General features: G+C 41.9%; 1 protein-coding gene across 2 annotated transcripts; it reads right to left on the bottom strand.

Annotated features, from left to right (window-relative positions):
* Positions 1–32369: 32369 nt before the first annotated feature.
* BNC1 (basonuclin zinc finger protein 1) lies at positions 32370–61200 on the bottom strand. 2 transcript variants are annotated; one of them, XM_045395902.3, is made up of 5 exons: positions 61066–61200; positions 44629–44728; positions 43347–43582; positions 39424–41288; positions 32370–34602 (listed from the first exon to the last, which is right to left on the bottom strand). In XM_045395902.3, the coding sequence occupies exons 1-5, from the start codon at positions 61162–61164 to the stop codon at positions 33918–33920; spliced, it is 2985 nt and encodes a 994-aa protein (XP_045251837.1). In that variant the 5' UTR covers positions 61165–61200; the 3' UTR covers positions 32370–33917. The 2 variants fall into 2 exon arrangements, with proteins under 2 accessions (XP_045251837.1, XP_065404376.1); XM_065548304.2 differs by lacking the exon at positions 61066–61200 and adding an exon at positions 59688–59844.
* Positions 61201–72089: the final 10889 nt, after the last annotated feature.

Genomic DNA, 72089 nt, shown 5'->3' with positions numbered 1-72089 from the left:
GAGGAGTGCTTTACTTCCAACTATGTGGTCAGTTTTGGAATAAGTGTGATGTGGTACTGAGAAGAATGCATATTCTGTTGATTTGGGGTGGAGAGTTCTGTAGTTGTCTATTAGGTCTGCTTGGTGCAGAGCTGAGTTCAATTCCTGGATATCCTTGTTAACTTTCTGTCTCGTTGATCTGTCTAATGTTGACAGTGAAGTGTTACATTCTCCCATTTTTATTGTGTGGGAGTCTAAGTCTCTTTGTAGGTCTCTAAGGACTTGCTTTATGAATCTGGGTGCTCCTGTATTGGGTGCATATATATTTAGGATAGTTAGCTCTTCTTGTTGAATTGATCCCTTTACCACTATGTAATGCCCTTGTCTCTTTTGATCTTTGTTGGTTTAAAGTCTGTTTTAATCAGAGACTAGGATTGCAACCCCTGCTTTTTGTTTTGTTTTGTTTTCCATTTGCTTGGTAGATCTTCCTCCATCCCTTTATTATGAGCCTGTGTGTGTCTCTGCCCATGAAATGGGTCTCCTGAATACAGCACACTGATGGGTCTTGACTCTTTATTCAATTTGCCCGTCTGTGTCTTTTAATTGGAGCATTTAGCCCATTTACGTTTAAGGTTAATATTGTTATGTGTGAATTTGATCCTGTCATTGTGATGTTAGGTGGTTATTTTGCTTTTTAGTTGATGCAGTTTCTTCCTAGCCTCAATGGTCTTTACAATTTGGCATGTTTTTGCAGTGGCTGGTACTGGTTGTTCCTTTCCATGTTCAGTGCTTCCTTCAGGAGCTCTCGTAAGGCAGGCCTGGTGGTGACAAAATCTCTCAGCATTTGTTTGTCGGTAAAGGACTTTATTTCTCCTTCACTTATGAAGCTTAGTTTGGCTGGATATGAAATTCTTGGTTGAGGGCTGGGCGCGGTGGCTCACGCCTGTAATCCCAGCACTTTGGGAGGCCGAGGTGGGTGGATCACGAGGTCAGGAGATAGAGACCATCCTGGCTAACCCGGTGAAACCCCGTCTCTACTAAAAATACAAAAATTAGCTGGGTGTGGTGGCACGCACCTGTAGTCCCAGCTACTCGGGTGGCTGAGGTAAGAGAATCGCTTGAACCCAGGAGGCAGAGGTTGCAGTGAGCCAAGATTGCACCACTGCACTCCAGCCTAGGCGACAGAGCAAGACTCTGTCTCAAAAAAAAAAAAAAAACTGCCAAGCTATATATTGCACAGTGACTGTAATCATTTTATATTCCTACCAGCAATGTGTAAGATTGTTTTGGATTCTACTTTTTAGTTTTACTGTATTATTAAAACACAGTGGAGTCTGATTTTATTCTATATTTTGGAATTTATGTAGGTTTTCTTTATGGCCTTACAAAAGATTGATTTTTATAAATGTGTTGGTACTTGAAAGTATTCGCTGTGCTCGGGATATAGAATTCAACCTTATTGATTATATAATTCAGAGTCTTTATAGGCCTACTTATTTTTTGTCTATTGTGTCTGTCATGTGCAGAGATAAATGAATTACAGTCTCTTACTACTATTATGTTTTTGGCAATTTCTTCTTATTATTTTCTGCAGTTTTGTCTTATGAATTTTATTTGTTGTAGAAAGATTCATGACTGCTATTACTTCACTGTGGATTGTTCCCTTTAACATTTTAAAGTCTCTCTCTATTTTGCAAACTACTTTTAAAATTTAATTTAACTTTACCCAATTTTAATATTACTATCCTTGTATTCTTTTGGCTAAGTTTTAAAAGATTTTTATTATGGAAATTGTCAAACATGTGCAAAAATATGAAAAGAAATCAGTATAATGGATATACATTGTATTATCCAGTTTTAGCAAATATCAACTGTTGGCCAATCTTGTTTGTATTCTGAACACATCCTTTATACCTAGGTTACTTTGAAGCAAATCTCTGATATTATATAATTTCATCTGTAAATATTTCAGCATGTATCTCTAAAAGATAAAGACCCTTAACAATAACTACAATACCATTATCATCCTTAAAATTGACAATAATTCCCTAATACCATTCAGTAAAATAGTCAGAGTTCAAATTCACCTAATTATTTTATAAATTTGTTAATGGTCTTTTCATCCAAATCATGAACCAGATAAGGTCCATATCTAGTAATTATATCATTTAAATTATAGGCTTTCCACTTCATTTATTTCTTTTCCTTGCAATGCATTTGTCAAGGAGATCAGATTATTTCTCTGCAGTTTCCCATTGCCTTGATTCTGAAGAGTTCATATCCGTGGTGTTCTTTAATGTGTTCCCCAATCCCTTGCATTTAGTATTTAGAGCTACAGAAACTTGATCAGACTCAAGTCTCACATTTTGGCAAGAATACTTCATAGGTGGTGTTATGTACTTCCATCAATCAGCATAAAATGTCTACTTATCATATTTTTGATGTTTAATACTACCTCATTTTAATAGATCCATTAATTCATTATGGGTTACAAAATATACCCTATTATATCCTATAATTACTTCTTCATTTGTAAACTGAGATACTGCTATAAGAAAAAAACCTCCTAATCAACTATTTGGTTACCCCAAGGTGCCATTCATATAGGAAAGTCAGAATAAATGGTTGATTTTTTCCATTTATTTAAAATGGCAGGCTGGGCATGGTGGCTCACGCCTGTAATCCCAGCACTTTGGGAGGCTGAAGCAGGTGGATCATATGAGGTCAGGAGTTCAAGACCAGCCTAGCCAACGTAGTGAAACCCTGTCTCTAAAAATACAAAACTAGCTGGGCTGGTGGCACATGCCTGTAATCCCAGCTACTTGGGAGGCTGAGGCAGGAGAATCACTTGAACTCAGGAGGCAGAGGTTGCAGTGAGTCGAGATCAAGCCATTGCACTCCAGCCTGGGCAACAAGAGTAAAACTCCATTTCAAAAAAAAAAATAATTGCGAAATAATGAGTTGATTCTCTAGTATTCACCAAAGATGACTACTAATTTTTCTCTTTTTCTTTTGTTGTGTTATTACAGGAACTCATGGATTTAGAATGTTTGCTGTATTTCAGTCCATTGAAAGCATCATTTTTATTTATTTATTTTTTGTCAGAATGAATTACTTTTTGAGCCATTTTTTTATGTCAGTTATTGGGATGCAGGTGGTATTTGGTTACATGAGTAAGTTCTTTAGTGATGGTTTGTAAGATTTTGGTTCATGCATCACCTGAGCAGTGTACACTGCACCCTATTTGTAGTACTTTATCCCTTGCCCTTTCACCCTTCTCCCCAAGTTTCCAAAGTCCATTGTATCATTCTTATGCTTTGCGTCCTATAGCTTAGCTCCCACATATCAGTGAGAACATACGATGTTTGGTTTTCTATTCTTTAGTTACTTCACTTAGAATAATAGTCTCCAATCTCATTCAGGTTGCTGCGAATGCCATTAATTCATTCCTTTTTATGACTGAGTAGTATTCTATTGTATATGTGTATATACACCACAGGCTTAGGCAAGGATTTTATGACCAAGAACCCAAAAGCAAATGCAATTAAAACAAAGATAAATAGTTGGGACTTAACTAAAGAGCGTTTGCATGGCAAAAGGAACAGTCAGCAGGGTAAACAGACAACCCACAGAATGGAAGAAAATCTTCACAATCTATACATCTGACAAAGGACTAATGTCCAGAATCTACAAGGAACTCAAACAAATCAGTAAGAAAAAAATAAACAGTTCCATCAAAAATTGGGCTAAGGACACGAATAGACAATTCTCAAAAGAAGATATACAAATGGCCAACAAACATATGAAAAAATGCTCAACATCACTAATGATCAGCGAAAAGCAAATCAAACCATAATGCGATACCACTTAACTCCTCCAAGAATGGTCATAATTTAAAAAAATCAAAAAATGGTAGATGTTGGTGTGAATGCAGTGATCAGGGAACACTTCTACATTGCTGGTGGGAATGTAAACTAGTACAACCACTATGGAAAACAGTGTAGAGATTCCTAAAAGAACTGAAAGTAGAACTACCATTTGATCCAGCAATCCCACTACTGTGTATCTACCCAGAGGAAAAGAAGCCATTATTCAAAAAACATACTTGCACACGTATGCTTATAGCAGCAAAATTTGCAATTCCAAAATTGTGGAACCAACCCAAATGCCCATTAATCAACAAGTGAAAATCATCATTTTAAATTGCTACCAAAATTGTCCCATATTTGGTCTTTGGGTGCTCTTTCAAGTTATATCTTTTTGAGTCTTTTTGACATGACAATCATAGTAGTCTTTGGACATTCTTTGCTTTCTAGTACCAGATGTTTCAGATTCATCTTTTAATTTTCTTTTTTTTTTTTTTTTTGAGACGGAGTCTCTGCCGCCCGGGCTGGAGTGCAGTGGCCGAATCTCAGCTCACTGCAAGCTCCGCCTCCCAGGTTCACGCCATTCTCCCGCCTCGGCCTCCCGAGTAGCTGGGACTACAGGTGCCCGCCACCTCGCCCGGCTAGTTTTTTGTATTTTTTAGTAGAGACGGGGTTTCACTGTGTTAGCCAGGATGGTCTCGATCTCCTGACCTCGTGATCCGCCCGTCTCGGCCTCCCAAAGTGCTGGAATTACAGCATCTTTTAATTTTCTTGTCCCAGATGTGGAATCAGTCATTTATCCTAGAAGCCCTGATTCTTTTTAGTGGGTAAATGTATATAGAGATCACAATCTGGGAACTAAGGATTGTATTCTTTCTTTTCTTTTCTTTTCTTTCTTTCTTTCTTTTCTTTTCTTTTTTTTCTTTTCTTTTCTTTCTTTTCTTTTGAGACCAAGTTTTGCTCTGTCATCCAGGCCGGAGTGCAGTGGCGCGATCTCGGCTTGCTGCAACATCTGCCTCCCAGGTTCAAGCGATTCTCCTGCCTCAGCCTCCCAAGTAACTTTTTATAGAAATAAAAGCATATGTTGGTGGGGCGCAGTGGCTCAAGCCTGTAATCCCAGCACTTTGGGAGGCCAAGATGGGCGAATCATGAGGTCAGGAGATTGAGACCATCCTGGCTAACACGGTGAAACCCCGTCTCTACTAAAAATTACAAAAAACTAGCTGGGCAAGGTGGCGGGCGCCTGTAGTCCCAGCTACTCGGGAGGCTGAGGCAGGAGAATGGTGTAAATCCAGGAGGCGGGGCTTGCAGTGAGCTGAGATCCCGCCACTGCACTCCAGCCTGGGCAACAGAGCGAGACTCCATCTCAAAATAAAAAAAAAAAAAAAGAAGAAGAAATAAGAGCATATGTTACATTAATACTAAGTATGAGAAGCTGAGCTGATTTGCTCCAGGAAGGATATTAGATCTGGAACAGCAATTGGCAACTTCACCAGATTAAGCATGTGAGAATCGAGTATTTTTTTCCAAGATCAAACCACCTTCTCTTGCAGGCCAAACCAGCAAGGTAAATGGGGATGCAATATCTTTTAAATCTTTGATGATGGCACTGACCTCTGAAATTCTTCCAGAGATGCTTTTGGTTTACATCCTGGTAGGGAAGGAAAGTTCCAAGGTCGTCTTCCAGTTGGCTCTTCCTGTCAAAATAGTCCTCACTCAGTAGATCAGAGGGCCAATGTAGGGATTCTTACAGTTGCTGAATAGGCCTATTTCAATTATACATTCAAGAATTGTGTAAATAACCTAATTTTCTGTTAATTTCAGAATGTGTTATTGAACAAAACACAACTCGTGTCTAAAATAAAATGTCTCTGAAAGGTTGACAGTCAAAGTATGGGCACAGACATAGTAGGCAAATGACAACATAAAGAATACAATCCTGGCCAGGCCCGGTGGCTCACGCCTGTAATCCCGGCACTTTGGGAGGCTGAGGTGGGTGGATCACCTGAGGTCAGGAGTCGAGACCAGTCTGACCAACACGGTAAAACCCCGTCTCTACTAAAAATACAAAAATTAGCTGGGCGTGGTGGCATACGTCTATAATCCCAGCTACTCGGGAGGCTGAGGCAGGAGAATCACTTGAACCCAGGAGGTGGAGGTTGTGGTGAGCCGAGATCACGCCACTGCACTCCAGCCTGGGTGACAGAGCGAGTTTCCGTCTCAAAAAAAAAAAAAAAAAAAAAGCCCACTACATCAATGATACAATGATGACTGGTTCTGATGACAAGGAAGTAGCAAGTATCTTGGTTGTCATATTAAGACACATGTGTGCCAAAAGGTGGGAGATAAAAACCACACAAATTCAGGGACTTAGAGAGGTTTTTGGAAGTTCATGGGCCTAAAGCATGTTGGAATATCTCTTCCAAAAGGATTGACATAGTACTATAATTGCACTTTCTACCATTAAAAAAGAGGTTTCCTTTTTAATGCTTGACTTGCTTCTGGAGGTCAATGTATGGTATATTTGAGTGTGCTCCAACTCAGTACCTTGACAGTTTTGAAGGGGGCTCCGAACACTAAAAGTCTCTGCATCAGGTCCAAGCTGTAGTAACGAGCTGTTTTGCAACTTGAACCTTATGTGCCAGATGTACTTGATAGGTTTATGGCACAAAGAGATGTTCAGTGAGGCCTTCTGAAAATCCCTGAAGGAAGATCACAGAGCAGGTCTCTAGGATTTGAAAGCAAAGTCATGCCCCATTCTCCAATTGAGAACTAGCTCTTACTGGGTTCCTGTAGAGCTTGATTGTTTAACCATGGAACATCAAGTTGACCATGTAATCTTAGTTTCCTCTTATGAACTAGGTGTTATCTGATTCATTAAGCAATAAAGGTGAGCATTCACAGCAGCAATTATTAATTAAATAGAAAATGTAATAGGGATCAAAATTAAGCAAACCGTGAGGGCACAAAGAAATTACATATGACACCTACTCCTGCTTCACTGTTCCTCTCCCTCTAGGTAACCCTATAATTTACTGTTGAATTCCTTATTACCAATTGGCTTAGGAAGAAAAACTCAAACGTAATGATACTTGTACAAACAGGAAGTAGACTGCTGTAGCATTACAACCTCAGAAGGATTCCTGAAAGACAGTGTTGAAGAGAAATTATCTCACCTAGCAGAACTTCCAGCAGTCCATTTCACTGGCAACTGGGTCAATGTGAAATACTCAGAGGAGAGAATCTGTACTGGCCCATGGGCAGGGGTTAAAGAATTGGCCAGTTGGTCAGGGACATTGGAAAAAATAAGATCTGCAAATCAGTGAGAAGAGATCTAGGGAAGAGATATGAGAATGGACCTATTTAAAAGTGCACAGAGTGTAAGAATATTTGTGTCCAATGTGGATGTTCACCAAAGGCACCTACTATAGAATAATCATGTAGACAGAAAGACATGCTCTGAGGAGGTTAGCCAGCCCCTTTCCCACCCAATGTTTGCTCAATTGCTCATGTTCAAAGTGGCCATAATGGCAGGGATGGACTTAACAGCATAGACTACCCTCACCAAAGGTGATCCAGCAACCATTGCTACATGTCTAACCTCCCAGCAGCACAGACCAGTGCTGATCCCCAATGTGGTGTGGGTGATAATTTGTTCCCATTGAATAATCAATTATTATATGGACATGGACTTATCTTTTCTCTCTGCAATGCTTCTGATAGTACCATCCTCCCTAGACTTATGGAATGCTTTAGTCGTCACCAGAGTATTTCATGCATCACTTTTGACTAAATAATTCATTTTACAGAAATAGAAGAGTCACAGGGGCTCATGCCCATGTCATTTACTGGTTGTACCACATATCCAACCACCCAGAAACAAATGGCCCAAGAGAACAGTGAAACAGCCTACCAAAGACAATTACAGTATAAATCGGAAGACAACACTCTAAAGGTTGGGGTATATTCTACAAGATATGTGTGTGTGTGTGTGTGTAGCCAGTTATCAATATATGTGCTATTTTTTCTACAGCCAGAATACTCAAGTCTGGGGATGAAAGTATGGAAGTGGGAGCATATCCTAACGCCCCACTCACAGAATTTTTGTTTCCTATCTTTGATAAGGTTCTGCTGGCTTAGAAGTCTTAGTTTTCCAGGGAGGAATGCTTCCATGAGGGAACATAATTGATTTACATTTTTTATTTATAAGTTGGGACTACCATTGGCCATTTTGGACTTCGTATGTCTCTCAACTAACAGGCAAAGGAGGTTATTGTATTGGCTGGAGTCATCCCAATTACATAGGGCAATTTAGTTGCTCAGACATAATAAAGCTCAGTAGATTCTCTAGGGTACCTCTTAGTACCATGTCTAGTAGAAAAAAAGCTAATGAAAAACTAAATGAAGACAAATGGGGATCAGACCTTTCAGGAATGAAGGTTTGGGCTACTACAAAGAATCTGGGTCAGTTGAGATACTAGCTGAGGATAAAGGGGGCTGAAATGTACAGTGAGATAGGAAGCTCTATATAACAACTACAGCTTCAGCACCATTACAGAAATGGGGTGAGGCAGCTATGTATATTTTTTCCTTTCTTGATATATACGTATACATCTGTATATATTATTTTTCCTCCCTACTTCTCCCTTGTTATTTTAGATAAGGGTTACTGTTAGTCATTAGGTCCCAAATGATTCTCATGGGATTCCAACTAAACTAGAAGAGAAAGTAGCATCACACAGAGATGGATATGGGGACTGTAATGAGTTTGCATATTACTTTTTCAGGGAAGAGGATGAGAACTTCTTTGTTGTTCTTGTTGTTCTTTGGTTGTGTCTTGATAGGTGGAGGCATAGAGTTGTCATTTTCTTGGAAATTTAAAGTATGAGCAGAGGAGTGTACATGAATTCTAGTAGAGAACTGTTCCAGTTATTTACCTATTGTTTTTTAGCTTAAAATTCCCCTCTCTATGCTTTGCTATGTGATACTGGGGCTAGTCTCTGCAAACTAGATTTCCTAGATTCTCTCACCAACTGGCTTTTTTTTTTGTTTGTTTGTTTGTTTTTTACAAAGTCTTGCTCTGTTGTCCATGCTGGAGTGCAGTGGTGTGATCTTGGCTCACTGCAACGTCTGCCTCCTTGGCTCAAGAGATTCTCCTGCCTTAGCCTCCCGAGTAACTGGGATTACTGGCGCCCGCCACCACGCCTGGCTATTTTTTGTATTTTTAGTAGAGATAGAGTTTCGCCATGTTGGCCAGGCTTGTCTTGAACTCCCGACCTCAGGTGATCTGCCTGCCTTGGCCTCCCAAAGTGCTGGGATTACAGGTGTGAACCACTGTGCCCAGCTGCCAACTGGCTTTTAAAAATGATGCTCCATGAGGTCAGGAGATTGAGACCATCCTGATTAACACAGTGAAACCCCATCTCTACTAAAAATACAAAAAATTAGACGGGCATGGTGGCAGGTGCCTGTGGTCCCAGCTACTTAGGAGGCTGAGGCAGGAGAATGGTGTGAACCCGGGAGGTGGATCTTGCAGTGAGCCGAGATCTTGCCACTGCACTCCAGCCTGGGCAACAGAGTGAGACTCTGTCTCAAAAAAAAAAAAAAAAGATGCTCCAAAACACTAACAGAATAAAATATTTTAGATATACACAATATATGCTTCTTTATTCCCTTATAACTTATATACAGGTATGCTTACGAATTCTGTTAGAGATAAAAACACATTAAGATAGAAAAATATAAACTGATGAGATAGAAATGGACTATACAACATTTAAGACCAAATAATCTTTATTGTATTTATTCACAGCACAACTTTACTGATACTGGATTTCAAATACTTTTCCTGATAAAATCTGACTTTCTTGGGACTGAGTTTTTAGTAGATCTGTTTAGATCGTTGTAATAATTTGTTATATACACTTTGTAATGTGGTTGATAAAAGTTCATTCCTACCACTAAAAAAATTGTTATGTCTGTCATTGCTTTATTGTTTTGTTTGCATATGCTTATTATTATCTTCATTCCACAGGTTTCTTGTTTGTTTTGCTTTGGCAGGAATTTTTGTAAATTCTTTGTTCACTTTGTACTGGATGGCTTTTAAAACTAGATAGTAAAGGATGTTAGCAAGACTGTGGAGTAGGAGATCTCAGCCTTCATTCTGCCACATAAAACAACAAGTAGCTCTGCATGAATGGAAATAGATCTGGGAGAACTCAGGAGTGCAGTATAAAAGCTGCAGCAACACAGTGGAGAAAGAAAACACAACAACTCTGAGAATAATCACACAGAAAGGGAGAAAGGTAGAAAGGACAGTTTCATTTTGCCTACTTCATCCCACCCCTTAGGCTGGCACAGCTCATGGGGGAAAGGGAGAACAGGGTGAGCATCCAGCTTCCTCAGCATTTTGTGGCACTGCCTGAAGGACCTGCTTTGGTTTCACCCCATCCAGATTGCCGGGGAGATTGGCATAGCCAAGACATCTGGAGACAGCTAGGAACAAAGAAGAAAGGTACCAACCATGATACTGATGAGTGCCACTGTAGTCCCTAATAGCCTGCTCTGCAGAGGAGCCCAGATGACTTCAGTGCTGAGGACCTCAACAGCCCTTGTGGCCACCAAGGACCTTATAGCTTTTACTGCCGAGGACCCTGCAGTGTTTGCCATTACAGAGCCCAGTGCCTGGTCCACAGAGGACCCCAGCAGCTTTTGCCAATGAGGACCAACAGCCAGTACAGCTACAATGGATCCCCCATTCCCCCCAGCTTTTGCTGCTGCTGAGGGCCTTGCAGATTTTTTTGCATTTGTGGACCCCAGCTGCCTCAGCTGCCCCCTGCCCCAAATGGAGCCAACCCAGTCAGTGCTACCACAGGCATCCTAGCCCCAGGGCCCAGCACGGCTACTGCATGTGCATGTGTACCTGTAGCCAGTCCCATACCTCATTGCTGGCCCCCACTGCCTCGTGTGTACCTTCAGCTGGCCCCTGACATACATGCTTAGTGCTGGCCCTGGCTGCCATCACTGCCTGCCTCAGCCATGCCTACTGAGCAGTACTCGTTGCTAGACTGAGAGGTGCTGCTAAGGACCCTAAGACCCTTCACAGTCACCATGGACCCACCATAGACCATGCAATTGCTGAAGTCACAGACCCAGCTGCCTGAGCTGATGCATCATCACATACCCTTGAACTTGGAACTGCCACACCCTCCCATATTTGGTGTCCTGTGTCATTAGATCTGATACCACAGCATGCTCCAGTGCCTCCACCCCCAGTTGGCACCCCTATAAACCTTCTCCTGAAATTGAAAGTCTTTTATTACTGAAGCCAATCCACAAAGGCTGGAAGAGGTGACTGTCTTCAAATGCACACATCACTTGAAATTATGCAGTCACAGGAGAAAAAATAATAAAAAATGAAGAAAGCCCACAAGATCGATGGGAGTCCAGCACACAAACCAATATATGCATTATGGGAGTCCTAGAAGGCAAAGAGAGAGAAGACAGGGGTAGAAAGCTTATTTGAAAAATTGTAACTGAAAACTTCTCAAATCTGGGGAAGGAAATGGGCATTCAGATTCATGAAACCCTTAGGACCCCAAAAAAGTTAAACATAAAGAGGTCTACACTAAGACACATGATATTTTACCACATTATAATTAAACTGTTAAAAGTCAAAGACAAAGCAATAATTTTGAAAGCAGCAAAAGTGACTCATCACATACAAGGGAACTCCATAAGACTATCAGTAGATTTCTCAACAGAAATCTTGTAGCCAGGACAGAGGAATGACACTCTGAAAGTGCTGGAAAAGAGGACTTGAAATGTTCACAACACATAGAAATAATAAACACTCAAAGTAATGGACGTCCTAAATACCATGACTTGATCATTACACAGTCTATGCATATAACCAAATATCACATGTACCCCATAATATGTTCAAAATTATGTATCAATAAAAAAGAAATAAATGAAGCTCCAATTATGGACATTAAAGAAATGGAGATATATGAAATGACTGAAAAAGAATTCAGAATAATCCTCTTAAAGAAGTTCAGTGAACTACAAGAATATTTAGATAGAAAATTAAATAACATTTGGAAAATAATACATGAACAAAGTGAGGAGTTTAACCAATAAAAACAATGAAAATTAGTCAAATAGAAATCCTGGAGATGAAGCACTGAAAAACTCAACAGAAAGCTATAATAGCAGACTCAATTAAGCAAATGAAAAAATCAGTGTACTGGAAGACACAGCATTTAAAATTATCCCATGAGAGCTGCAAAAGACAAAAGATTTTAAAAAATGAAGAAAATCTATGAGAATTATGGGACACCATCAAGAGACCAAACCTTTACATAATAGGAATTGTAGAAGTAGAAGAAAGAGAAAAAGGGTTAGAAAGCATATTTAAAGAAATAATAGCTAAAAACTTCCCTAATCTAGGGATAGATGCCAACATATAGGTACTGGAAGCACAGAGGTCTCCCATCTATTTCAAACCAAAGAGGAGTTCATCAAGACATATAATAATCAAACTACCAACAATCAATGGCAAAGAAAAAATACTGAGAGCAGGAAGAGATAACAAACACATCACGGAGAAATGCCAAAACAACTATCATTTGATTTCTCAGCAGAAATCTTGCAGGTCAGGGGAGAGTGGGATGATATACTGAAAATATCAAAGGAAAGAAAAATGGCAACCAAGAATACTTTACTCAGCAAATGTGTCTTTCAGAAAGGGAGAAATAAAAACTTTCCCAGACAAACAAAATCTAAGAGAGTTCATCACTACTAGACCTATAAATTGTCAAGGGATACAAATTACAAAATGATGTAAATTCTGACATTGAAAACAAAATGTGTTTGTATGGGAGTAAAAGTGTAGAGTTATTATATGTAATCAAAGTTAAGTTGTTATAAGCTTGAAATAGGCTGTTATAAGATGTGCTATGTAAGCCTCATGCTAACCACAAAAAAAATCTTTAGAAGCACAAAACAAATCGGAAAGGATTCAAAGCATATAACTAAAGAAAACCATCAAACAACAAAGAAAACAGCAAGGGAGGAAGAAAGAAAGAAAGCATCCAGAAAACAACCTGAAAACAATTAACAAAATGGCACTAGGAAGTCCTTTCTTATCAATAATTACTTTGAATGTAAATGAATTAAGTTCTCCAATAAAAAGACACCCAATGACAGAACAGATGTAAAAACAAGACCCAACTATGTGATTCTTATATTTATTATTATAGTATTAAAGTATTAATTATTTAATACTTATAAGTATTAAAAATACTTCACTTTTAAGGACATACATAGACTGAAAGTAAAGGTATGGAAAAAAATATTCCATGCAAATGAAAACCAAAAGAGGCCGGGCACGGTGGCTCACGCCTGTAATCCCAGCACTTTGGGAGGCCAAGGTGGGCGGCCCACGAAGTCAAGAGATAGAGACCATCCTGGCTAACATGGTGAAACACAATCTCTACTAAAAATACAAAAAATTAGCCTGGCGTGGTGGCGGCACCTATAGTCCCAGCTACTCGGGAGGCTGAGGCGGGAGAATTAACCCGGGAGGCGGAGCTTGCAGTGAGCCGAGATCGCACCACTGCACTCGGTTCTGGGCGACAGAGCGAGATGTCATCCCAAAAAAAAAAAAAAAAGGAAAACCGAAAGAGAGGAGGGGTAACTATACTTTCATCAGATAAAATAGGCTTTAAGTAAACAATTTGTAAAAAGAGACAAAGGACAACATTATATAATAATAAGGGGTCAATTCATCAGCAGGATATAACAATTACAAATGTATATGCAGCCAACATCAGAGTACCTAAATATATTTTAAAAACTTAAAGCAAACTTGGCCGTGTGTGGTGGCTCTGCCTGTAATCCTAGCACTTTGGGAGGCAGAGGTGGGTGGGTCATTTGAGGTCAGGAGTTCAAAACCAGCTTGGCCAATATGGAGAAAACCTGTCTCTATTAAAAATACTATATCTATCTATCTATCTATCTATCTATCTATCTATCTATCTATCTATCTATCCATCTTAACCAGGTTTGGTGGCTGGTGCCTGTAATCCCAGCTAATCAGGAGGCTGAGGCAGAAGAATTGCTTGAACTCGGGAGGTGGAGGTTGCAGTGAGCCGAGATCATGCCACTGCACTCCAGCCTGGGCGATAGAGACAGACTGTCTCAAAAAAAAAAAAAAAAAAAAATTCAAATTTGTCTAACCCACAGCCTGTAGGCAACATGTGGCTCAAGACAGCTTTGAATGCTAAATGCTGCCCAACACAAATTTGTAAACTTTCTTAAAACATTATGATATTTTTTTCATGATTTTTTTTCTCATCAGCTAGCATTAGTGTTAGTGTATTTTATGTGGCCCAAGACAATTCTTCTTCCAATGTAGCCCAGAGAAGCCAAAAGATTGGATACCTCTAAAAGATCTGAAGGGAGAGATAGATTGCAATCCAATAATAGTAGGGGACTTTAATATCTCACCTTCAACAATAGACAGATCATCCAGACAGAAAATATTGGACTTGACATCACTTTAGACCAAATGAACCTAACAGACATAACAGAACACTCCACCCAATAGCAACAGATTATACATTCTTCTCAAGCACACATGGAACGTTCTCTAGGCTAGATCACATGTTAGGGTACAAAACAAGCCTTAGAAAATTTAAGAAGATAGAAATCATATAAAGAATATTTTCTAACCACAATCATATGAAACTAGAAATCAATAACAGGAGGAATTTCGGAAAATTCACAAATACATGGAAATTAAACATGCTCCTGAACAACCAATGGGTCAATAAAGAAATTACAAGAGAAAACTTAAAATATCTTGAGATAGCAATAAAAAGACACCATACCAAAAGCTTATGGGATGCAGCAAAAGCAGTTCTAAGGAAAGTTAATAGCAATAAATGCCTACATAAAAAAAAAAAAACTCAAATAATTTAATGTTAAGGAACTAGAAAAAGAACAAACTAAGCCCAAAGGTAGCAGAAGAAAGAAATACATCCTCGTTCATTCTTGATGAACACAGATGCAAAAATTCTCAGCAAAACACTAGTAAACCGAATTCAATAACACGTTAAAAGGATCATCCACAATGATCAAATGGAATTTATTCCTGGGATGCAAGATTGGTTCAATGTATGCAAATTAACAAATGTGGTACATCACACTAACAGGATGAAGAACAAAAACTATATGATCGTCTCTTAGATGCAGAAAAAGGCTTAGCAAAATTCAACATCTTTTCATGGATAAACACTCTCATTAAATTAGGTATAGAGGAATGTACTTCAACACAATAAAAGCCATGTACAAGAAGCCCACATCTAACTTTATACTCAAGGGGGAAAAATTGAAAGTCTCTCCTCTAAAATGTGGAATGAGACAAGGATGTCCACTCCTGCCTTTCTTTTTTCTTTTTTTTTTTTTTTATTGAGACAGAGTCTCGCTCTGTCGCCCAGACTGGAGTGCAGTGGCCGGATCTCCGCTCACTGCAAGCTCCACCTCCCGGGTTTAAGCCATTCTCCTGCCTCAGCCTCCCGAGTAGCTGGGACCACAGGCGCCTGCCACCTGGCCTGGCCAGTTTTTTGTATTTTTTAGTAGAGACGCGGTTTCACAGGGTTAGCCAGGATGGTCTCGATCTCCTGACCTCGTGATCCGCCCCTCTCGGCCTCCCAAAGTGCTGGGATTACAGGTTTGAGACACTGCGCCTGGCCACACTCCTGCCTTTCCTATTCAACATAGTATTATAAGTCCTTGACAGAGCAATTAGGCAAGAGAAAGAAATGAAAGGCATCCAAATAGCAATGGAAGAAGTGAAATTGTCAGTCCGGACGTGGTGGCTCACGCCTGTAATCCCAGCACTTTGGGAGGCTGAGGTGGGTGGATCACCTGAGATCAGGAATTGGAGACCAGCCTGGCCAACATGGTGAAACCCCATCTCTACTAAAAATACAAATATTAGCCAGGCGTGATGGCAGGCGCCTATAATCCCAGCTACTTGGGAGGCTGAGGCAGGAGAATTGCTTGACCCCAGGAGGCAGAGGTTGCAGTAAGCCGAGATCGCACCACTGCACTCCAGCCTGAGTGATAGAGTGAGACTCTGTCTCAAAAAAAAAAAAAAAAGAAAAAAAGAATCAGTAGCATTTCCATATGCTAATAATGAACTATCCAAAAAGAAATAGAATAATTTCACTTAAATAGTTATAAAAATAAATAAAATGCTTAGGAATAAATTTACCAAGAAGGTGAAAAACCTATATACAAAAAACTATAAAAGAAATTGGGCCGGGTGCAGAGGCTCATGCCCGTAATCCCAGCACTTTGGGAGGCCGAGGAGGGCAGATCAGGAGGTCAGGAGAAGGAGACCATACTGGCTAACGTGGTGAAACCCCGTCTCTACTAAAAACACCAAAAAAAAAAAAAAAAAAAAAAAAAAAAAAAATTAGTTTGGCATGGTGGCGGTGCCTGTAGTCCCAGCTACTAGGGAGGTGGAGGCAGGAGAATGGCGTGAACCCGGGAGGCGGAGCTTGCAGTGAGCCAAGATCACGGCCACTGCACTACAGCCTGGGTGACAGAGGGAGACTCCATCTCAAAAAAAAAGAAAGAAATTGAGGCCAGGTGCAGTGGCTTACGCCTGTAAATCCCAGCATTTTGGGAGGCCGAGGCGGGCTGATCATCAGGACAGGAGATCGAGACCATCTTGGCTAAAACGGTGAAACTCCGCTCAATTAAAAATACAAAAAAAAAAAAAAAATTAGCTGGGCGTGGTGGGGGGCGCCTGTAGTCCCAGCTACTCGGGAGGGTGAGGCAGGAGAATGGCGTGAACCCAGGAGGCGGAACCTGCAGACAGCCAAGACTGTGCCACTGCACTCCAGTCTGGGTGACAGAGCGAGATTCTGTCTCAAAAAAAAAAAGAAAGAAAAATTTTAAAAAAGAGAAAGACATTAAAGAGTCTGGGTGCTGTGGGTCACACCTGTCATCCCAGCACTTTGAGAGGCCAAGGCAGGCGAATCACGAGGTCAAGAGATAGAGACCATCCTGGCCAACATGCTGAAACCCCATCTCTACTGAAAATACAAAAAATTAGCTGGGCGTGGTGGCGCATGCCTGCAGTCCCAGCCACTGGGGAGGCTGAGGCAGGAGAATCGCTTGAACCCAGGAGGCAGAGGTTGAAGTGAGCCAAGACTGCGCCACTGCACTCCAGCCTGGGGACAGAGTGGGACTCTGTCTCAAAAAAAAAAAAAAAAAGAAAAGAAAAAAAAGAAAGAAATTGAAGTATACCTAAATAGAAAGATATCCTGTGTTCATTGAGTGGAAGAATTAATATTGTTCAAATATCCGTGCTACCCAAAGGAATCTACAGATTCAATTCAATTTCTATCAACATTCCAATGTCAGTTTTCATAGATACAAACAAACAAAAAAGTCCTAAAATTCATATGGGACCACAAAATCCCCTGAATAGTCAACAAAATCATGCACAAAAAGAACAATGCTGCGGATCACAAGGTCAGGAGATCGAGGCCATCCTGGCTAACAAGGTGAAACCCTGTCTCTACTAAAAATACAAAAATTAGCCGGGCGAGGTGGCGGGCGCCTGTAGTTCCAGCTACTCGGGAGGCTGAGGCAGGAGAATGGTGTAAACCCAGGAGGCGGAGCTTGCAGTGAGCTGAGATCCGGCCACTGCACTCCAGCCTGGGCCACAGAGTGAGACTGTCTCAAAAAAAAAAAAAGAAAAAAAAAGAAAACTATACTACAGAGCCATAGCAATTAAAACAGTATGGTACTGGCAAAAAAAAAAAAAAAAACAGGCATATCAACCAATGCAATAGAATAAAGAGCCCAGAAATGAACTCATGCATGTATAGTCAATTGATTTTGTATAGAGTTGGCAAGAATGCACAACTGGAAAAGGATAGTCTTCAATAAATGGTTTTAGAAAACTTGAAATCCACATGCAGAAGAATGAAATTGGATCCTTATCTCACACCATATATGAAAATCAACTCAAAATGGAATAAAGATTGAAACATAAGATCAGAAACTGTAAAACTACTGAAAGAAAACATAGAGGGAAAACTATACAACATTGGTCTGGCCAGTGATATTTTGAATTTGGCCTCAAAAGGGCAGGCAACAAAAGCACAAATAGATAATGGGATTATATCAAATTAAGAAGCTTCTGCACAGCTAAGGAAACAATTGACAGTGTGAAGAGACAACCTATGAAGTGGGAGAAAATATTTTCAAACCACATATCTGATAAGGGGTTAATATACAAAATATATAAGGGACTCAAACAACTCAATAGCAAGAAAACAAACAAACAAAATAATATAAAAATGGGCAAGGGACTTAAACAGACATTTCTCAAAAGAAGGCATACAAATGCCCAACAGTATATGAAAAAATGCTTGATATTGCTAATCACTAGGGAAATGCAAATTAAAACCACAACGTGATATTTCACACCTGTCAGAATGACTATTACCAAAAAGACAAAAGATAACAAGTGTTGGTGAGAATTTGGAGAAAAGGGACTCTTGTACATTGTTGGTGGGGATATAAATTAGTACAGCCATTATGGAAAACTATATAGATGTTCTTCAAAAAACTAAAAATTGAATTACTATATGATCCAGCAATCCTGCTTATGGTATTTATGTAAAAGACTTGAAATCAGTTTGTTGAAGAGATGTCTGGACTTCCATTGTCATTGCAGCACTGTCCACAATGGCCAAGCTATGGAATCAAGCATAACTCCAAGTAGTGGAGTAAGGGGAAAATGGAGAAATGATGGTCAAAGGGAATGAAATCTCAATTAGACAGGAGGAATGAAGTTTTTTCTTTGAGATTTATTGCATAGCATGGTGAATATAGCTAATAATAGTGTTTTGTACGTTTCAAAATTGCTAGGAAATTTCAAATGTTCTCACTGTAAAACATTGTAAGTATTTTAGGTGATGAATATGTTAATTAGCCTTATTTAATTTTTCCACTTTGTATTCATAAATCACAACATCACTTTGTTCCCTATAAATGTATACACTTATAAACTTAATTTATACTGGGGTAGGGAGGCAGTGGGGTCAGGGAATTCCATTTTTTTTTTTTTTTTTGAGACGGAGTCTCGCACTGTGGTGCGATCTCGCTCACTGCAAGCTCTGCCTCCCGGGTTCCCGCCATTCTCCTGCCTCAGCCTCCCGAGTAGCTGGGACTACAGGCACCCACCACCATGCCCGGCTAAGTTTTTGTATTTTTAGTAGAGACAGGGTTTCACCATATGTTAGCCAGGCTGGCCTCGATTTCCTGACCTCGTGATCCGCCCGCCTCCGCTTCCCAAAGTGCTGGGATTACAGGCGTGAGCCACCGCGCCCGACCGGGAATTCCAATTATTGTAAAAGCTTTTTGGTGCTAGTTGACTTTAAAAATTATATGCATATATTACTTAGATAAAAAAATGAAAAGTAGATGATTAAACAAACACTTTTTTTTCTTTTAACAAAAGAAAGGAAGAAGATGGTAGGATGCTGGCAGGTGGTAGTATTAGAGTGATCTTTTTTTTTTTTTATCCTTGTCTTTTACTGTTTCCATGCACATCCCCCCTCTGTACCTCCAATTAGTTTGTATTACTTTTGCATTCAGGAAAAAATTCCCAATATTTAGGAAAAGCTAACGCTTCTTCATATCCTTAGATCTGTACTCCGGTGGCTTGGATATTGGGTCAGAGAAGCTCCTTCCTTCATTAACAAAAGTCATACTATCCTACATGTTTATTTTTTTATCCAAGCATTGTGCAATAGCTTTTTCTGCCTGTCCTTCAGGAAGCTGTTCAGGCTACACCCTACTGCACATCCTGACCTCAGGCGGTCCCTGTCAGCGGACAGCAGAGTCCTCAATTGACTAGCTTTGGAAGAATTGAGTGGGGTCTGAGCTGTAGGCAATGAAAGTGAATCTGAGTTAGAGCACCTGGCTGGGTTGAATACCCATGACCAACCAGCCAAGGAGAACTGCTCACCCAGAAACTCAGGCAAGCCTCCACGTTTTGGTTCATTGACCCAGCTCAGGAAGAGGGAGAGTGGAGAGTGAAGGAGGAAAGGACAGTAGAGACTGGTTCTGAAAGTTGAGAGAGCAGACAGCTGAGGGTTCTCACTTCCTGTGTGTCCTTTTTTTCTGAGCCCAGAGGTCATGTGGTATAGCGGGAGAAACACTAAGTCTGGGAACTCTCCCCGTGTATGTTCCTTCCTGACGTGTAAAATAGAGCTGCCCTTGCAGGGCTGATATGAAAATTAACTCCATTAAGTGAACTGTATATAAACCATATGGTGCTTTTCAAGACTACAAGGACTTATTAATCGATATAGTTTATTATTAATAATGAAACAGTGGGGTTGGCTCAGTTTATCCCTGAACTTTTTGCTTGGAAGCCTCTCAGGTATTTAACATTGAGGTTTGGGTCTTTCGTAACTAAGACAATTGGATTTTTCCCAGCAGCTACTATTGATTCAATTAAAGAATTTCAGGCCAGGCGTGGTGGCTCACGCCTGTAATCCCAGCACTTTGGGAGCCGAGGCGGGTGGATCATGAGGTCAGGAGATCGAGACCACGGTGAAACCCCATCTCTACTAAAAAAAAAATACAAAAATCTAGCCGGGCACGGTGGTGGGCACCTGTAGTCCCAGCTACTCGGGAGGCTGAGGCAGGAGAATGGCGTGAACCCAGGAGGTGGAGCTTGCAATGAGCCGAGATCACGCCACTGCCCTCCAGCCTGGGCAACTGAGCCAGACTCCCTCTCAAAAAAAAACAAAACGAAACAAAACAAATTTCAATAGGCATAGTGATAACTTTCTAAAAAGTTATTGTTTATAAACCCAGCAGAGTTAAATCCTCATTTTTTAAAGTAGGGAGAAAAAGATAATGTCTAGAATGGAAGATTAAGCAACAAGAAGTAGAGCTGACCCTTAAACAACACAGGGGTTGGGGCACTGACCCTTTCCACACCATGGAAAATTCACGTGTAACTTCTGACTTCCCCAGAACTTAACTACTAATGGCCTACAATTGATCAGAGGACTTACAGATAACATAAACAGTTGATAAACACATATTTTGTATGTTACATGTATTAGACATTGTATTCTTCTAATAAAGTTAGCTAGAGGTATTAAGCCTAGTACTCAATAGTTATTCTTTTCTGATTCTCTTCCTCCTCCCAACCTCCACCCTCAGATAGGACTCATGTCTGTTGTTTTTCCCCTCTTTGTGGCCACATGTTCTTATCATTTAGCTTCCACTTATGAGTGAGAACATGTGGTATTTGGTTTTCTGTTTCTGTGTTGGTTTGCTAAGGATAATGGCCTCTAGCTCCATCCATGTTGCTGCAAAGGACATGATCTCCTTATTTTTTATGGCTGCATAGTATTCCATGGTGTATAGGTACCATATTTTCTTTATCCAGTCTACCATTGATGGGCATTTAGGTTGATTCCATGTCTTTGCTATGGTGACTAGTGCTGCAATGAACATATGCGTGCATGTGTCTTTATGATAGAACGATTTATATTCCTTTGAGTATATACCCAGTAATATAATTGCTGTGTCAAATGGTAGTTCTGTTTTTAGCTCTTTGAGGAATTGCTGCACTGCTTTCCACAATGGTTGAACTAATTTATACTCTCACTAACAGTGTATAAGCATTCTCTTTTCTCTGCAATCTTGCCAGCATCTGTTATTTTTTGACTTTTTAAAAATAGCCATTCTGACTGGCGTGAGATGGTATCTCATTGTGGTTTTGATTTGTATTTCTCTAATGATCAGTGATGTTGAACTTTTTGTCATATGCTTGTCAGCCACATGTATGTCTTCTTTTGAGAAGTGCCTGTTCGTGTCCTTTGTCCACTTTTTAATGGGATTGTTTTTTCTTGTAAATTTGTTTAAGCTCATTATAGAGCTGGATATTAGACCTTTGTCAGAGGCATAGTTTGCAAATATGTTCTCCCATTCTGTAGATTGTCTGCTTACTCTGTTGATAGTTTCTTTTGCTGTGAAGAAACTCCTTGGCTTAATTAGATCCCACTTGTCAATTTTTGCTTTTGTTGCAGTTTGTTTTAGCATGTTTGTTATGAAATCTTTGCCAGTTTCTATGTCCAGAATAGTATTGCCTAGGTTGTCTTCTAGGGTTTTGATAGTTTTAGGTTTTACATTTAAGTCTTTAATCAATCTTGAGTTGATTTTGTATATGGTATAAGAAAGGGGTCCAGTTTCAATCTTCTGCTTATGGCTAGCAATTCTCCCAGCACCATTTGTTGAATAAGGAATCTTCCTCATTGCTTGTTTTTATCAGTTTTGTTGAGGATCAGATGGTTGTGGGTGTGTGGTCTTATTTATGAGCTCTCTATTCTATTGCATTGGTCTTACGTGTCTTGTTTTGCCAATACCATGCTGTTTTGGTTACTGTAGCCCTGTAATGTAGTTTGAAGTTGGGTAGTGTGATGCCTACAGCTTTGTTCTTTTTGCTTAGGATTGCCTTGGCAATTCAGGGTCTGTTTTGGTTGCACATGAATTTTAAAATAGTTTTTTCTAGTTGTGTGAAGAATATCATTGGTAGTTTGATAGGGATAGCACTGAATCTGTAAATTGCCTTGGGCAGTATAGCCATTTTAATTATATTGATTCTTCCTGTCCACAAGCATGGAATTTTTTCCATTTGTTTGTATCATCTCTGATTTCTTTGAGCAGTGTTTTAGAATTCCCTTTGTAGAGATCTTTTACCTCCCTGGTTAGCTGTATTCCTAGGTATTTTGTTCTTTTAGTGGCAATTGTGAATGGGATTGTGTTTCTGATTTGGCTCTCAGCTTGACTGTTACTGGTTTATAGGAATGCTGGTGACTTTTGCACATTGATTTTGTATCCTGAAACTTTGCTGAAGTTGTTTATCAGCTCAAGGAGCTTTTGGGCTAAGTGGGGTTTTCTAGATATAGAATCATGTTGTCCGCAAATAGGGATAGTTTGACTTCATCTCTTGCTATCTGGATGCCCTTTATTTCTTTCTCTTGCCTGATTGCTCTGGCCAGGACTTTCAATATTATGTTGAATAGGAGTGCAAAGAGAAAGCATCCTTGTCTTGAGCCAGTTTTCAAGATGAATGCTTCCAGCTTTTGCCCATTCAGTGTGATGTTGGCTGTGGGTTTGTCATAGATGACTCTTACTATTTTGAGGTATGTTTCTTCAATATCTAGTTTATTGAGAGTTTTTAACATGAAGGCATGTTGAATTTTATTGAGGCTTTTCTGTATTTATTGAGACAATCATGTGGTTTTTGTCTTTAGTTCTGTTTATGTGATGAATCATATTTATTGATTTGCATATTTTGAACCAAACTTGTATCCCAGGGATAAAACCTACTTGATTGTGGTGGATAAGCTTTTTGATGTGCTGCCGGATTTGGTTTGCTAGTATTTTGTTGATGATTTTTGCATCAATGTTCATCAAGGATATTGGCCTGAAGTTTTCTTTTTTGTTGTGTCTACAAGGTTTGGGTATCAGGATGATTCTGGCCTCACAGAATGAATTAGGGAAGAGTCCCTCCTCCTCAACTTTTTGGAATAGTTTCAGCAGGAATGGCACCAGCTCTTTTTTGTGCATCTGGTAGAATACAGCTGTGAATCTGTCTAGCCCTGGGGTTTTTTTGGTTGGCAGGCTACCTGTTACTGATTCAATTTTGGAGCTTGTTATTGGTCTATTCAGGGATTCAATTTCTTCCTGGTTCAGCTATGGAGGGTGTATATGTCCAGGAATTTATCCATTACTTCTAGATTTTTCTAGTTTGTTTGCATTGAGGTGTTCATAGTAGTCTCTGATGGTTATTTGTATTTCTGTAAATGACAAAGTTTACTTGGTTCTTCTTTCTTCTTTCTTAGTCTAGCTAACAGTCTACCATATTAATTTTTTCAAAAAACTAGCTCCTGGATTCGTTGATCTTTTGAACGGTTTTTCATGTCTCAGTCTCCTTCAGTTCAGCTCTGATTTTGGTTATTTCTTGTCTTCTGCTAGCTCTGAGGTTGGTTTGCTCTCGCTTCTCTAGTTCTTTCAGTTGTGATGTCAGGTTGTTGATTTAAGATTTTTCTAACTTTTTGCTGTGGACATTTAGGGCTATAAATTTGAAACAGCCATTTTTATCACACTCACTGAACATTTACTTTGGGCTGGATGCTCTTCAGGAAGAAGAAGACAGAGAACACCCTCAGCCCTTACCATTCTCCTTAATTTGGCTCAAAAAGCAGGGCAGGGTGGTGCAGGTTAGAGCAACTTAACACGCAGACACACCTCCTCACAGAAACACTCATGGTAGGAATCAGAGAAAAGTGCTGGAAGAATTTTAGAGGTCACTTACTGCATGCTTTTCAAAAGGAAAGTCTGTCTTTTTTAGCAACAGAACACAAAACAAAATATTAAAAGTACATGAAAACCAGATACAAGTGGAATGAGCTCGTGTGGTGCTTGGGAGTTGTCCACTCAGCTACTTCTTATCTCCTCTTTAGCTCTCTCTCCAGGACGGCCTGTGAGGCACCTGTAAGGTTCCCTAGAACCCCTCAAAGTAGAGTCTGAAAGGGCAATTTTACAGATGGAGAAATGAGGGCTCCAGCATTAGAGATGTTTAAGGCCCCACAGCTAGGGATGTGCAGAGGTGGAAGCTGAAACCAGGACCTTGGAGTCCCCAAACGTGTTCTTTCCACCACATCAGTCCTCCGCGTGTAGGGTGGCTGGTGACCCAGGGGGGCTCTGAATTCAGCTTCTTTTCCGGGAAGGCAAATGCCAAACTCGGGAGTTGCCATGGAGGCCCGTGGGAAACCTACTCCAAACCAATGTCCTAGGCTGAGGCACTCAATTCCTGGAAGCAGGATTAAGACCATTCAGAAAATATGTCCTCTTTTCAGTTAGCCTTGGAACTGGAAGACGTACATGGGGACTTTACAAATATAATACATTTTGGAGGTCTAATAGGACTCAGAAGTAGCGCACAATGCCTATTGCAATAACCAAGTAATTCCAGCAGAGGGTACTACTTCCTAACAATCTGAAATGCTAACCAGCATTAAGATTGTAAGGCTAGGAAGCTCCTTTAAAAAAAAATTTTTTTTTTCAGTAGTCTTAGTTCTCTGCAAAGAACATAAGTAGGGCAATTCAGACAAATTAAAATTCCCAATCACACAGATTTCTAGGGTGTAGTTTTAAAAGAATCAGGTGACCAATAGGCATCCTGTTCTTTAAACAGTTTGCCTGTGGCTGGTTTTAAAGTTTCTTGACTAATCCGGCTTTAATGATCAGCCAGAGCATATCTTGCAGAAGAAAGAGCAAAAGACGTTGAAGCACACTGAGCCAACCACACATTTCAATAAATATGCAGATTTTGAGACACTGTGAACCAACATGCATACATTTCAATAAGTAGATAGAAGCTTAGGGACAGTGAACCAACCCACATATTTCAACAGATAAACGTGGAGGCATTGTGAACCAACAAAGAAAAAAAAAGAGTTGTGGGTGAGAAGGGGGTGACAGGCTGGGCTACCTGCTCAGGAATGCACAGCTGGTGTCCAGAGACTCAGTCAGACACTTCTCTTCTAGCCCCACGATTGCCAGGGAGCTAAGAACAGGTTCTCATTTCCCCAGATGTGGAAATTCTGGTCCAAAGGGGTTTTCCCTCAGGGGTTTCAAGCTCCTCTGTAGATGCCCCAGCATCTGAGGAGGTGGGAGGAGAGGCTGAGAGAGGCTGCCCAAGTCAGGGACTGAGTCTTTTCTCCCCATGAACAGAATGAGTAGCAGGACTTTTCCCTTTTAAGAATAGTCTAGACCAGTGATTCTCAACTGGGGGCTATTTTGTCACCACTCCCAGCAAGGAATATTTGACAATGCGTGGAGACATTTTTGGTAGTCATAATTTTGGGGGTGCTATGACATTTAGTGGGTAGTGAGTGACCAGGGAAACAGCTGAACATCTTACAAAACACAGGACAATTCCCTAGAAGAAAGAACGATCTGGTCCAAAATGTCAATAGTGCCAAGTTTGAGAAACTGTGGTTCAGACCAGGGACCAGAAATTCTCAAAGCGTAGTCCCCAGTATGGCACATCATCACCACCAGGGACTTATTACAGATGGAAATTCTTGGGCCCCACCTAGACCTTCTTAATCAGAAGCTCTGGGAGCAACTTGTGTTTTAATGAGCCTTTCAGAGAATCTAAGGCACGCTCAAGTATGGCAACCGCTTGTTTGGGGACTATACTGCTTGAGGCTGGTAGTCTAACACTGTACTTCTAAGTTATTAATGTGCTTACAGTCACTGCAGAATTGTTAAAATGCAGGTTCTGATTTAGTCGTTGTTAGAATTTGCATTGCTTACAAGCTCCAGGTGATACTGATGATACTGTTCAACTGGAGGGATGTTCAGGGCCCACATTTTAAGACACAAGAAGGATCTAAGATACTGCTTCGAAATTTGCCAGATCATAAAATACACCTGAAGTGTATGTTGAACCTTCAGATTCCCAGTCCCCTTCTGAGACCCTCTAGATAGGACATTTCCAGAAGATGGGCCTAGGATTTTTTATTTTTTTCCGAGTCAGGGTCTCACTCTGTTGCCCAGGCTGGAGTGCAGTGGTGTGATCATGGCTCACTGCAGCCTTAACCTCCCAGGCTCAAGTGATTCTCCTACCTCAGCCTCCTGAGTGGCTGGGACTACGGGCATGTGCCACCATGCCCAGCTAATTTTGTTTATTATTCGTAGAGATGAGGTCTTGCTATGTTGCCCGGGGTGGTCTCAGACTCCTGGGCTCAAGCAATCCTCCAGCCTTGGCCTCCCAATGTGCTGGGATTACATGCATGAGCCACTGCACCTGCCCAGAATATGTATTTTTATTAAGTGTCCCAGAAAATTCTCACAATCAAACAGATCTAAAAACACTGACTTCAAAGGGCAGATTCAAGAGTTACTGATGAATACAGCACCTCTGAGTCCCTTTCGTCTGTATCAGAAATTCTCAACCCAGGCTGGGGAGAATCACCTGGGGAACTTTGAAACTCCCGCTGCCCAGGCCACAGAGTAGACCAATTACATCGGAACCTCCGAGGGTGGGACCTAAGAAACAGCACTTTCTAAAAGTTGTCCAGGTGATTCCAATGTATAGCTATGTTTAAGAATCAGTGACCTTAGGAAAACAGTCTGGCAGTTTCTCAAAAAGTTAAATACACAGTTACCATATGATCCAGCAATTCCATACCTAGGTATATACCCAAGTGAATTGAAAACATATGTCCACACAAAAACTTGTACATGAATGTTCATAGCAGCATTATTCATAATAGCCAAAAAATGGAAACAATTCAATGTCCATTGGCTGATGAATGGATAAGCAAATTAAAATGGATATGTCATATCCACACAATGAAATACTATTTAGCAATAAGAAGGAATGATACATTTACAACTGGAATGAAGCTTGAAAACATTATACTAAGTAAAAGAAGCCAGTTGCAAAAGGCTATTGTATGATTCCACTTACAGGAAATATCAAGAATAAGCAAATCCATAGAGGCAGAAAGTAGATTAGTAGTTGCTAGGGGCTGCTGTGAAGGGAAAACTGCTTAATGGGTACAGGGTTTTATTTTGGGGTGATGGAATATTTTTTAACTAGATAGAGGCGATGGTTGCACAACATTGTGAATGGACTAAATGCCACTGAACTGTACACTTTAAAATAGTTAAAATGGTAAATTTTATGTTATGCAAATTTTATCATAAAGGAAAAAAGAATCAATGGTTTATAAACTTTCCTAATAGAGATAGATTTTAAGAAATCAGGCAAAATCAGGATGTGAGTGAATTAGGTCACTCAGGAAAAAGATAACCTAAAATAGACAATCTGCCATATCTGTGCCCATATATTCTTGGACCCTTGCTAGGGTAGGATGTAAATACATTTTCAGAGCCCTGTGGACAAGGGCAGGGACAGTGTATATTATACTTACCACCATAGATTCAACAGTGCTAGGCACATAGTAGGTGGGTTCTCAATAGATCTGTTGATTGAAAACTGGAGGCCACGGGTAAAGCCTTTTGTTGACGGGGGAGTGCTGACAGTAGGACTGCAAATGAGGTTGGGGGGCAGTGGTAAAGCAAGTCTGTAAGCAAACCTCGACCACATGGTGCCATAGGCTGGCCCAGCACTGTGGAGGAAGGAGTGAAAAGAGGCTTCCTGGAAATGATGATACCTGAGCGGAGGCTCAAGGGGAGGCTCAAAGGTTAGTGGGTCAGAGACTGGAAAGGCAGCTCCCACAGAGCCAGCAATACACGCATGGCCATAGGCAGCTGACCAGCTCTGGGACTGTTGAGCAAGGGCTGGGGTCAGCCTGCCGAGGCCAGGCACGGTCATGAAGGACAGGTCTGGCCTTGTTGGCAGTTCTACCCTGACGGCAGTGAGAAGCAACTGGAGGAGCGGAGACAGAGCCTGGTCTGTGTTACTGTAGAACCCCCTGGGAATGTCATCCGAAGGATGGATTTGAGAGTAAGTCAAAAGACTGCTGAGATAGTCTTAGAGAAGGAAGAGAAAGGAGAGGATCGTCTTGTTGAACTAATGTTGATTACGCACATGAAAAGGGGTAAAATTTTAGTGTTTTTTGGTAGGTAGACTTGTTGGGATTTGGCAACTGCTGCCTATTGGAAATGAAATAAAAGAAGCCTAGGATAGTGATGATGATGATGATAATGATGATGATGATGAAGATGATGATGATGAAGATGCTTGTAGTTAACATCTGTTGAGTGCTTATGTTCCAGGCATTAAGTGCTTCATATACACCTTGTCATTTGAGCCTCATCATGAACCACTAAAGTATAGACTATTTTGTTATTGTTGTATGGGTGTTTTAATTCTGATCAATACCTTTTCATTTTTGGGAGAGGGGTGAGACTGTTTTTGTTTGTTTCTTTGTTTTTTGAGACAGAATCTCTCACTGTTGTCCAGGCTGGAGTGCAGCAGTGTGACCTCGACTCACTGCAGCCTCCGCCTCTGGGGTTCAAGCGATTCTTGTGCCTCAGCCTCCTGAGTAGCTGGGACTACAGGCATGCACCACCACACCCAGCTAATTTTTGTATTTTCAGTAGAGACAGGGTTTCACTATGTTGGCCAGGCTGGTCTTGAACTCCTGGCCTCAAACGTTCCACCTGCCTCCACATCCCAAAGTCCTGGGATTACAGGTGTTGTTTTTTTTCCTTATTATACAGACGAAGAAACTGAAACTCAAAAAGCTGTGACTTGGACAAGGCCACTCATTTAGTATGTGGAGTAGCCAAGGTTTGACCCCAGTGTTGGGGAGGGTTGGACCAGAAGAGCCATGCTCTTAACTGTACCTGGTATTGACCCTGGGTTTTTAGTTTGGGTTGGCTGGTGGGTGGTGGCACCATTCTTCAATCCAAGGAAACAGGAGGAGGAAAATGGTTGATTGGTGGTGAAATGACAAACTGAGTTTGGGACAAGTTGGGCTGGAGATGCTGTGGATTATTCTGTGATATCCAGTAGGTGTTTGCTAGTCAGGAGTGCAGCTCTGGAAGGACTCTGTTGGAGGGGTAGACTTAGGAGGCACCAGCCTACAGACAGTAACGTCATGGGAATGAATGAGACAAGCTAGGAGAAAGCATGAGAGTGAGGAGAGGAAAAGGTCAAGAACAAGACTAGGGGACACTGAAGAAGCAAATGTGTCCTTTTGGATATGGCCATCAGGAAGTCACTGGGAACCTTAGTTTCCTAAATGGTAAGGAGCCCTAAAGGGTAAGGGGAAGAAACAAGAGTGCAGTGATTAGGGGAGAGGCAAAATCTGCTATTCTAAGGTCCTCGGCTGTAGAAGGAGGAGATAATATCACTGGAAGGGATCTGTGATCAGGGTCCAGAAGGCTGTCTTTTTCTTTTAATACATTAAGATGAGAAAGATCTGTAAATGTCATAGGCTAGAGAGATGGAGCCACCGGAAAGGATGAGTTTGATAATGAATGGGAAAGAAGGGTTGGCACCACACCCTTGAGGCAGCTAAAGGGGTGAAGTGAGGGCATCAGGCTTCAGAAAGAATAGGGACTTCTTTTGAGTCCAGAGAAAAGTTAAGTATAGGTTTGAATGCACCTTGAACAGCACATAGGGGCTTTAGAAAGGTTAAGATTTGGCCAAGGGCTCCCCCTACTATACTCTGAAATCCACTGTTAACATTTGCTCTGCAGCACTCTTCCCATGGGCTGCTCAAAGCCAATGTCTGATCATGGCAGGAATATAATTGCAGGGAACCCATTCCCCAGAGACGCAGGACTGCTCTGATTGTTGACCTTGGCTCAAGGGCTCATTATGGCCTTCCTGAACTTCCCTCAGGCTGTGTCAGCTTTGGATACTTTCACCTGACCTTCCCTCCCTCTCCCCTTCACTGAGAGCCAAACCTGTGTTGCACAGGCTGGCTCTCCCAGCTTTGCTTGGCACTCTCTCTCTCTCTCTCTATAATATGTATATGTTATATATAATATATATAAATTATATGTATATTAAATTATATATAATTATATATATTATATAATTATATATATATACATATATTTGGACAGATTCTCACTCTGTGTCTGCCTGCCGGGTTCATGCCATTCTCCTGCCTCAGCCTCCCGGGTAGCTGGGACTACAGGTGCCCACCACCACATCCTGTTGATTTTTTGTATTTTTAGTAGAGATGCGGTTTCACCATGTTAGTCAAGATGGTCTCATCTCCTGACTTCGTGATTCGCCTGCCTCGACCTCCCAAAGTGCTGGGATTACAGGTGTGAGCCACTGCACCCAGCCTGGCTATTTTATCTCAAAGTAATTTATCTTAATAAAATCCATGCACATTTAGCCCTGTTGGCATGGGCATCATGGAGGACCCAAACACAGCCCCCTATAGGTGCAAGTGGATAAAACCAGAAAGGCTGAGCCAGGGAATTTCACATCTCTCAATGACAGGTGTTGAGCCCAGGGAGATCATGATGGGTCTGAATGTGACAGCAAAATGGGTGGTGGTGGGATCCTGGTAACTTTCTCATAGAGATGTTTGCAGCTTACTGTGACAGCCCACCGGGCATGAGGTGGATTTTCAGGAGGTTGAGGCAGATGTGACCACATGAAGATGGGTGTGATTATACACAAACTGAAAAGGATGTGGTGGGCAATGGGGGAGGGGTTATCTCCCAATTATCCAAGAGTAGGATGTGAAGCCAGCTACTGTGAATATGGAGAGTTGGTGGGGTGGGATCCTGCAAAGTGGTTTCAGAAGAACAGTGGGAGAAGGAAGATAAAGCTGGTAACAGCTAAAACGTAAGACTAGTGGGAAAAGGAGATGGCGAAGTAGCAGGGATGGGAAGCTTCCAAATGACAAAGCTGTAGGCCTTGGGAGACTGGATTTTATACTGTTAAGGGAAACCACCGGATGGTTTTGAGATGAGGCACTACATCATCTGATGTACATCTTAGAAGGACCATTTTGGCCACTGTACAATGTATGAATGGAAACAAGTTAAGAGGCAACTGCAATCATTCAGAAAGGAGACAGGGCTTAGAGTAGGGTGAGAACAGTACAGATGATGGTAGATGTGTTAAGTTTCCCTCTGGTAACTTTTCTCCCAGTGAAATATGAAGCAAGAACATCAACTGAGAGAGTGGCTGGATGGGTAGATAGGATCATACCCTTATTTATATATTGGAAGGGTAGGATAAAAGGTGAAAAAATTAAGTTATAAAAATTTGTTTTTTAAAAAAGCCTGCATTTTTAAGAAGAGGCTTACATTTTTTTACTGCATTCTATTTGGAGCATTTGGAGACTTCTCTTTACTGCATTTTTTTTAAAAAATCTTTTTTTTTTTTTTTTTTTGAGATGGAGTCTTGCTCTGTCGCCAGACTGAAGTGCAGTGGCATGAACTCGGCTCACTGCAACCTCTGCCTCCCAGATTCAAGTGATTCTCATGCCTCAGCCTCCCGAGTAGCTGGGATTACAGGAATGCACCATTATGCCTGTCTAATTTTTTGTATATTTAGTAGAGACAGGGCTGGGCTTCGCCATGTTGGCCAGGCTGGTCTCGAACTCCTGACCTCAGGTAATCTGCCCACCTTGGCCTCCCGAAGTGCTGGGATTACAGGCGTGAGCCACCGGGCCCAGGCTATATTTTTCTTGATAAAAGATCAGCACACTCAAATCCTCCTCCCAATGAAGTAACCACTTCATTTCTTTTTGAACTCATTAATTTCTGCAATTTTTGTTTGATGCGTCAGTAGTTACTGACACTCTTCTCTGTCCACCAGACTCTCCCCCACCCTCCAGGGTTTTCAGCTCTGTCAAATTCATAATGCATCTCTGTGTGTGTGCATAAGGATATACACTTGTACAAAATTCAGCCCATATGACAAAACCATTTTTACAAATGTTTGCCTTTTAAAACAAAAGGTGTGTCATATATTTTTATTAAATCATAGAAACATTTGTATACAAATTTTTTCACTTTGGGAAAACTGGAATATTAAACAGCTGGGTAACAAAACAGTTGAAAGATACATCTCACTTTAAATAGAAACAAGTTTTAAGTTGTCACATTTATTAAAACAAAAAAAGTTGAAATAATTGGTAACAGGTTGTTGACTTTTTTTAAACCTTTAGACCACAGAAATAATATGTCTTATAAGCCTCAACTTTAAGAATGTTTTTTATTACTTACATCAACCACGAATTTAAAAGATAGTTAACTTGAATTCTGAATACAAAATCAACGTCCTTGTAACTACACAGGCTTTTAGAATACTGTAAATGCTGAATTTCAGGAGATGGTTTCATTCCACAGGACTGATTAAACTTCCTTTCTACAATGGAAAATGTATATAACAGTGTGGAATATATTTCAGAATAAGTTATATATTAAGACATACAATATGGCAATAATGTCCTACTTTTTTTCCTACCAAGTAAATTCAAAAGTTCATCCTAATCTTAAACATTTATAAAAGGGTGAAGACTGAGGGATCCAGTGATACGGAAAATACACAACAACCATCAGAACCATATTATCTATGGCAGAATATGTACAAATGTTCCTGCCAAAATCATGCTTGCATTCATTCCACAGGTGACCAAAAATAACAGACTTTGAAGTTCACCAAATGAAAATGAGCGGTGATTTTGACATTTAGGTCATCACTTGTTCTCCTTCTGAGCAGAGATCCAGAGGTGACACAGTGCAATATCTGCACTCACACCAAACATCACATAAGCACAAATTAAATATTATCAAAATATTTTTAAATTAAATTGAAGACCATTATTTGAGTGCATGAGATATTTTCCCCTTAGCTTCTTGAATGCATGTTACAGAACAAGAATTAACAAGGAACATGTTAGAGGCCAACCCAATCCTCTGAGAACTCCCTGGGGTAACATATGAGACCTTTGGCGCAGGGCTGAGGGGAGGGACAATTATCCACTCCAAACACAGTGATGGTCTCAAAAAGTCAGTCTTCCAAACTCAGGTCTGGATTTCAAACTAATTGAAGAAGGAACTGAAAATGCTATCTTTGGGACTGGTGAGTCTTCCTCCCCAGGATACTTATCCAAGACCCTTAACACTGCAAGCCTCATTTAAAGCCACCCCCAGGTCCTGGGCCCACTGGTGTCAATATGCAGACCTGGATCTGTCCTAGGGAACATGTAAACAAATCTGGGAAAAACTGCATTTCTGCAAGTTTTCCTTGTATCATCAGTGAAAGACCTCTTGGACTAAGAAAAATGATAGGAAGGGCTGCCCCAGTGTCATCTTCCCACAAGGTTTGTCTTTTGCTCATTCTGCTGTGGAAAACTATAAAGTCAAATCAAATAATTTTGCCTGACTCACCCCAAATGATATTGAAGAGAAACATTTCTATGGACTACCTTATTCCTGAATTATGAAAAAAGCTTATCTGAGCATACTTAGTTTGCCATCTTGTTACTGGAGGTGACTTGGAGATGAGGCCAGGCTTTTGTGCAGGTTGGGATTCTGGCTGTGTCTGTTTCGACTGCGAACAGACGAAAACATGGTGTTGCAGCCTGGTACTTTGCATTTGTGGAGCTGCCGGAGGTGCACAGTTTTGTAGTGGGCCCTAAAGGTCCCTTTGTTACTGTAGGTCTTTTGGCAGAGATGACAGGTTATGGGCAACCCAGAAGGCAAGCTAGCAAGGCTCTGGTCAGCCTTCTCCATCAGGACACAGATGGGGTACTCATCTTCCCCAGGGACAAGGCTTGACCCTTCACAGTTCCCATCACTGTCCTCCATAAGCACAGTGCCTTCCTCACTCACCCCGTCAGAGTCCCAGGAAGAATGGCTGCTACTCTCTGACTTCATGCTTGACGTAGTGCTCAAATCCAGGATGGTGCCCTCGCTCAAGGGGCCAGAGTTGTAGCTCTCCAGGTTGGCACTGTGGACTTGGGTTATTGGGTAAACCAGACTGCCCATTCGACTTGCTCCTTTGAAGATGACAGATGTCTGGGAGGCTTGCTGTGTAAAAGCCACATCCTGATAGGCTTCCTTAGCCACATCTTTCAGAAGGTAAGCTGTACGGAAATGATCTTCACTGCTCTCCAATGTTTCTTGGCTCAATGCTTTTTGGTGGAGGTTTAGGTTTGAGCTGTGCCTACAAGAGTGAAAAGATGATTAGTAATGGGTTGGGTTGTTTTAGAAACAGCCATCATTCTGAGTGGAAAGACTTGGTAGATACCAGGAAAAACGTGTGGTGTGGGAGCACCGATGATAAGGGGGTAGGCCCCCATGGGATGTAACACCTGTCTAGTGGATACAGGCCCACTGTTGTTCACTGCTTGTCAGAAGTTAGTGTTCACCAAGAAAGTCGACAGTCTGGAAACTGAGAATATGTAGTCCTGATTTCCACTATCTGTTTGATACACTTTCTGTACCTTATGTACTTTCTATACATGAGCTCACTGTTTCAGAGCTGCTGGTTTGACATACCCCTTCTTCCAGGAAGCTTTCCTTAACTTCTCATGGTGCCCTCCCATGTGCCCACAGCAGCACTTCTCTCACTGTAGAAGTCATCACATTCAACTGTAATTGCCTGTTTCTGGTCTGTCTCCCAGAATGGCTAGACTACATCAACTAGATCAGTTTAACAGGGACACTGGAACCAGGAGATCCCAGGAGAAAACTGGTCACAAACTATAAGGAACTAAGAAGAGGACTTTATTTCAATGAAATCAGGAAATATTACCTTCTGGGGCTGCACTGTCCAATGATAGCCACTAGCCATATATGGATACTGAACACCTGAAAAATGGCTAGTACCGTATGTTGAAAGGATATTTTGAATATACTGAAGTTAAATGTTATTAAATTTTATTGCATCTGGTTTCTTTTTTACTTTTTTACAGTGGCTATTAGAATATTTAAAATTTCACATGAAGCTTGCATCGTATTTCTATTGGATAGCACTCGTCTAGAGCACTGACATACAGTGCTCTGTATGTGAGAATCCGATTGGCTATAATTGTGTGTGTATGTAGTTTAGTTCATATTTGTAATGTTTCACTATCCTATACCAGACAGAAGTTTTGCAAATGCAGCAGAATAAGCATACCACCAATCTTCTACCCAATGATTACTCTCGAAGGACAGATAATGAGTATCCATTATGACACATACCTTTTAGTCATGTTATCATTTGGAAGTAACTTGTAAATCAATGTTGGTCTTCCTCAGAAATCCTCTGCTAACTTTTGACAAGCAAAAACAATCCTTACCAAGGGGGTTACAATCTTAAAGGTGATGAGAGAATTATTCCAAATAGAGAAAATACTCCCCCAATACATATCGGAATTTATGGCAGAGTCAAGTTGGGAAAACACCTTCACCAAAATAACTAAGAATTGAACTTTCTAAATCCCTGAAGACATGTGTGTGGGAAGCTTTATAAAATGTACAAAATCTACTGTTCAACTTCCATCTTCTATTCCCTTACACATATTTTCTGGACATAATCAGAATTATACTCCCAGATCACCCACTTTGCAAGCAGCCCTTCTTAACTCCAACTCTGCCCTGTGATTATGTCAGCATTCTGGGTTGAAGAGGCTGGTACATGTCGGCAGAAAACCAGACACTGGGTTGATATACAGGTTCCAGTAAATACAAGTGGTTAAAAAGGAAGACAATCACTTTTATTGGAACCTTGTAAAGAAAGGTCCCTACCGGAACAAAGCAAACCTCTGGGCTTCATACTCAACTCCTGAGTATTCCATGCACACTAATGGCTAACTTGTGGGCTCTCTCACTCCTCTCAAGCCTTAGTGGGTTAGATACATTTCCTGAGGTGCCATGTCCCCTGAGACGAGTAACTACAACAACTGTAAAAACCCTCTGGATCATGTACCAGGCTTTGGTTTCTAGGACTCTGCTAATCCTGTACTCACTGCCCATGTCTCCATCTCTTCCCTTCAACCCTACAACCTCTACATCTCTCCTCCAACTCTTCCTCTTGGCTTCTATTTTGATTAGTTCAGACCAGTGATTCTCAAAATGTGTTCTGAGCACCCCTAGTGATCCTGAGGTCTTTTCGGGGGGTTCCTGAAGTCAGAGTTTCATAATATTAAGATATTATTTGCCGTTTTCACCTTGTCTCATGAGTGCACAGTGGAGTTTTTCAGAGGCTACGTGACATGATTTTGCAACAGAACATATGCAGAAGCAGATATGAGAATCTAGCTGTCTTCTATGAAGTCAGACATTAATGAGATTTACAAAAATGTAAAACAAAGTCACTCATCTCACTAAATTTTTGCTTTGGAAAATGTAGTTTTTTTTCATAAACATGTTAATATATAAAGTTTTACAATTAAAAAATTTTTAATTTCTAATATGATAAATTTTGATAGATATAACCCAAATAAAGAAAAGCTCTTGAGTAACCTTAGGTTTTAAGTATTTGTAAAGGCGTTATAAGACCAAAACGTTTTAGTTACTGGTGTAGACATATCCCTTCTTCCAGGAAGCTTTCCTTAACTTCTCAAGGTGCCCTCCCATGTGCCCACAACAGCCTACATTTCCTTCACTCACTGCAGAAGTAATCACATTCAACTGTAATTACCTGTTTCTGGTCTGTCTCCTCCACTACAGAAGGCCTCTGTGGGCAGGGATTATGTCCCCAACACCTAACATAGACATTTCTTAATATTCACTGGGTAAACAGGCATCCAGGGTGCTGTCCCAGTCCCTTCCTGATGGGTCTTGGTAACTGTTGCTGGCAGTAGCAGTGGCTCAAAGAGAACTTAGGTGTCCCTACAGGAATGTGGTTCTCAATCTCTGACTGAGAGAAATGGTGTTAGGTCTGGACCTGCCCACAAAGTCAAATTTAAAATACTGTAACTTAAATCATAGATTCTAGGTAAAATGCATTTCAAGCTCTAGACTAATTCGTGGTTTTAATTTATAATGCAAGATGCTTTCCTGTTGTGGTGGGGGAAGGCTTGGATCTATTAGTACAAATAGGTCAGAACATAAGGAAATATTAAATCTATGAAAAAATAAGTATCAAATGAAAAAGTATCTTGAATCCAATATGCCTTCTAATTTAGTAGATATTGTAGGATAGAACAGTATCATAAATATCAAAGATAATATGACCAACATGATTGTCTCTTTATAACAACAGCTTATTCACGAACAAACACTCCTCCTCTTGGAGGCTGAAGGAGAAGGACTGGTTCACTAATTAGGGTACCTTGGTGGTTTGGTTCAACATCCTATCAGTAGAAACACTGATTTAATATAAACATTTAACTAATATCTCCTGTGCTCTATCCTCTTTGCTAAAGACAATGAGTATGTTCTTATGAGCCCTGTCCAGGAATGTGTGTGGGAGTCTGTACATTTTCACCCTCTTAACAAATTAGGCATTACAACTTGGACCAAGTGGTGGTGCTGAACTGCTTCAAGTCAAGCTTGTTTCTGCAAATGTAGCATTTTAATATTCAGTGTACCATTTAGCATTTATCATATTCCATTTCATCGATAGGCAGCTGATCTTTTCCATAAGCCTCCTGGGGCCATCTTTTGGTATGCTTGCTCTTCCAATTTATAGGCTGGGGAGGAAGGTGACCTGAAGAGTGGTTAAGTGACTCAAGTTCATGAAGAAAAGCACAAGCAAGACAGTAACACCAGTGCTATCCCCACAGTGATGAGATATGCTCTATACCGGGAGTCTTTGTAAACAGTTTGCCTCTATGTGTGTCATGAAAACTCAGGATCTTTCAACCAGAAATCACAGTCCCTGAAACAACCTGCCAACTACCTTTATTCTTTTATCTCAATAATTAAAAAACTTTCGATCAAGCAGTGATTCTTCCTTTCAAATGTAGCTCGGTAACTAGAAATAAAGGAAAATATTTTATTCTATGGATTTCATATTATCAAATGAAAATGAGTCAAGTTTTGAGACGCTATCGTGGTAATTTAAAAAGCTCCCTTCTCACTCTTATTCAAGTAGTTATTTACGCTTTACTCAACCTGCTAATGTGACAACTAGTTCATGATTTTTTTCTTTTTTTTCTTGTTTGAGATGCAGTCTCGCTCTATCACTAGGCTGGAGTGCAGTGGCGTGATCTCAGCTCACTGCAATCTCCGCCTCTTGGGTTCAAGTGATTCTCCTGCCTCAGCCTCCCCAGTGGCTGGAACATGACTACAGGAACACACCACCACACCCAGCTAATTTTTGTATTTTTTAGTAGAGATGGGGTTTCACCATGTTGGCCAGGATGGTCTCGATCTCTTGACCTCGTGATCTGCCTGCCTTGGCCTCCTAAAGTGCTGGGATTATAGGCATGAGCCACTGCGCCCGGCCGTAGTTCACGATTTCTTATCCCACACCCTTGGGGCTGGATGTGTTTCTGAGTTCAGAATTTCTCAGACTTCAGACAGGCAGAATGATGCATATAATGAAACACTGTTAATGCCTTATAATAAATCCATTACTATCTGTACTATATATATATATATATTTATAAATCCACACAAAAGGAGATTAAAGAAGATTACAAATAACCTCACATCACTCCAGGTCAGGTTTTGCAGCCAAATTAGGTTAGGTTTTTGGAAGTCAAAATTCATGTATGTTGAAATATGAAAATTCACAGAACAGTTTATCAAACTGTAGCCCCCAGAATAGTAACACCAGCATCATCTGGGAACTTGTATTCATGAATGTTGAAATATGAAAATTCATACAACACTGTTTCTCAAACTGTGGCCCCCAGAATAGTAACATCAGCATCACCTGGGGACTTGTTAAAAATGCCAACTCTCAGGCCTCACCCTAGACCTAATGAAGTGGAAATTCTAGGGTGGGGCCCATAAGTCTGTGTTTTAACAATTCTCCAGGTGATTCTGATGCATGTTAAACTTTAAGAGCCACTGCCTTAGAAAACATGATTGCCTACAGATGCCTTACCTGTCTCTGCTCCTGCGGGAGGGAAAGGTAGCATTACAGCCTTCCACTGTGCATGTGTGCATTTCTTTGACATGCATATTCTTATGATGCATTTTCACACTGCAAGCATTTTTAAAGGTCTTCTTGCAGATGTCACACTGGAAGCGATTTTCTTCTATCTGCCTTGCTAATGCATGTTGACCCATGTGCTCCAGTTCTTTAGAATCTTCAAGACAAGGAAAAGCCATTCCCCTGTTGGACAAAGCACTGAAGAGTCCCCCAGTCAGCAGGCGCTGCTGCAGTTCCATGTAGTCAGGAAAAGGAACTTGGGGCTCCATCCCAGGTGTGAAGTAGTGTTCATGGCCACCATCCTCGACCTCCCTTGGCACCATGATCAACGCTGGTGTCTGCTCAGTCTCCCTCTCTGAATTGTGTGTGGCCTGCTCAGGGGTTCGGCTGATGGCTCCACTGGACTCAATCACTGATTCACGATGGCAGGGCCTCTCTCCTTCAGGGAGAGGCTTCCCTAAGCTTCCTGACTGTACGTGCTGCTCCTCAGATACTCTGTGTGACTGAGGACTGCAGGCCTCCTGCTCATCTTCACTGACCACCTGTAGGGGCATGTCTTCATCTGAGCTGAGGTTATGTCTTTTCTCATTAGCTATTTCCACAGCTTCTTTCTCTATTTTGATAGGCATACTGGACTTCCTGGATTTCTTCTTGGGAAGGGCATCAAATGGCATTTCATTTGAAACGAGCTGTTCTGGGATTGAAGAGGACAACAGCGGGAGGGAAGGCAGTATCCCAGGCGTGTTTGCTACCTCGGCAGGTGTGGCTGGACTGCGGTAGAAAGGAAGGACTGGCTGGACTGTCTTTAGGTTGGGAAAAAGCACACCATTTTGCCCAATGTTTGGGTAGGCTGGCTGGCCTTTGGAATCCTCTCCTGAACCAGGGTAGCTGGGAGGAGGCCTACAGTCTGGGGACGTCACTGTGAAACCTGGGCACTTGTAGTTCTCAGAGCTGGCCAGGTTCAGGCTGTTCCTGAGGTCTTTGTCCCGGTTATTTCTGTTCATTGGCATGTGCAGCCGAGGGTTAGGGTTGGCGCTATGGCGATTCCGGCTCCTTAGGGAGCTGAACACCATGTTACACCCTTCGATGGTGCACTTATGCTTGATCTTCAGGTGGACGGCATTGTAGTGGATTTTGAGGGTGCCTTTGTCATAGAACGTCTTCTCACATGCGGTGCAGAACACTCGGCCCTTCTTTGTACCAAGGCTATTCCTCTCAGGCTTCACTTTGGCCTCAGGGGATAACTGTGTCCTTTCAAACTTAGTGACAATGTTATATGATCTGGAGTCACTTAAATGGGTGCTGTCTTCTTTTTTAGTAATAGCATCTGGACAGTTTAAACACTGATCTTTTTCAACCTGAAATGGTGTGGAACTGGAAGTTAAGAAGCTGCTGTTAGGGAAGGGCCCATGGACTTCCTGTCTGGGGTCCTGACTTTGGTCATGACCCTGCTCCAACATATATTGTTCGGGCAGTGACCCTATCAGTGCAGGAGGCAGAGGGTTGAAGAACTGGAAAGGCAGCATGAAAGTCATGTTGCTTATGAGGTTCTCAAAGGGGTGTATACTGCTGGGGTTTCCTTTGTCCACAGGAGTGGGGAGGCTAGAATTCCTGTGGCTGCAGCTCTCAATGAAAGCCCTGATATCTACGTTTGCTGTGGAAGGTGGTATGATAATGGATTGCTCTTCTTTCTCTTGAATTGCCATGAGTTCAACTATAGATTTAGTCTCTCCAAAACGAAGGAACTGCTGCAAGGTGGCCACTTCTTCCTCACTGGTCATGATGCTCCAGTGATCCAACACCTTTCCTGATGCATCCTAAACCCAAACCAGATGTTAGAAATGTGATTAATTTACAACTCTTTACCCTTTCCTCTAAAAATGTAGTCCACTAGACTATAGGATACTTTTGTGCATATAAGGAAAAGATGAACACAGGGCTTTGGGGAATTTAGTCCCCGCTTACCCTACTCTCCCAGGTCAGAAGCTTTGTGCAGACCATAAGCTGCACAAATATTAGCAGTACTCCTACAATTGGTGCAAAAGAGACAAATAAAATCACATTACTCAAGCTGAAGTCAGGGAAATGTAGTGATTATTTTTCACCTCATTTCAGACCAATTGCTTGTTTTGCATTAGATGTAATAATTTTCCCTACTAAAATTAAAATAGGTATCATTTGAACAATAGTAACTTCTTTATCTAAAGAGGATAGATGGAACAATCAGGCCGAGATACAGCTCAAGTATTCATTTGCTGCAAGTTTAATCATCTTCCTAAGCAACTAACATCAGAAAACAAATGAACTTGTATTGATCTATTGCGCACGTTCACAAAGCACAGCTGTAATTACACTGGAGTGTTGGAGATCTTTCAAACTCTAGCAAGGCCTAACTTTCCCCAAAACTACAATAAATATTTTATCACAGAACATGTATTTGATGGCCTACTGAGATTTTTCACAGTGCATGTAAGAGTTTTGAAGATGATAAAGAATGTAACATCATAAATTTTTCATGCACTAGAGGTTCAAGGTAATTGATTCCATATTTTTAATCTTAACACTAGAAAGCAAGATTATTAGGATGATTAAATATTGATCTATGTCATAACGTAAGATCATAATGCTACTCTACATAAACGGTTGTTTCTAGTCTGCTGGGGGTCCTGCACTAGAGGTGAGCAAACGTTTTTACAGGGAAAGATTATGGTCGTTTGAGTTAAAAAGAAGTGAGTACAAATTCTGGGTCTGCCACATACTAGTGAAATGACTTTCAGCATGATTTTGAGGCACTCTGAGCCTCTAGTTTTTTGACTGGAAAATGGGGATAATATGCCTAACGCTTAAGATTATTGGGAAAGGATCTAGGTCTATAAAATTGTTTTTGGTGTTCATTTTAATTACATGGCCTACCTTAGTAAGACTGACATCTATGCTGGTCTTGGAAATATGTTCGCCTCCCATTTCATTGAAATCTTTACCAAACTTTAACATTTTCTAGTGTAATGGCAAGAAAATACAATGCTGTAGCTGTTTCATATCTTAAAGGAATGATGCTTCATCTCAGGAAACATGTTCTTTGCTTCTAAAAACACCTTGACAGCCTCTTTGGAAATGAAACATGAAGCCTACACACTCAGCATGATCTGGGAACAGAGGTAAACTACTCTGCAAAATAAAGAGAACAGAGAGGATGAAGGGCTTGGAATGTTGGAGAAAAGAAGAGAATGTATGAAGATGCCAAAAGAAAACTGGGGTGTGGGGAGGGAAGGAAGGAAGGAGGGAAGGAGATGTGCATATACACACACACACACACACACACACACACACACACACACATATATGTATATATATATATAGAGAGAGAGAGATTGAGAATGAGCAAATGCATACATGAACACAGAAATACCATAAAAAATGGAGCCTAGGAAGGAAGAACATCAGTGAGATGGCAGAAGGCTTTAAAGCACAGGAAGGTGTGCTATGAAATTATAAGTTGTTTGCTTTGTGATTCTGTAAGTTCCCTTTCTCAATTCCAAACTCTCAGTAAAATCTGATACAGACAGCATCTTGTGTCAGTAACTAGTTTGGGACTAATGAAAGACATGGAGGCAGCACCTGAAATGGGGCAAATGGTTTATTGTTGAAAAGGTAGTTTAGTAAAAGCCAAATCAGAGAATATGTAATGCTCCTAAAGCTTCACAGATACCTTGGACATCCCCCAAGAACATGAGGTAGGGGCTTAGGCCATTAGAAAAGAAGTATTAAAGGGAAAGATGGTCACCAAGGGCTGTAGTATTGGGAGGTAACTGGGTTACGTCAGTTATATGGGCACAGAAAACACCGTAGGAGGACAATGGTCGTGGTTACTGTACCTGCAGCACGTATCCACGGATGTAATCCTGAAGTGTCCAGTCCAAGGCATGGAGGATCTGGAGAACCTCATCTTGCTTCAACACACTGAAGAGCCGGTCCAGTAGGATTTTTAGGCGAACGGGGATGGCCTGAGTCCCATAGAGCATGAGGCTGCTAATATCAAACACCACATTGGACTGGACAATCTCCACCTGGCTTGTTGGATACATGGAGGGGATCCTGAGCTTACTTAGAGCTGAAAGATCAAATTGAGGAAATGTCATTTAGAAAAGTTCTAATTGTAAGAGAAACACTGCAAAAAAAGTAGGTTAGGACTAATTCTCGGTTATTTGTTCCACAGAAAATACATGAATATACAAATGATTAAATACCTTAATAGCTATGAAGCTTCAAATTATTTACAGGAACTTCTAAAATAAATGAACTAGCTTGGGACTTTTCTCCCTTTCTTGTGGCCTTGCTAAGGAGAGAAATAGTCACCAACAAGGAAGGAATAAGGAAAAGGGGTAAAAACTGAGGTGGCAGGTGCATAATCAAGAGGATGGATAATCAGGAAGCATAGAGTCTGGGGGTAAAGAATCTGGGTTTGGGAATCTGAGAGATCTGGGTTTGAGTATTAGTTGTGGGGCTTTATATTTTCCAGTTGTGGGGCTTGACAAATTAACTTCCTGAAGGCCACGCTGTCCAGTGTAATAGCCATCATTCACATATGGCTATTTACATTTAGATTAAATTAAAATTAAATAAAATTTAAAACTCCATTCCCCAGTTACACTAGTCGCATTTCAAGTACTCAGTAGTCACAAGTGACTACTGTAGAGTTGTCAGATTTGGCAAATAAAAAAAGATGCCCAGTTAAATCCAAATGTAAATTTGAGATAAACAATGAATGGGTGGGATATACATATACTAAAAATATTCATTGGAATATACCTAGGTTAAAATATGATCGTCGTTTATCTGAAATTTAAATTTAACTGAGCATTCTGTATTTTATCTGGCAACCCTAGCCTAGAGGCTGTATTAGATAGAACAGAACATTTCTATCATTACAGAATGATAGCACTGAAGCACTAGTTTCTACATCTTTAGATTGAGGTTAATAAGACACTTCCCATATAGAGTAGTTAAGGTTCAAGACTCTTTGAATCTTAGCCTGTTACCTGGGACATGCTAGTAACTTACTAGTTTACTAGTTAGTTGTCATTCTTAAGATATGAAATCAGTTCCTGAATAACTCTATAACACTACAGGCCAAGAGAGGGTGAAAAATAAAGTTACCGTGGGCCACCCATCCATGCTTGCATTGGTCACACTGACGGTGGTTTATTTTCCCGGGTTTGAAACTTTGGCAACTACAGTTCAGAGTACAGCTGATAGCCTGAAAAAGAGAAGAACACAGGTATGTGGAGCATATAAGTGATGCGTGAAACATTCATCGTATTTCAAACAAAACATATGCCTCCATTCGGCAGCATTTATTGAGCAGTATGTGCCCACCGTGTGCCAGGCCCAGAGGTGTACATTGTACTCTGGAAAGATGAGCAGCCAGCCCTGCACTTGGAGACCGTGAACACATTACACAGATATTCCACATTCAAGAATGAGCTTAAACATCAGAACTTTTTCTAAGAAAAGATTATGGTTTAGAATGAATTATCCTGCACTGTTATTAAGGTCATAGAAAGGGTAAACATATTTTCACCAAATTTCTAAGTTGACCAAAGCAGCAACCCTGGAAAGTATACAGAAGCTGTCTTGGAACAAGTAAAAGGGAGAATGACCTGAACTGAGAATAATCTACATATAAAAGTTATTTTCCCCCACCCACAGATATGGTAGAAGCTGAAAATACAAATAAGATTTGAGAACATGTAATAGCTGACTATACTGAAGATGATTCCCTGACATCACTCACTGAACTACGTGACTGTCAGAGACAAACACAGGCTGAACAAGCCTTGCATCAACGCCCCTTGCATGTTATGGTGCCATGTTTTATGTGGGGGTACAGAGTGTACAAAAATGTAGAGAGGTACATGTCTAACAAAGTTCTAGTACTAAAAACAAAGCTTCGTCTGGGCGTGGTGGCTCATGCCTCTAATCCCAGCACTTTGGGAGGCCGAGGTGGGTGGATCATGAGGTCAGGAGTTCAAGGCCAGCCTGGCCAGTATGGTGAAACCCTGTCTCTACCAAAAATACAAAACTTAGCCGGGCGTGGTGGCGCATGCCTGTAGTCCCAGCTACTCGGGAGGCTGAGGCAGAAGAATCACTTAAACCCAGGAGGCCGAGGTTGCAGTGAGCTGAGATCATGCCATTGTACTCCGGCCTGGGCGACAGAGCGAGACTCCCTCTCAAAACAACAACAACAACAACAACACCACCACCACCCACAAAGCTTCACATACATTTTTAAGATGAGTTCCTCAAAGGAGATACAGTCCTGAAGAATATAATCTATTATTAAACAGAAAAAGCCCTCGAAGCAGCTTTGTCAGTGAGGTTTCTGGGAAGACCTGCTGGGTAGAATCTGTATGATTCATGAGAGTCTTGAAACTGGAAAGTGTGTGTGTGTGCGCGCGCGTAAGAGCATCTGGAGGAGGGATAAAAAAGCCTTACAATTAAGGGTTTAAACCTCTAATCTGCCAATCAACGGACTATGTGGCCTGCATTGGGGAGAGGGAAGGGAGAATCTAGCTGAAGACTTGGGAAATTCATTTTAAGGAGTATATGATCAGTCTGCACTTAAAAATTGGTTGCTGGTGGGATTGTAAAATGGTACAGCCACTTTGGAAAACATTCTGGCAGTTCCTCAAAAAGTTAAACATAGAGTTACTCTATGACCCAGAAATTCACTCCTAGGTATATACCCAAAATAACCAAAAACATATGTCCACAAAAACTTGTATATGAATGTTCATAGCAGCATTATTCACAATAGCCAAAAAGTAGAAACAACCCCAACATCCATCAACTGATGAACAGATAAACAAAATGTGATATATCCACTCACAATTGGGTACTATTGAACAATAAAAAGCAATGAAATACTAATACACGGTGCAACATGGATGAACTTTGAAAATATATGTGCTAAGTGAGAGAAGTCAGGCACCAAAGTCATGGATTGTATGATTCCATTTACATGAAATGTCAAGAACCGTCCAATTGATAAAGGCAGAAACCAGATTAGTAGTTACCTGGGGCTGTGGAGAGTGAGGTATGGATAACAAGTGACTGCTAGTGGGTAGTAGGAGAGAGTGTGTTCTTGTTTGGTTTGTTTCCATCTTTGAGAAAAACAGCTTTATTGAGATACAATTCACACATATATAACTCACCTGTTAAAAGTGTACAATTCAACGATTTTTAGCATATTAACAGAGTTATACAACCATCATCACAATCTAATTTTGGAACATTTTCATCTTCCCCAAAAGGAACATGTACAAGAATATGGTAGACACATGTTTTCATTTCTCTTGGGTATAGTCCCAAGAAGAGAACTACTGGATTGCACAGTAACTCTTGTTTAACTTTTTAACAAACTGCCAAACTTTTCCAAAGCAGCTGTATCATTTTACATTCTCACCAGCAACATATGAGAGTTCCAATTTCTCCACATCCTCAACACTTGTTATTGTCTGTCTTTTTGATTAGAGCCATCCTAGTGACTGTGGGTGGGATCTCATTATGGTTTTGATTTGCATTCCCCTGATGGCGAATGGTGCTCAGCATCTTTTCATGTGTTTATTGTCCATTTGTATGACTTCCCTGGAGACATGTCTCTTCAGATCTTTTGCTTATTTTTAAATTGGGTTGTTTGCCTTTTTCATATTGAGTTATACAAGACCTTTATATATTTTAGATACACATGCATTACCAGATACATGATTTGCATACACTTTCTCCCATCCTTGGGTTATCTTCGCTTTCTCGATGGTATCCCTTGAAGCACAGAAGTTTCAAATTTTGACCTCGGTTTCTTTTTGAAGTGATGAAAATGTTCTAAAATTAGATAGTACTGATAGCTGCACAACTCTGTGAATATACTAAAAGCCACTTGACTGTACAATCTATAAGTTAATTTTATGGTATGTCAATTACATCTCAATAAAAATGTTATTAAAACACAGACCGGGCGCAGTGGCTCATGCCTATAATCCTAGCATTCTGGGAGGCCGAGGTGGGCGGATCACCTGAGGTCAGGAGTTCAAGACCAGCCTGGCCAACATTGTGAAACCCTGTCTCTACCAAAAATACAACAATTAGCCAGGTGTGTTGGCATGCACCTGTAGTCCCAGCTACTCAGGAGGCTGAGGCAGGAGAATCACTTGAACCTGGGAGGTAGGGGTTGCAGCCTGGGAAACAGAGCAAGACTCTGCCTCAAAAAACAAAACAAAAAAATGAGTGACCCTGCTTAAACACAGGTTAAATTTTTCATGATTTGATTGTCTTCTACCATTTATTTTGGACTAGAACGGGTTTGAACACAGCTGCAGCTAGGCATTTTCAGGTGATGTGGAATAGGGCTGTTCATAACTGAGGTGTACAGTAAATACAACAGCATTATCTAATCCATTCAAGAGGCTACCAGAAAACAGGAGATGTGGGAGAAAAGGTTTTGCTCTTGTAAACTGTACAGTATAATAAAAAGAACTCCATGTGATTACACTGTCTCACTTTAATAATGCATGCATTCTCAAGGGTGATGCTATCATCCCCAAACGAATAAAAATTGGTCTTGGGGGGTGAAAGAATTACTCTATGTATAAATACAGATGTACATACATACACAAACCTATATCGCAATGGTGTGATACTAAAATTTCATTGGAGAGTCACAATTAAGAAACAATGTCTAAAATCTCCTTAGGTGTGGAGGTTAATGGAAAAAAAATCAAGAAACACTGCTCTAATGACAGAAATTATTTTACTTTTTGGTTACAGAGTTTCTACTTGTATATACATATACAAATGTATTAAATACATGAACAGTTTACATCTATATACATAATTATATAGTTACCTTGAATGTAAGTTAAAGGATAAAAGTGAGTGATGGTTGAATTTACATTACACATTGTCAAAACAAAATTCTAAAAGGCACCATTAACTTAGTTTGTAGTACACCTAAAATGTTGTCCAGCATCTCAAATTTGGCTGCAACCCTCTGAACATCAGCTCACGGATGAACCAATTATTGCTACATTCCCAATAGCACCAGTATTAAACCTGTGAAATATTTTGCAATCTTGATTCTATAAATATCATTTTATAGAAAATTTTTAAAAGGGAGAAAGGTTCTTATTTTGGATTATACCCCTCAAAATGCCATTCCTTTTGTTAAAATTTTTATTTATTTATTTATTTATTTATTTATTTATTTATTTATTTAGAGACAGAGTCTCACTCTATTGCCCAGGCTGGAGTGAAGTGGCACAATCTCGGCTCACTGCAACCTCTGCCTCCCAGGTTCAAGTGATTCTTGTGCCTCAGCCTCCTGAGTAGTTGGTATTACAGGCATGCACCACCACATCTGGCTTTTTTTTTTTGTATTTTTTAGTAGAGACAGGTTTCGCCATGTTGGCCAGGCTGGTCTCTTAACTCCTGACCTTAGATGATCCACCTGCCTCGGCCTCCCAAAGTGCTGGAATTATAGGTGTGAGCCAGTGCACCAGACCCCATTCACTCTTTAAAAACAAGATGCTGGAACTGTATGAGTAAATTCACATTTTGCTTATTTGGAAAAATAAAACCTGCTTTAACCAGAAGTAGAGATGTCCTTAAGCACATGCTTCCTCTACTCCCTGAAGACTCTGCTCAAAAGGCTCATGCAACCCAGGAAGCTAGGTGACTATCTTAGGTTCAGCACAGCAAAACCACAAAGGGAACAATTCCAAGCACATTTCATAGATCAATACTGAAACTTATATTTTGCATCTCTTGTCACCTAGGTCAGGTTTTCTCAACTTTGGCACTACTGACATTTTGGCTGGATAATGCTTTGTGGTGGGGGGGGCTATTCTGTGCAATGTATGACATCTGGTCAGCATCCCTGACAGCTACAAACCATATGCCAGTTACACCCTACCCTCCAGTTGTGACCACCAAAAATGTCTCCAGACACTGCCAAATGCCCTTGGGGGGGCCTATACCACCCTCATGGGCATTTGGGGCCTATAGTTTTAGTTTGGGGACAATTTTAGCTTTCATTTCAGGACAATTTTAAATAATTTTGTCTATAATTCAATGAATGAATGCAGCTTTATGAGAAATATTCTTGTGGTTCTCCATGAACCCATTTGAATAAGGCTTAACAAAGCTCATTAAACATCTATGGAAATAAATCTCAGAGGAATTATTTATGAACTAAAAAAGCTAATTATAGTGTCTAAGAAAACTTCCAATATCAAGGCCCTTGGGTTTTTCCACCCATCTTAGAACTCCACAACATAGTAATATTACAGCACCATTATCTAAAGATAAATGAAAACTTCTAAAATGAAATTAAATGAAAATATTCTAATTACAGGACAAAAAGCACTCATGTAAATCAAAACGGAAAACTCTTAAATGTATATCCTTTGGAATCCATTCTAGTTCCATTCTTCAGAAACATAAAGCAGAAGTTTACAACATTCTGAACTCATCAAGACATGATTATTGCTTTTTAACACACTCATCTTAATCAGACTATTTCAGAATTGTTATTAGTCATTTTTGTGCTACAAATCAACATTCAAAATCCTGGCTTGCTTTTTTGTAACTATCATTTTCTCATTCATCTAAAAACTACTGACACACCTAGTATGTGATGGAAGATTGGGTTTTGCAGTCTTGGGATAGAAAGTTATGACCTAGTTTTTAGGCAGGCTCCTGGACCCACTTCGTCTCTCAGACACCCTGTTCTACCTTTGGCTTGAGGAGATGCTACCACAGGCCTCTTGTCAGGAGATGCTGAGTTGAATTCCTGGAAGCGGTCAGGCTAGGCACATAGTTGGGTATATACACAGATACTCAGTACTGGATAGAGTAGGCCTCTCATGGGATTTGAATTATTGAGCGCAGAATAAAAACTGTTTAGTTCAAAGCTGTTTTCATCTCTAGTATGTGCATATACTTTCATTTCACTGAAGATAAATCTAGGGGGATATTCCTGGGGGAGTAACTGGTAAGGGGAAGAGGGAATTTTGGGGTTCCCAGATTCACAGCACTGGCCCTTTGAGGGGAATCATTTGTGTTAATTAAAATCAAATAAAATGGCCGGGCACCGTGGCTCACATCTGTAATCCCAGCACTATGGGAGGCCAAGGCGGACAGACCACAAGGTCAGGAGATCGAGATCATCCTGGCTAACACGGTGAAACCCCAAAAAATTAGCCAGGCATAGTGGCAGACACCTGTAGTCCCAACTACTGGGAAGGCCGAGGCAGGAGAATGGCATGAACCCAGGAGGCGGAGCTTGCAGTGAGCTGAGATTGCGCAACTGCACTCCAGCCTGGGTGACAGAGCGAGACTCCGTCTCAAAATAAATAAATAAATAAAATGTAAAATTCGGTTCCTTGGTCACACCAGCCACATTTCAGGTGCATAGGAGCAACGTGTAGGTAGTGGCTACTCTCCTGGACAGTGGAGATATACAACATTTCCATCATCACAGAAAGCTCTATTGGACAAGGCTGAGTCCAATGGTTAGCCAACCTTCCAGCATCTGCTTTTTGACATGGTAAAGTTCATGTTTAACATGTAATCTATTTTAAACCTCACTACAGTGCTGTGAGGAGAGAATTATTCTCAGAAACTTAAATTTATGGAAGATTTGTAACATGCCCAGGGTCACACAGTTGGTGAGCCTTATTGAGCATTTATTTATTACATGTGAGACACACTGTACTAATCAGTGTACATGTATCATTTCATTTCTTTCTCACAACTACCCAGGGAGGTTAGGTATTACTATCCCCATTTTATAGATGAGGAAGGTGAAGAACTTACAGGCTACTGGGATGGTCTCTAATTTGGATACCAGGGGAGGATTACACCTTGAAATATCAGTATTTGGTGCTAACTACAGTTCTATTTATGGTTTCACTTAATTCCTGCAACCACTTTCAGAGTTAGGTATTATCATACACATTCTGCAGATGAGGACATTAAAAGTTCCACACAGTAAAGAAATTTCATTCATTGAATAAGTATTTACTGTGCATTTATGAGCCAGGCATTGTTCTAAATTCTAGAGACTAAAATGTTGAACAAAACTGATAAGGTCCCTACCTTCAAGGAGCTTATATTCTAGAGGGAAGAGACAGGAAATGAACAACAAACAATATCATTTCAGAGTAAAGCAAGTGTTATGAAAGAACTAAGAAGACGCTGGGCACAGTGGCTCACGCCTGTAATCTCAGCACTTTGGGAGGCTGAGGCAGGTGGATCAACTGAAGTCAGGGGTTCAGGACCAGATTGGCCAACATGGCGAAACCCCATCTCTACTAAAAACACAAAAATTAGCCAGGCATGGTGGCGCATGCCTGTAATCCCAGCTACTTGGGAGGCTGAGGCAGGAGAATCGCTTGAACCCAGGAGGCGGAGGTTGCAGTGAGACGAGATTGTGCCACTGCACTCCAGTCTGGGTGACAGAGACTCCATCTCAAAAAATAAAAAAGAAAAAAGAACTAAGAAGAAAGCTATGCTAGTGATAACTGGATGGCATGGAGGGATAGGGACAGGAGTAAGAATCTTTAAGATTGAGTCATCACCAAGAGCCTTTGAGGAAGTAACATGTGAATTGAGTCTCAAGGGATGCCAACAAGTTGGTCACGTGCAGACTGGAGAGAGAGGAAGTATTTAAGGGAGAAGGCATGGCAAGTGCAAAGGCTCTGAGGCGCAATAGAGACTGGGGTGTTCAAGGAACAGTTAAGGGGCCAATGTAGCTGGAGTGAAGTTGGTGAGGTTATTAGCAAAAAATGGGAATAAGAGAGGTGACAGAGACCACTCTGCATAGGACCTTGTGGGGCAGGTGAAGGAGTCTGGATTTTAACAGTAAGCTTTTTTTTTTTTTTAAGGTATGAAATGACTATAATCTCCCTGTTAAAAAGATACCTCTGGTTGCAGGGCTGGGGACCCTGAGCTCCTTCCCCTTTACCTCACTGGGCACCTTTCACTGAGAGGTAGTAAAACCTAGGATTGGCCTCAACCTATGTCTTACTTCCAGTTAAGCCATGTAAAAACTTCAGCTCCATGCCTTGGTGCCTTTGGCTATACCATGGGCTGGAAACCTGCTCATGCCTACCTCAAAGGCCTGTTAGCCATACTAAGGAGGATATACAGATGGTGAGCTGAAGCAATCAATCAAAACAGTGAAGACCCACAACAAGTAAGTTCTTTGGTCTTCTGGGCTCTGGTGGTCCGCCTCTGCACAGAGCTACCAAAAATATCTAGGTAAAAGACCCTATAAAAGGTGCTTCACAATGAATCATTCCTGGAAGAGGCAATGAAACAACTAGAACTCCAAACCAACACCTAGCACTGAGCCTGATACTTGGTAAGCCCTCCATTGATACTATTTGAGAAAGTAAATGAATGATTGAACAAATCTATGAGAGAACTGTACTATGCTTACTGATTATTAATCTTTTTCCCCCAGTTATCTTTTTCCCCATATGCCTTAGTGAAAAGAACTTTAACTTCCAAGTCTCAGTTGGTGGTCAAGTGACTTAAGTACTGACCAATGGTATACAATACAAATTGTTGGGTGAAGTATTATAGAAAACTCCTCATAAATAGCAGCTGACTCTACTGTAAAACCTGTCTGCCTTTCCCTCTTCTTCTTTCTTCGAACAAGAACCTGATGGCAGGCGCTCAGACAGCATTTTGTGACTATGAGGCAACACCGAGGTCACGCCCTAAGAATGGCTGAGAAGAAAGGGTAGCAACTATTATTTAGGAATTCTTTTAATTTGCAGCCAAATGCAGTTCCTAGTTTACACACTGATCTTCCTGTTGACTGTGGAGAGGGCCATGTAAAAACCGTGTGGAAAATGACTCACTAGCAGAGATTACCGAAATTAAGTTTAGAGTCTGTGGTCCTCTCTTATGTGTGAGATTCTAAGGCTATGCCAGATTCTCAGTGGAAAAAATTGTAACTCTTCAACTTGAAATTAAAGAACCCAGTCTGGCAAACCACAAATCACTTTTTAAAAGCCACTAAGCTTTATAATTAAAATGCTTCAGGATTTTCTTGAGACAGGGTCTTGTTCTGTCACCCAGGCTGGAGGACAGTGATCACTGTTCACAGCAGTCTCTACTTCCCGGGCTCAAGGGATCCTCCCACTTTAGTCACCCTCCTAAACCCCACGTAGGCACATGCCACCATAACCAGCTAATTTAAAAAAAAATGTTTTTCGTAGAGACGGGGGTCTCACTATGTTGCTTAGGCTGGTCTTGAACTCCTGATTCAGTGTTTTCTTTTTCATCTTTTTTTGGAGGTAGAGTCTCGCTCTGTCGCCCAGGCTGGAGTGCCGTGGTGCGATCTTGGCTCACTACAACCTCTGCCTCCTGGGTTCAAGTAATTCTCCTGCCTCAGCCTCCTGAGTAGCTGGGACTACAGGCGCATGCCACCACACCCGCCTAATTTTCTGTATTTTCAGTAGAGATGGGGTTTCAACCATGTTAGTCAAGATGTTCTCTGTCTCCTGATCTCATGATCCACCCACTTTAGCCTCCCAAAGTGCTAGGATTACAGGCGTGAGCCACCACACCTGGCCAGTTTTTTCTAAGTAGTACTTTTTAAATGCTGAATATAGATAATTGTTGCTAACATGCATATCGAAAACTGCCAATCAGGACACATAAAACAAGACATCTTTTAAAGCAGCTGGGCCACCTTTTTGGTGTCTAGGTGGAGAGCCTGGCTTCATTTAGCCTGTTATGAAATTGTCATTCTTACTCTTTCTGTGGCTGCAGAGCTAGCCTTCCTGGTTTAGGAAACTGCATCATTCAAAGGTGGGAGTTAGTCCTCTAACCCACTGCTCTTTGGACTGCTCTGCCTCTGCACTTCTCACTTTCCTTATTAGAACTGGATTTTTTTTTCTCCTTACCTTCCCATCTCTTACTTCTCACTCACTTCTTTCACTTTTTAAGTTTCCCATTGTTTTTCTTACATATGCAAACCCATAGAGGTACCACTAGGATTCTGAAAAATAGTATCACCCTTTGCCAAATAGGTAATAAGGACAACCGGGAAGAAGAGAGGGGAAACCCATCAAGTCCTTTAATGTGAGGCAGCTTATCTGCAGATGACAGTGTCGGACTTTAGCTGACCTTGAGAAACACACATGGGGCAGACACTCAACACGTCATGCCATCATCTTACATTAATAGTTTCACCAAATGATAATCATTTATTTAACAAAGTTTTTATTTGTTTCAAAAGCATCTACCATGTACTTGGTAACCATAGGGAGCTTCATGGAGATACAAAGATGTGTAACTCCCAGTGTCTGACTCTAGGAAGACTTTCATGACTGCAAGAAAAGTCACACAACTGGGTTGGTCAAAAACAGCAGAGTAGAGAATATGATTTGTCAAAAATTAGCATGAGTCATTCACTGTGTTAAAATCTAGGAATTCAAAATATATGCAAAACAAACAAAACTCATTGGCCACCTTTAGAAAATGCTAGGAAACCAACTAATATTCTGAAAACTGGTAAACAAAGGAAAAGAATCAAGTATGTATCCTTTTCTATGAACCCGTATTTCAGGATAAAAAAATCATTGATGAGACAAAGATTCTCTCTGAATGTGAATCAAATAAATGAAGAACTAGAGTATCACCATTCCACAACTCCTAATGAAAAATATGACAACCAGGCCATTTGCCTCTGGACTGAAGGATACATCCCACCACACATCTGGTGTTCCTGACAAAAAAGTTCAAACCTGAATTGGATCAAGCCTCTTACTCAACTCCAACTGAAGAACATACAGGAGATAGAGTAATGTTTAAATGATACTACAAGGAAATAATCATTGAAATTCGGACCAGGGAGCACTCTACAGGACAAATGATCCAGCTTTTTCAACAAATAAATTGTAAGGAAAAAAGTAAAGTATGAACCTATATATTAAAAAAGACAATGTATGGACCTTACATGAATCCTGATTTGAAGAAACTAACTGTAATATAAAGTTAGCAGGTAATCAAGGAAATTTGAATACTAATTGGAAATTAAATGACATTACAGTTATTGTTAATGTTTTAGGTGCTCTATGGTATATTGCTCTGGTTTTTTAAAAAAGAGCCTTTGCATTTTAGAGCTTCATATTACAATATATATGAATGAAAGTATACAATGCCTAGGATTTGCTTTAAAGTAATCCAGTGTTGGTTACAATGGGGAGAATGGGTAGGAAATATAGATGAAATGAGACTGGCCCAAAGTTGGTAACTGTTGAATCCCCAAGCACATATTACCAAGTTTCATTAAGCAATTCTAATTTTGATTGTTTGAAATAATTCTAAAATAAAAAGTGAAAAAAATAAAATAAGTCAAACTCCTACTCTCCCCCAAATTAAATAGTCTGAGTGAAATAGGAGAAATGGAGAAGTCAAGGTTGTACAGGGAGGCCAGAGAGGGCTTCCTCCAGGAAGAAGGCATACTCTCATCAGTGAGTGCATGTAGGAAATACCACAAGCCTAGGTACCAAGTAAAGCTTACCATGTACATATGTGTCAGGCCAAGGAGCCTGGGCCACAGAGCACAGGTCTGTTATGGGCAGTGAGACCTACCTTGAAAGACAACATAAGGTGGGCCTGGGCTGTCCAGATGGGCAGCCAAGAGTCTCTTTATTGGGTTCATAGGACCATTAGCTTTTTAAACAATGGGGAGGCACCGTTTACCACAAGCATGTTTGAAAGGGGATGTGGGGAGCCCGACAGCATTTGCAATATAAATACAACACTAAAGGAGAATGGACAAAATCTGACTTCTCACTGCAAGTATGAGGATGAAATAAGAAAACAAAGAAGACTGAGGGCATGGAGAAGGGTCTGGCAGAGAAAGGGCAGGTGGGAGGTAGAGCTCCTTCAAGTGACAGATACTGGGCTGAGTCTACCTGTGAGTTTAAAGTATGCATGACACATCTGTAGTGTTCTCTTGCTGCTTAGTTCAAAGACAGTGATGGGGAAAATACTGGTTCTTTTGATGTCTATGAATCAAAGTATAAACTCTGTGCCAAAATAATTTAATGTATGAGCTTTTTTTCTTAAAATTATTAGTTTTAAAAACTGAAAATATATAAAATAGCTGAAAAACATGCAAACATTACCTTAAAAGCCAAGCCAAATATTTCTTTAAAAAAATTTAAGAACTGTACAGAAATGTAAATTATATGGATATATTTTTTCCTTTATAACCTAAATTTGGGAAACCTCACAGGTAATCTTTAGAAACCCTTGGTAACAAAAAACCAAAAGATATTAATTGCATTTAAAGGGAACTTTCTGAACATAGTTGAATCAGCCTGAGGGAAAAAAAATACAGAGCAAAACACTTATATTTTAGCGTAATTTTACTTAAGTTACATGAGCAATGCAACTTCACTACTGCTGCTGATACAAAATAAAGACGAAATCGTGAACATTTCTAAGTAAAATTTTGTAAAACATTTCTTTTGGGGACTTAACGAGAACTAGGTTTTCGGAACTAAGTTTTTAAAAAGAAAAGATCAAACTTAGTTAATTATGTCATCCCGATCACTTTCTTCAAATTCAGCATGAAGTATCATGAAATGTTAAGAGTTGACAGTATAAAAATTTTACCTTCATAATGAATAATCCAAGAAACAATAAGAGAACTACAGAACAAGGACAACACTTCTGGAAGCTGATGTACAGCTAGAAAAAAAACTGAGGTTTGAGTATTTGGTAGGATCACACAAATAATCTGTAAGAGAAGACAACCAAACTAATCTAACTATATGAAAAAATGTTAGAACCCTGAATTAGTTTACCTAAGGCAACTATTTCCCTATGGACAGGGCTGTTTGGACCTGACCCTCACATTTTATTTCTCCATCTCTCTTTTGTTTCACATTAGTCGAATGAAATTATCATTTCCCCAAGGCAGAGTCCTCCTGTGATTTGTTAGGCTGGTTTATAATAATGAGTCCATGTGTGGACGGCAAGAGTGACAGTCTGTTTGCCTATAACTAACTATGTGAGGTTTGAGAAAGCCTCAAATTGGACCCTGGAGAAGCAAGTCTGTTCTCTGTTTATACCCACCCTCTTTGGCTAAAATAGGCATGTGTCTGTGCGGAGAAATGGTGCCACATTGGAATCCTGGAATTTCCAGAATTAGGAAAAGGACTTCAAAGAATGACAAGATATGCAGAAATAAGGTTTTCAGGTGGAAACCAGTTTAAAAGGAAAAAGAAACGCTTTCCAGATGCTTCTTTTGAGCAGAATCCAGTTATCTTTAACATCTCTCAGAGAAGTCATCAAAAATAAAGAAACAAAAACTCTGCAGAATACTTGTAATTAGGTAATTTTTAAAGAAGTACCAACTCCGTAAATCTTCATTTTAGATACCAAAAAGATGGGTGGCTCATCGAGATTTTACCTTAGCTAGGGTATTTTCAGTTCTTTCTAAAAAGGACAGTTTCTGACAAAAGTAACCCACTCTAAATGACATCTGTAGAGAAAATTCACCCTGAGGTGAAGAACACTCCTGTAAGTAATTTACCCTGTGGAACCTTCAGGGCATCCCTTTTAATGGCCATGTCAAAATTACTTCTAAAGCCACATACAGAAGCTAAAAGACACTTCTGTCCCCCCCTCCTTAAGCTGCAGTTTAATTTTACTGACAAACTGAACTTTTAAAATGCTCCCCTGTTTATACTTATCCCTAGGCATTCATAAATGACAAATGTGTGCTTAGGGACAATTATTTTGTTACTCAGGGAAACCTGTATGCCTTTTCTCTCTCATCTGTCGGGTTGGATCACCTTTCCACTCTGATGATCTTGAGGTACAGAAAGTGGGCATGGGCCTGGGATGCAGGCCTAACTGCTACATGTGGGAGATGCAGTAAAAAAATAGAATAGCCCTCTAGTAAATCTCACGCTTCCAAGGCAACTACTTCACCTTAGTCAATATTTCTAATGTGAACTATAACCACAGCAAAAAGATCACTGTTTCACATTTTGGTAGATATCAATGGCCAAAGAACAACTTTAACCACCTTCTGAAGGAGGAGAAGGTCCCTAAATCCTTACTAGTCTGAAGGGACACTATAGGTACAGACGATATTTAAATTAAATTATGCAGACGCCTGAACATAATTACAAGTTTCCAAAGTGTGAGCAGCATGTGTGCTAGGTGAAGATTTCACCACCTCATCTCAGCATTTAACTACAACAGGAACATGTTCAACCAACAGTTGACTAGAAATAGTAATAGTTTCTTGGTGAAATTAGTAAGCAAACTTATTAGATGAGAAATCAAATGATGACTCGTATCTTACTCGTTTTAACCATCTGATTATGCCAAAAAGAATAGTTATTTCTCAAAATTCATCACAAAAGGGGAAGCTAGCTTTTCACACCTCTTTAAAGAGCAAATCAAATCCAGTACAATTTGTAACATATGAAGTAACGTTCTTTTATAGGATGTACACAATTTTATTTTGACATAAACTATTTTAACAAGGTTTTAATAATGTGTATCAACGAATTTGGGAAGGGATCATTGAAAAGAGAGTCAGTGTATCTATCACTGAACAAAAGTTTCAATACATAAACAAGTATTTGCAAACTCAGGGTCGAAGACTCTTAGAATCTTATGAAGAGATCCCATAAAATCGAATAGCAAATTAAAACAATAAACAGCGAATGAAAAAAAAATCTGCCAAATGCTTTTTTTCAGTTCACTTACTGTCAAGCAGAAATCTTGTCGCTTTGATGAAAAGAATATATTTTTTAAAAAATTGTTGCTACATCTGCTCTGTGGTCCTATGCGGCAACACATGTTCTCTCTCACGCGCGCGCACACACACACACACACACACACACACTCTCTCTCTCTCTCTTTCTCTCTGACAGGGATTCCCAGGACACCGGTGGGGCCTCTTTTAGACCCCTTAAGTGTTAACAGCAGAGGCCTGGCTGAGACCAGGCGTCTGGGCCGATTTAAATGCCCTGGCCTTCAGAGGGCTGCGGCGAGCACAGCCATAAAACCAGGGGACCTTACCGAACCCCCGAGCGTCTGATCCTCCCACCCCCTAAACGCACGCAACTTCACTCACACAATTAAGGCTGGGAGAAGGCATTCCACTTAACTGTCAGGCTTGGAGCGGTGGCAGCCCTGCAGCCACAAAGAGATGCCTTAAATGAGAAGAACATGTTTCTACACCGCATTTGAGAAAGTTTGGCTCGGAGCTACGCGCTGATTAATATCAGATCTCCTTCACTCGCCTCGCCACAATCTTGTCACATCTGGCTGACAAATCCTGAGGAGCTCAGGCAAAGCCAGGCGGCGGCGGGGCTCCGGGTCTGGGCGGCGGCTCCCAAGGAGCAGCGGGAGACCCCGCAGCCGCCGCCTCCTCCGCCCGCAGCCCCAGCCCCGCCGCCGCCCGGCTCCCAGCACGGAACCGACGGGGCGCTCCCGAGATGGGCGAGCGAGGCGCTCGCGGGTCCCGAGGCCGGGCTGGGCCGGACTGTTAAGGGAGCTCCAAGTTGGGGGCGGGGGCTTCCCGTCCCGGCGCTTCCCAGGCAAACCCCTGAAGGAGGCGGCGGGCGCGGCGGCGGGCTCCGCAGCCCGGGCCGACTTCCTGTCGCTCCAGGGAAACCTCGGAGCGGCGGACGCGGCTCGGCCCGGCTTCCACCCCGGAGCCCAAGCGCCTTAGCCCCGTCCCAGCGCTTTCTGAAAGACGGGCCACCTCGCGCGGAGCCGCGGCAAGGACTCCAGGGTCGGTCGTGAAGCTGGTCAAATCTGCCCCGCACACGCTCAGCGCTCGGTCCACGTCCCGGAAGCTTTCGGACCGGACCTGTCTAGCGATTTTCAGTCGTGGGTTTTTTGTTTTTGTGGGTTTTTTGAAGTTTGTTTTGTGTTTTGTTGTTGTTGCTCTACAAAAGGTTTGTCCCGCAATGGACGGGAGCCTCCTCACGGCCACCCGCCCGTCCCCGCAATGCTCCTCAGAGTGACCGGAGGCTGCCGCGCGCCCGTTCTCCAGAGAAATAATCCCCGGGAAGAAAGACGGCCAGTGTGAAATATCAGCTGTTTCACAAATTCTGAGGTAAAAGAAAAAAAAAAAAAGAAGGGGTCGACCCCCACGGGGGAAACAGCAAGTCCCAACGTCCTGGGCTGAAGCCCCGGGTGCGGGCGGCGGGGAGTGGCGTGTAGGGGACCCAAGAGTGCCGCCGCCAGTTTCCACAGGCTCGCCCGTCGGCACCTCCGACGCACCCGCTGCCCCGGCGCCGAGACCGTTTGCCGGCTCCGGGATGTCGGGCGGGGACGGGTCCCAGCGACCCCCCACCCTCCCGGCCGGAGACCACGGTCCCTCCCGCCGCGCCTCAGGGCCACGCTGCTGCGCAGGTAGCCAGCCGGCCCTCGGGAGGTGGCCCTCGGGTACCCACAAGAGCCAGACCCCAGCGGCGTCCCGGGCCGCCTGCCCCGCGCGCAGAGAGTCCCCGCGCCCGCGGAGGGCGCCGCGCTTACCTCGGCCATCCTGCGACCGCTGCGGTGCTGGGGCTCCCGGCGCGTCTCCCCGGCCCGGGCCGCCCCGCGTCCGCCCCGGCTCGGCGGGCGACGCCGCATCCACGCTCCGGCTGTCGGGGCCCGACCCGGCGAAGTGGGCGGCTCCCCCGGCGCCCAGGCTGCGCAGCACGGTGGCCGCCCCCGCCGCGCACCGCGTGTGCCCGCACGCCCGCCCCCTGCGCCCCGGGGACGCCCCTCCGCCCCTCCCCCTCCGCCCACCGCCCGGTCGCCCCACGCTGCGGGCCCTGCTGCGCCGCCAGGGAGGCCGCCTCCCGCCCCGGGACCGGATAACGCCCTAAATCAGCGCAGCTGAGGCGAGGCCGTGGCCCCGCAGACCGCGGAGACCTAGCCGGCGGCCGGCGCGGAGGTGTCTGCCCCCGCCGGGCTTGAAGGCACTTGTTGGTAAAAGACACAGACGTGTCGGTGTTTGCCTCTCCCGGGGAAGGGCGAAACGCTCTGAAGTTCTCTGGCGCTCTTCTCAGATGATTCGGCCTCCCCTCCTACCCTGGGGCGCCATCGGGGTCTCACTGCCGCCGAGGAAGAAGGCAGCGCCGCCCTCGCCTGCAGAAACCTCATTCCCGAGAAAGTGCAGGACGAGCGTCCCGGGAGGTGGAAAAAGGGGGTCGCCAGGTTTTCTTAAGAACTCAAACAAGCTCTCCCCCCAGTCCCTCACACACACACCTTCCCTTGGGTGGTCTAAAGAGAAAAGTCCCAGCTTGACCACTTTCCCAGGACAAATGGCTTTGCTCTCTGGGCCTCAGTGGCTTCAGTTGTAATATGGGGATTAAGTTTTTCGCGTCTTATTGGATGCTAGGGACGGAATGAAATGAAGTGCCCTGGAGAGGCCAACTGGCGGTGGTGGCCCCGAGAGGAGAGGCGGAGGGGCTGAGGCCGCAGGATCCTGGAGCCCAGGAGCTGGCGGAGATCGCCCACAGCTGCTACAGCGGCGCCCGGGTTTCTGCTGCCCCAGGGCAGGGCAGGCTCTCCCAGCCTCCTCTGCTCCTTAAAAGGAGTCTCTAAAGGCTAGACTGGGAGGGGGTCGGGGTCCTGCTTCTTCTTCCCCCAGTTTCTTCCACCTGCCTTGCTGCTGGTGGGGATCCTTGAAAAGGAAACAAAGCTCTTCCTTCCCTCTCTGAGAGGAAAAGGAAGATGAAGTGAGTTGCCCTCAGCCACCCAGAGTGTGCCTGGTTGTGGCTATGGAAGGCACAGGCAGGTGGAAGGCTTCTGAGGGGAAAAGGAGGGAACAGGGTGCACGACGAAGAAAGTGTGGGTGTCTGGGCGTCCTGGGGTCCGGCGGGTCCTACTGCCTCTCCTGGGGTGGACACGCAGGCGAGTGTCCTGGGCCTGATGTGTGGCGCCTTTCCTTGTACCAGGCATGAAGTCTCCTGGCCTCACGTGATGGACCTTGCCCTGGGGGGAGATCCGTTTTGTTTTTTTCATGTAGCTGACTTCATGATATAGCTTTGCTTGATTGATTCCGCATCTAAGCTGCTTACCTCTCATTCCTCCATGCCCCGGTATTTATGTCTTTCTTCTAGCGCCTCCTTCTCTGTTTGTTGTAACACAGTGCATCTTTCAAGGACTTTCTGGAATGTCACCACATCTCAAAAACCTTCCCCGATCCACCAAGCCTCCACTCGATGTGCGATGTGCTTTTGCCCTGTTGTGACCCCCAAACACTTTTTTTTTTTTTTTTTTTTTTGCCTCTTTCATCGTGCCTGTTGCATTCTGTAGCCTAGTTGTGTTGTGTGCTTGTCTTAACTCCTTTGGTCATTACTCATCTTAGTGGCTTCTGTGCTATGAGATACGGTAGCAGACAAACCTCTGGTTTTGAAGTCAGAGTGACCCGGGGATAGCTCATTCCTAGCAACTGGAAATTGGCTGAGAAAGTCAGCTTTCTTGGCCCCGCTTTCCTCATCTATAAAAGCAGATATGAAAGCCTGTCTCAGGCCAGATTGGTAGGACTAAATAAAACAGTCTCTGTTCTACAGACCTTCTCCCCCTTTCCTTTCTGCTGCATCTAAAACCAATTTTTGGATTAACTTAAATTTCTTACCTACAATAATATTGTAACCAAGAGAGATCCTTGATTACAATATTACTAAATGCCACCTATGCTTATTATAAACACACCACAATGTCTATGTCCCAGGCGGTGGTCCACTTAAATAACTTTAATCTGTCCAGTTGAAGGTTTTGATCATTATCTTTGTATTAATTGCAACTAAATTATATGTGTTTTATTATTGCAATTATATGTGTTTTAGTAAAACTTTCTGCTAGCAACAAATATCAGGATCAACTCTGTTCCTAGCTACAAACACAAGAAGGATTTTGGCAGTATATAATTTGAAAACATGAAAACAAGCTGCCTCTTCCAACATGTACCGTTGGGATGGACAGATACACTTTTTTCAAATATGATGATTTGGACCCATATAGAGAGAATCAGTAGGTCGAGATAAAAATTACTAACTAATCTTTTGCAGGTTCATTTTAAATCATGTACCTGATAGTACCATATGACCTCTGAAATCAGTCCTCAAATTTATTTCTCAGGTCTGATGGGCTTCTCTGCCATTCCTTGGAAATGTAAGTAGAAACAGGAACAGAGAAACCACCTGTGCCTGTAGACAGGAGTGTGGTACTGGCTGGGTAAAGACTACCCAGACCATCTTCCTATTTTCCTCCCGGTTACCAGTGGGGTCTAGCATGGCCCTTTCCCTCCTGTAGACCTCAGCTTTTTCATCTGGCAAATGAGAGCATTTCTGAGAGCCCATCCTGCTCTTGCAAAGTCCTCGCGTTTTGCTTCTATGTTTCAACCTTGCCATTTTCTTTTGTGGCAAGTTCCTTGTCTTGGCAAGTGATAAAAACAGATTGTCTTCCCTAACTTTACATTATCAAGGACTAAAAGAAACTTTATTAAAAATTGGGAGATTGAGAAGATACAAAATAATGAAATCTTTGTGACCTGATGATAAGGAGGTAAGAATCAGCTCTTCTGAGATGCAGGGCTTGGTTGGGTTGCTGTGTCTCTGACTGAGGCATTTCCCAGGGTGAATGTGTTGTCAGTCCCCATCCTGAGAATCAGTGACAAATGCTGAGGGGCTGGGCAGGCTGAGTCAGGGGAAAGCAGAGAGGTGGGGGGTCATGTGAACCCAGAGCCGGTGCCTATCTGAAGTGGGCAGTAGTTACTCTACTTGTCATCAGCCAGGAACGTGGGCTCAGTTTTGCCCGATTTCTTGAGTTTTCAAGAGAAGCTGTGAATGTTCTGATGTTTAAAAGTTGGCAACTGATAAATATGGTATGAGTCAAAGAAAATGTTTGCGAGCTGAATCTGGCCAATGTGCTATTCATTTCCACACTCTGCTATATAGTGATGTCTTCTTGAGGCCTGGGATTGTAGCACATAATAGATGTGCAATAAATATTTGTAGCATGAACATCACTCCTGATGGAGAACAGCTTATAACCTCCCTAAGTTTTAAATGAAATTCTCGAAAAACACTCTGAGATTAGACAACCTTTTTGTGTTGGATCTGAAGTCCGCAAACGGGCAGGTAAACCTTTCTAATATTTACACCATAGAAGACCCCCTCCAGTTGTCGATAAATAATTCTGTTAAATACAGAATAGCCTCTTCTTAGGAAACTAATTCTCACAAGAAGTTTTTCCCCAGTGGGGACAGATGAGCTTGAAAAAAATTTTAAAGAATATTTTTAATCATGGAAATCATATTAGAAAAAAAAAAACACACCTTTTAGCTATGGAGGTTTGGGCACTAACAATGGGAACATCTTGATACTACAGCAGGTCAGGCAAGCAGGTAATCTGCCTGAGGAGGTAGCCGCCTCTCACTTGAGCCCACCAGCGGCCTGGAGGAGGAGCCAGCCCTGGGGCTGTTGGCAGAAAAACAGGGTGAGGGCCAAAGGGGCAGGGCAGGTAAAGGCTTTTAAAATAGCAGGGTGGGCAAAGAGCAGTGGCCCTGTCAGTGGCCTTTTGCAGTGTCCTCTCCTGAGTCCTCCACATTCCTCTGAGGTGTCAGGAAACAGCAGGAGGCAAGAGTCACATTTGTGCCATCACCTCCCAGCCCAGAGACAGACACCTGGTGGCGGCAGGTCTGGGCACATCTGCAACTTGGCTCGGTGTTAAAGCCTGACTAAGCAGCACTTGGGCCAAACTGGCCCCCCCACGCAGCTGTCTGCTTGGGGGCAGGCTAGCCTGCCACAAACCTGGCACAGGTGTCACAATTTCCCCTCTTCAGGGCTGCTCTCTTTTGAGGGAGAGGAGATGAGGCCATCCCAAATGTGGCCCTGGGTTTTGGTGGCAAAAAATTGTCCCTGTTCCTCAATCTCTCACACAAGGCCTGGGGTTGAAGGGAGCAAAATACCCTGCAGGTCCTTCTACTCAGAGTCAAATGCACTGTGCCTGGCATTTTGGGTTTTGCCAAAGATTGCCAAATCTCAAGGGGGTGGTGGGAGTTGGTGTCAGTAAGGAAGTGATAAATACAATGGTAAATTCCTAAGTGAAAACAAACGCGGGCCTGATTCTAACTGCTTGCCTGAATGTGGCTGCCAGTGGTGCAACTTGTGAGCCTCAGTGGCACCTTCTGCAACCAGAAAATTCTCATTTCTGAAACAGACGAATTGAAGGCTTACAGTGATTTTTTTCAAGTGGAATGCTTGGAATAAATATTGCAAGTTTGGCTACCATTGTTTTGGTATGTCTGGGGTGTGTGAGGTTAGCTTCTCATTTAGGCTGTTGTCCATGGCCTTTAAACAGTCAACAACAGTCACAAGAAGGCGGTGGCTTGCCTTCCAGACAACTCATTCTTTCATCACCAAGGTAGTAGGAAGAAAATACTGCAGGTGAACTTATCCCTGGACACTTTGTTTAGTAACAAGCTTGTCCAGTCTAAGTTCTGTGGGCCACATGTGGTCCAGGACAGCTTTGAATGCAGCCCAACACAAATTCGTAAACTGTCTTAAAACATGATGAGTTTTTTGTTTTGTTTTGTGTTTTTGCTCATCAGCTGTCATTAGAGTTAGTGTATTTGATGTGTGGCTCAAGACAGTTCTTCTTCCAATGTGGTCCAGGGAAGCCAAAAGATTGGATATCCCTGGTTTAGTACTACACATGTGGAAGAAATACTTAGTTGTTGAAAATCCCTTAAACTAGGCACTTTACAGATTGAGTTGGTGAATTTGGGGTGAGTTTCATGAGGACAGGACAGGTCCTGCTTAGATGGGTTTTGGGAGGCTGGTGAACGTATCTCAGAAAACTTTTAAAGTTCATTATGCCTTGGAACATGGTGTCTTCTGCAGATTTAATGATCCATTATCCAAGGTGAAGAAGAGTATATTTGGTTAGGTCATATTGCTTTTGGAAACTGAGAATAAAAGGGTTAGGGAAGATGGGCTATAGGACAAATTTTGAATCATTCTCACTCACTGATATCAAATGGTAAAAACATTTTTAGGGAGATAATTTTTATATATTCTTAAGGGAAGAGAGAACTCTGTAAAAAAAATAAAATTTGAGTTACCCATTTTGTTATGTTTTTGAAAAAGTAAAACCATCTTTAAATGTCTGACTTAGGAATTTTATAGAAAACAGATTCCCCTTTATAGAGTTTATGTCTGATATTGAATAAAAAAATTAATTAGCAATCTAAGCTGTGCATGAAAAAAGATTATAGCAGGCAGTATGATGTGTGACTGGCCTCTTCACCCTTCCATTCATTCCTTCTCCACAGTGTAACAGCCATGTTCTCTTGGCAGTCAACCCCAGTCCCATAGGTGATTGGCTCAGGTGACCCATGCCTAAACCAATCAGCACCAAGGTATTTTCCTGGGCACAGGAATCGGTTCCAGGTGGTCCAATCAACTTAAAGCTCAGAACTTTTGTTTGATGGGCATGAATTGCGGAGTTCTTTTTTTTTCCCCATAGGGGTGAAGAAGGAAAACATGTAATCCCTGTTGTTTCTGGCATCTTGTGAATAATAAAGTGAAATCAGACTGGGAATAGAGCTGACATGTGGAGATGAGAGCTGAAAGAATTGTAGAGAAATTCAGCTGGAGCTCTGATTCACGCCTGAAGCCTTTGGCCTTTATGGATCTGTGAAAAATTAAATCACTTTTGTCATTTAAGCCAGTTTGAGATGGGTTTTTTTCTTATTTTTGAGAGAAAGCTTCTCAACTGATATAGAAACTTACATTAGGTTTTACTGGAAGATTATTCTGGCTGAAGGACAAGTGAAATACCAACTGTTCTCTGTCATGACAGTCTTTGTTCATTATTTGCACTTTTAGATGACATTGGTGATGGAGGATTAGGAGAGAACCTCCTGACACAGACCTTCAATCCACAAACCCTGGGTCAAGTGAAGAGATTTTTCCAATCAAAGTACATTGATGTTGTAATCATTATTTTTTTCCTTAATATTAAGTAAAATATTTTCCAGAAATGCACTGACCACATACTTTGATTTTTTAAATAACATTTTCTTCATTGGGTTACGAGATTAGGAGGTTAGGGACTGTGTTGTTGTTGTTGTTGTTTTTCTTTTCCGAGACAGAGTCTTGCTCTGTCACCCAGGCTGGAGTGCAGTGGTGCCATCTGGACTGACTGCAACCTCCGCGTCCCAGGTTCAAGTAATTCTGCCTCAGCCTCTGGAGTAACTGGGATTTTATGCGCCAACCACCACAACTGGGCAATTTTTATATTTTTAGTAGAGATGGTGTTTCACTATGTTGGCCAGGCTGGTCTTGAGCTCCTGACCTTGTGATCTGCCCGCCTCAGCCTCCCAAAGTGCTGGGTGCTGGGATTACAGGCATGAGCCACTGTTCCTGGCTTTTTTTTTTTTTTTTTTTTGAGACAGAGTCTTGCTCTGTCACCCAGGCTGGAGTGCAGTGGTGTGATCTTGGCTCACTGCAACCTCTGCCCCCTGGGTTTAAGAGATTCTCATGCCTCAGCCTCCCACATAACTGGGATTACAGGTGTGTGCCACCACACTCAGCTAATTGTTGTGTTTTTAGTAGAGATGGGGTTTCACCATGTTGCCCAGGCTGATCTTTAACTCCTGGCCTCAAGTGATCTGCCCGCTTCAGCCTCCCAAAGTGCTGGGATTATAGGCATGAGCCACTGCACCCGGCCCAGGACTGCTGATTTTTGCTGTGTCTAGCACAGTGCTCATCTGTACACTGTAGGTGCTTCTTAAATGTGGACTTTACCTATACATGTATAAATGAAGAAATTTAAACACATATTCCTGACTTGTAGCTCCTTAAAAGTACCTTCTTGTAAATGGTGTTAATAGAAGACTTCTAAAAATGTAATTGCTAATTGTGCTTGGAAATCTACTTTGTCAAACTGTGGCTTCTAAACCTTGTCTCCAACACCAAATCAGTTTTGATACTGATGTTTTCCAGAGGTGTGGCTTTTAATCCTCAAATTACAGCACGAGTTTTAACAGGCCAGTTTTGTCTGTCACCAGGTGTTTAGTAATTAACAAAATGCTCCAGCTCTAATGGTTTATCAAAAGGCCAGTAAGCAAGTAAGAGACATTATACAGGAAACAGACTTGGTATGCCCATTGAGAGAATTCATTTAAGGAGCACTCCAATTACACGTTATGTTTAATTTGAGCCCAGTTGCTGAAGCTCTATGTAAGACTTGCAAAGGGAGGTCTGAAGCAAGCCCTGACCATGGATCCTATATATGAACAAAATTGAGTGTCCTTCTGAACGTCCGTTCTAAGAATCACATACCTTGGAGTCATTTTCACAATCATGGATGTTTTGCAACAGACTTTGCTACAAACACTTTAATAAAAGTTAGTGGTTTTTCTTGGGAGTCCAGGACAGGCGTATAACAACCACTGAGTAACCTGCAAGTAATGTTCGTGGTGACAATTCTACTTTGTTCTGTGGGAGTGTAAGTAGCTGAATCAGGACACAGATCGCTCTCCGTGAGTGTTGGGAAAGGAAGGTCCGCACACTCAAAGCAGGGAGTGTTCTCTTTATCTGAGGTGGCTGCCAAGTCTTAAATACTAAAACATGTAGGCGTACTTGAGTAAAGAGAAGGCACTGACATTTCAAAGATAACTTGATAGAAGGCAAGAAAGAAGAGGAACTGGGTTATTTGGCAGAAATGTAAGTTTCCCCTGGAAAGGTCACCTTTCTTAGGACCTTGGTGTCCTGAGATTCTGACAGAGGGTTGGACACATCCTCAGGCTGGTGTTTGTGCAGAGCAAGCTTTCTGCCTGAACCTCTCCTCTCACTTTCCTTCATCAGGACACCCCTAATGGATTGCAGATGTCGTATTTGGTTAGAAGCACGTTTCAGATGCATCTGCCCTTCTTGCTTTTATGCAAAAAACACCTGCAAATCTTTATCTTTGGTTAGATTTACCACACATTTGAAGCTTTGAAATTTGGGTCCAGTGGGAAAGAGAAGCATGTCACCACCTTCCTCCTTAAGTTGAATTCCATAACTGACAATAACCTTTGGGGGAGATGTTTCCATTTTTCTTTAAGGATAGTAGTTGGTAAGGTTTTAAAAGCCTCTGTCCTATTCAGTTGAAAGTTCATTAATTTCTTTATTCCTAGGGAGTCTGGAAAAATCCATAGTGACTATGGGTAGATAACTAATATGTGTGTGTTTGTGTTTCTTCCTGATTTTCTGAGTTTTAAAGAAAATGAGACCACAGTACCACAAGAGGAGAGAACAATGAGATGTTGGCAAACTGGCTAGAATAACGTTACAGGACCAGATTCCTTGGATGTGCCTTGAAAAGACATGTGGTGTATTTCCAATAAGTAAATCCCTCTAGGCCTCAAGGAAGATTTTAACCACTCCCTTTATTCATTCAACTGTATTCATTCAAAGATATTTCATCCCATCAACCAAACAATGACAAACGCCACTTAAATGGTTGTGAGATAATAAAATAATGAGCTGCCTCTGGGAATACTGAGAAGGACTTCCACATTGAGTATGGTTTTGTAAGGAAGTAGGAAGCCTTGACTAGGTGTACACTAGCTTTGGTGACTTTGAGCAATACATTTACCCTCCTGGGGGCCTCAGTTTTCTCATCTGTAAAATGAGGGAGATGAATTAAAGTTATTTGTTTATTCCACAAGTTATTACTAATATTGAGGTTTTTTTTTTTTTTTTTGAGATGGAAGTCTCGCTCTGTCACCCAGGCTGGAGTGCAGTGGCGCAATCTCGGCTCACTGCAAGCTCCACCTCCCAGGTTCACAACATTCTCCTGCCTCAGCCTCCCGAGTAGCTGGGACTACAAGTGCCCGCCACCACGCCCGGTTAATTTTTGTATTTTTAGTAGAGATGGGGTTTCACTGTGTTAGCCAGGATGGTCTCGCCCTCCTGACCTCATGATCCACTTGCCTCAGCCTCCCAAAGCACTGGGATTACAGGCGTGGGCCGCCACTCCTGGACTTTTTTTTTTTTTTTTAAACATAGCCTTCTTCTGTTGTCCAGGCTGGAGTGCAATGATGTAGTCTTGGCTCACTATAGCCTCCACCTCCCAGATTCAAGTGATCCTCATGTCTCAGCCTCCCGAGTAGCCAGGAGTACAGGTGCGCACCACCATGGCGGTTAATTTTTGTATATTTATTTTTATTTTTATTTTTATTTTTAGATGGAGTCTCCCTCTGTCGCCCAGGCTGGAGTGCGGTGGCATGATCTCGGCTCACTGCAACCTCTGCCTCCCAGGTTCAAGCGATTCTCCTGCCTCAGCCTCTCGTGTAGCTGGGACTACAGGTGTGCTCCACCATGCCAGGCTAATTTCTTTGTATTTTTTAGTAGAGAAGGGGTTTCACCATGTTGGCTAGGCTGGTCTCGAACTCCTGACCTCAAGTGATTCGTCCATCTCGGCCTCCCAAAGTGCTGGGATTATAGGCGTGAGCCACCTCTCCTGGCCTAATATTGAGCATCTTCTATGTGCACTGTACTTGCACCTGAGGATACGACAGACCCGGTCCTTGTACTCATGAGCAGCCCTTCAGCAGCACTGTCACTTCCTGGTTACTTTCCATCATTCACTGCAGTCATTGAGAATTGGCTTATAACACTCCACCCCCTTCAACCTTTATTAATTCCTGAATTTTATTTTTTTTTTTAACAACATTCATTTTTGTTTGTTTAGAGATGGAGTCTTGCTGAGTTGCCCAGGCTGGATTTGAACTCTTGCACTCAATGGCTAGAGGGATTTACTTATTGAAAATACACTGTATGTCTTTTCAAGGCACATCCAAAGAAGCTGGTCCTGTAACCATATCCTAGCCAGTTTGCCAAAATCTCATTGTTCTCTCTTCATCTGGTGCTGTGGTCTCATCTTCCTGCCCCTCAGCCTCTTGAGTATCTGGGACTACAGGCACGTGCCACTGCACCCAATTCCTGGATTTTCTATCAAATTGCCCTCTCCAGTAACCCATGCTTCCTGGCACCATTATCCTTCTGCAGCACCCACCAACCAAATTCTAAACCAGAATCAATGCTGTAATCAGCCTTTTCAGACTCAACATGCACACTTAAGTATTGATGGAGAAGCAAAATGATGGCAGAATTGGTGTTCCCACAAATTCCATGTCTTTACCCCAGGGCCACATTTCCATGAACAACTCCCTTTTCTGTTCCCCTCAGTGATTAAACCGAAATACATACATAACCCATTTAAAATCTTTCTTCCACCAGGCTCAGAGGATGGTGTTCATCACCCTCCCTCTCCCATCCACCATACCTTTTGGGACCCTTTTAGAAATAGCCTCTCTTTATTGTGCATTCAGCATCTCCCTTTCAATTAGTTCCTTAGCCTATAAACATTTTAAATTGTAAAATACCCTTATATAGTGGACAATTAAAAGGATAAACAACCACCCCCCTGCAATTCATCCCTTGTGTTCCTTCCTGTGTAGACTCTAGCCATGACCATGTAATTTGCTTTGGCTAAATGGTCATTAGCAG

The sequence above is a fragment of the Macaca fascicularis genome, chromosome 7 (genome assembly GCF_037993035.2).
Source record: "Macaca fascicularis isolate 582-1 chromosome 7, T2T-MFA8v1.1".
Taxonomy (NCBI): domain Eukaryota; kingdom Metazoa; phylum Chordata; class Mammalia; order Primates; family Cercopithecidae; genus Macaca; species Macaca fascicularis.
Note: the sequence above shows the minus strand (reverse complement) of the source record. Positions and strands in the feature narration are given on the sequence as shown.

Bases quoted from the DNA above. Each gene is read 5' to 3' on its own strand.
- BNC1 (XM_045395902.3), bottom strand. From the start codon at position 61,164: ATGCGGCGTCGCCCGCCGAGCCGGGGCGGACGCGGGGCGGCCCGGGCC. The intron at 41,289-43,346 runs GTACAGTAACCA...GTTTGGGTTTAG, and splicing joins TCCGTGGATACGTGCTGCAG to GATGCATCAGGAAAGGTGTT. The intron at 34,603-39,423 runs GTAAGGCATCTG...TCACTCTTGTAG, and splicing joins TCCCGCAGGAGCAGAGACAG to GCACAGCTCAAACCTAAACC.